The 58,148-nt window shown below is 42.1% G+C and overlaps 1 protein-coding gene across 1 annotated transcript; it reads right to left on the bottom strand.

The window, feature by feature from the left end:
- Nucleotides 1–9,027: 9,027 nt before the first annotated feature.
- On the bottom strand, nt 9,028–50,630 carry LOC126088219 (uncharacterized). Its single transcript, XM_049906346.1, has 5 exons — nt 50,408–50,630; nt 50,075–50,247; nt 45,386–45,504; nt 10,809–10,921; nt 9,028–9,213 (listed from the first exon to the last, which is right to left on the bottom strand). The coding sequence occupies exons 1-5, from the start codon at nt 50,594–50,596 to the stop codon at nt 9,028–9,030; spliced, it is 780 nt and encodes a 259-aa protein (XP_049762303.1). The 5' UTR covers nt 50,597–50,630.
- Between the last annotated feature and the right edge of the window lie 7,518 nt (nt 50,631–58,148).

The following is a 58,148-nucleotide window of genomic DNA, read 5'->3' as shown; positions in this document are numbered from 1 at the left end:
GGTCGTGCTGCTATTTTACTTGACAGTAAGCTGACACGAAAGTGACTGGCAATATTACCCCGAAAAATCACAAGTAGTTGCATTTGCTCGAAATGGGGTGCAGCATATTGTTCCGTAAATGAAATGGGCGGCCACACAATGGTAGTCACTTTTGATTTCACGATTCCTGAAAGTAAACTCACGACTGACGCAGTATGCCATCACACATCTGCTTCCAAGGCTACAATTAGTGATGGACAACATCAATTGTATTACGGTGTGATCAAGTTACCTCTCGCCATAGAACCAACATCGGAGAGTTGTCTTCAGCACTGGCTAGTCAGGAATCTGCTCTTGGAAACATCAAAGATTACTATTTTTTTATGACACCAAATCCAAGAGGACAATTTTATATCGCGAAGACTCCAAACGCTGGAACCCCTATTATCAAAAATTAACAGAGGAGTAGGAGCTCTTCCAGTCCAATTACCGTTTCTTTCTTGAAATCAAAAGCGATCTGTAGAACAGTAGGAGCCACTTATGCGGAACGCTTCCTTATTACCCGGTTCACCGCAACTAGGCAGCACTTTCAACTTCCTTTTTCTCGGCTACTTTGTTCGCACAACCACCTCTACCCAGAAAATAGTAGAGGTTAAGAACATATCTAATACAAACGGGCAAATTCATTGCTGAAATGTGATTACAATATTTACTGACGAATCTGAAATAACTGAGCTATCATATGTGGACAGCGCCTTTTTTTGCGGTGATGTCCAAGCAGAGCGGTCATACTCCCTCGTTTAAAAGGCATCACTGTTTGCACCAAAATTAGTGTCCAGTCACTCGCGGATAAGAAAGGAATTTCAAATATTGGATAGCAAAGCAGAAGTTGTGTCCGGGTGGCGCAGTGGTTACTGAAAATGCCTAATAAACAGGAGATCCCGGGTTGGAGTCATGGTCCGTCACACATTTTCACTCATTGCCACAGATTCCGCACAAAGTCCCGATGCTGCTGATATCATTAGTTCGCTTTTTTTCCTTCCCTTCCATAACATTTATCAGTGATGCGACTTCGTGTGGTGTGTGTTCCTTCAGAGAAGTACAGAAGTAGTCACCACGCATTCACATAAAAGCCGAAATGCTTAACTCCGTTTTTAACAGTTTCTTGACGAAGGAGGACCCAGGAATACTGCCCCAATTTTATCCTCGTACCACTGAAAACATGATTGAAATAGATATTAGTGCCAGTGGTGGTGAGGAACTGAATAAAGCTCCAGGGCCCAGTGGAATCACTGTCGGTTTCTATACTGAATTTGCGAGTGAGTCAGCCTCGCTTTCAACTACAAACCACAGACACATCGAAAAAAAACTATACCGTGCAGTTGAAACAAAACACAGGTCCAAGTCACACCCGTCTGCAAGAAGGGTAGCATAAGTGATTCGTAAAACCATCGTCCAATATCCTTGACATCCATTTGTTGCAGAATTTTAGAAAGTATTCTCAACTCAAACGTAATGAGGTATATTCGATACTGCAGTGTCTGTGATGTCCTTCGGACATGCAACACACGAGCTGCAATATCGTATTTATCAGCCGATACCAGGCGCGTCTTTAAATTAAAATGACCTACGGTGTATGGGAATGACACAATATATGTGCGGTAGGTTCAAATGGCTCTGAGCACTATGGGACTTAACTTCTGAGGTCATCAGTCCCCTAGAACTTAGAACTACTTAAATCTAACTAACCTAAGGACATCACACACATCCATGCCCGAGGCAGAATTCGAACCTGCGACCGTAGCGGTCGCGCGGTTCCAGACTGTAGCGCCTAGAACCGCTCGACCACTCCGGCCGGCCAACATGTGTGCGGGTACAGGTTTTGGCACAGGAACGACGACATATGGAAGTTTAGGTCTGGCAGTGAGTCGTGCACGGATAGCCAAAGTGGTTAACACGACCGCTCGTGTAAAGCGGGAAATCCGGGTTTGAATCTCGGTCCGGTACAAATTTTCATCGTCGTCATTCGCATATACAGCTGATGATTCTTAGTATTCGCAACTACGAATACATTTTCTGTGATAAGGCATCACGAACAGAACGATTTCCTCCTTGTCAACCAGTATGGATTCCGAAAATAACGATCATGTGAAACCCATCTCGCGCTTTTCTCAAATGACACCCTGAAAACCATGGATCAATGCAGACAAGTGGATTCAGTATTTCTCGATTTTCGAAACGTGTTTGACTCAGTACCAGGTTTACGCTTATTATCAAAAGTACGATCGTATGGGGTATCATGCGAAATTTGTGACTGGATTGAAGTTTTTTTGGTAGAGAGATGTATCTTGGATGTAGGGTCATCGGCAAAAATAGAAGGAACTTTGGGTTTGCCCCAGGTAAGTGTGTTTGGGCCTCTGGTGTCCTTGTTGTACTGTATATTAATGATCTTGTAACTTCAGGCTTTTCCTAGATAATGCTAAGCTGCACAAATATTCAGTCAGATCTTGATAATATTTCAAAGTGGTGCAAAGATCGGCAACTTGCTTTATATCTTGAGAAAAGTAAAATGGTGCATTTCACAAAATGAAGAAGAGTAATATCCTATAACTATAATACCAGGAAGTCACATGTGGAATCAGTGAACTCACGTCAGTACCTGGATGTGACAATTTGTAGGGATATGAAATGGAACGATCACATAGGTTCAGACGTAGGAACAGCAGGTGACATATTTCGCGTATTGGTAGAATACTAGGGAAAGTCTACAATGGAGGCAGCATACAAAACGCTTGTGCGATCTCTCTTAGAATTTAACTACAAAGATTTTACAAACATTTCGACTCTATACACTTGCATCTTTGCACTCTTTGATAAGTTGAGAAAACCGTCCCGAATCACATGTGCTACAAAACGCCACTGTTTCCTGCGCATGTACTCCGACATCACTATGGGATATGATCACCATGCACACGTTCACAGGCCGCTCAACGGGTTGGCATACTATAGATCAGGTGGTCGAGCAGCTGCTGGGGTATAGCCTCCCATTCTTGCACCAGTGCCTGTCGGAGCTCCTGAAGTGTCCTAGGGGTTTGAAGACTTGCAGCGATACGTCGACCGAGAACATCCCAGACGTGCTTGATGGGGTTTAGGTCTGGAGAACAGGCAGGCCACTGCATTCGCCTGATAACTTCTGTTTCAAGGTACTTCTACACGATGGCAGCTCGGTGGGGCCGTGCGTTATCATCCATCAGGAGAAAGGTAGGACCCACTGAACCCCTCAAAAGGCGGACATACTGGTGCAAAATGACGTCCCGATACACACGACCTGTTACAGTTCCTCTGTCAAAGGCATGTAGGGGTGTACGTGCATCAATCATAATCCCACCTCACACCATCAAACCACGATCTCCAGACAGGTCCCTTTCAAGGACATTAAGGGGTTGGTATCTGGTTCCTGTTTCACGTCAGATGAAAACGTGGCGTGAATCACTGTTCAGACTATACTTGGATTCGTCCGTGAACATAACCTGGGACCACTGTTCCAGTGACCATGTACTGTGTTCTTGACAACAGGCTTTACGGGCTCTCCTGTGACCAGGGGTCAGTGGAATGCCCCTTGCAGGTCTCCGGATGAATAAACCATGTCTGTTCAGTCGTCTGTATACTGTGTGTCAGGAGACAACTGTCCCAGTGGGTGCAATAAGGTCCCCAGTAAGGCTACCTGCAGTACTCCGTGGCCGTCTGCGGGCACTGATGGTGAGATATCGGTTTTCTTGTGGTGTTGTACACTGTGGACGTCCCGTACTGTAGCGCCTGGACACGTTTCCTGTACGCTGGAATCGTTGCCATAATCGTGATATCACACTTTGTGGCACACGGAGGGCCCGTGCTACGACCTGCTGTGTTTGACCAGCCTCCAGTCGCCCTAGTATTCTATCCCTCATAACGTCACCAATATGTGGTCATTGCGCCACTTTCAACACACAGTCACCATTGGCACGTCTGAAAACGTCTACACACTTACTCGCTGCACCGTACTCTGACATGCACAAACACACCTCTGTGTTTCTGGACTGCTGCCAGCGCCACCGTGCGACGACCGCAGTTCAAATGTACCGCATGGTCATATCCCGAGGTTATTTAAACCCGCAAACTGCCCACCAGAGCGTTGACTCACCATGTATCAGTATTATCCTTAATTTATGAGCATGAGTGTATCTACCACAATTGCTACTCGAGTTATTTTGACGTAAGTGTCATTTCAACAGATTTATGAGGCATGTGTTCACACGGTGTATGGAGCAGCGTACAAAATTTACTCCTCCATATGCATTTCTTTTTATACTACTGGGAACTATGTTCCAGCATGTCACAGCTATATCTTATTGAGAGGTTTACAGCGTCCCATGTAGGTAACTTTAAGATTTTCATTTTTAACTCTAGTCACTTCTGTAACTACCTACATCTACATCTACATGGCTACTCTGCAAATTACACTTAAATGCTTGGCTGAGGGTTCATCGAACCACCTTCACACTAATTCTCCATTATTCTACTCTCGAACAGCGCACGGAAAAAAAGAACACCTATATCTTTCCGTGCGCGCTCTGCTTTCCCTTATTATTATGATGGTCGTTTCTCCCTATGTAAATCGGCGTCAGTACAAAATTTTCATGTTCGGAGGAGAAAGTTGGTGATTGAAACTTCATGAGAAGATGCTGCCGCTACGAAAAACGTTTTTGTTTTAATGATTTCCATGCCCTGTATTATGTCAGTGACACTCTCTCCCCTATTTCTCGATAATACAAAACGTACTGCCCTTCTCTGAAGCTTCTCGATGTGCTCCATTAATCCCGTCTGATAAAAGGGCAACTGTAGCGTAAGCACACTCTTTAGTAGATCGGCTGCATCTCGTAATTGTTCTGCCAATAAAACGCAGTCTTCGGTTCGCCTTCCCACAACATTTTCTGTGTGTCATTTCCAATTTATGTTGTTCGTAATTGTAATTCCTAGGTATTTAGTTGACTTTACGGCCTTCAAATTTGACTGATTTAACGTGTAACCGAAGTTCAACGTATTCCTTTTAGCATTCAGGTGGATGACCTCACATTTCTCATTATTTGGGGTCAACTGTTAATTTTGGCTCCATATCTAAATCGTCCTGCAAATGATTTTGATCTTCTGATGACTGACTAGACGATAAACGGCGTCATCATGTGCAAACAAGCTAAGACGGCAGCTGAGATTGTCTCATAAATCATTTATATGTATAAGGAACAGCAGAGGGCCTATAACACTACCTTGGGAACGCAAGAAATCACTTCTGTTTTACTCGATGACTTTCTGTCAATTACTACGAACTGTGACCTCTCTGACAGGAAATCACGAATCCAGTCGCATAAATAAGACGATATACCATAAACATGCAATTTGCTTACAAGCTGCTTGTCAGATACGGTGTCAAAAGCCTTCTGGAAATCTGGAAACACGAAATCAATTTGAAATCCCTTGTCGATAGCACTTAACACTTGGTGTGAGTAAAGAACTAGTCGTGTTTCACAAGAACGATGTTTTCTAAACCCGTGTTGACTACGTGTCAATAGACTGTTCTCCTCGAGGTAATTCATAATGTTCTAACACAATGTATGTTCCGAAGTTCTGCTGCATACCGACGTTAATGATATAGGGTGTTTCAAAAATGACCGGTATATTTGAAACGGCAATAAAAACTAAACGAGCAGCGATAGAAATACACCGTTTGTTGCAATATGCTTGGGACAACAGTACATTTTCAGGCGGACAAACTTTCGAAATTACAGTAGTTACAATTTTCAACAACAGATGGCGCTGCAAGTGATGTGAAAGATATAGAAGACAACGCAGTCTGTGGGTGCGCCATTCTGTACGTCGTATTTCTGCTGTAAACGTGTGCTGTTCACAACGTGCAAGTGTGCTGTGGACAACATGGTTTATTCCTTAGAACAGAGGATTTTTCTGGTGTTGGAATTCCACCGCCTAGAACATAGTGTTGTAGCAACAATACGAAGTTTTCAACGGAGGTTTAATGTAACCAAAGGACCGAAAAGCGATACAATAAAGGATCTGTTTGAAAAATTTCAACAGACTGGGAACGTGACGGATGAGCGTGCTGGAAAGGTAGGGCGACCGCGTACGGCAACCACAGAGGGCAACGCGCAGCTAGTGCAGCAGGTGATCCAACAGCGGCCTCGGGTTTCCGTTCGCCGTGTTGCAGCTGCGGTCCAAATGACGCCCACGTCCACGTATCGTCTCATGCGCCAGAGTTTACACCTCTATCCATTCAAAATTCAAACGCGGCAACCCCTCAGCGCCGCTACCATTGCTGCACGAGAGACATTCGCTAACGATATAGTGCACAGGATTGATGACGGCGATATGCATGTGGGCAGCATTTAGTTTACTGAAGAAGCTTATTTTTACCTGGACGGCTTCGTCAATAAACAGAACTGGCGCATATGGGGAACCGAAAAGCCCCATGTTGCAGTCCCATCGTCCCTGCATCCTCAAAAAGTACTGGTCTGGGCCGCCATTTCTTCCAAAGGAATCATTGGCCCATTTTTCAGATCCGAAACGATTACTGCAGCACGCTATCTGGACATTCTTCGTGAATTTGTGGCGGTACAAACTGCCTTAGACGACACTGCGAACACCTCGTGCTTCATGCAAGATGGTGCCCGGCCACATCGCACGGCCGACGTCTTTAATTTCCTGAATGAATATTTCGATGATCGTGTGATTGCTTTGGGCTATCCGAAACATACAGGAGGCGGCGTGGATTGGCCTCCCTATTCGCCACAGGGGGTTCTTCTTTCTGTGGGGACACTTGAAAGATCAGGTGTACCGCCAGAATCCAGAAACAATTGAACAGCTGAAGCAGTACATCTCATCTGCATGTGAAGCCATTCCGCCAGACACGTTGTCAAAGGTTTCGGGTAATTTCATTCAGAGACTACGCCATATTATTGCTACGCATGGTGGATATGTGGAAAATATCGTACTATAGAGTTTCCCAGACCGCAGCGCCATCTGTTGTTGACAACTGTAACTACTGTAATTTCGAAAGTTTGTCTGCCTGAAAATGTACTGTTGTCCCAAGCATATTGCAACAAACGGTGTATTTCTATCGCTGCTCGTTTAGTTTGTATTGCCGTTTCAAATATACCGGTCATTTTTGAAACATCCTGTATGATCCTGTAATTTAGTAAATTACTTCTATTGCCTTTCTTTAATGTTGGTGTGGCCTGTGCAACTTTCCAGTCTTTTAGTACGGATCTTTCGTGTGTTTTTATTTGGTGACTGACTGCCGAATGCTTGGAAATGAACATATGTCGAAATTGCAATCACTATAAACAATATTTTTACAGCCTAAAGTGGAATTTATTCATTGAAAAATTTTACGAAGACCGTTGTCGACATCAGAATTCTTCGTCCTAGAATATTGCTCAAGTGTGTCGGACCCATAGCAAATACGACTTGTAAAGGATGCTGAACGGGTACAAAAAAGGACAGCACGAATGGTCGCAGGTTTGTTTGACCAGTGTAAGAGTGTCACGAAGACAGTCGGAGAACTGAATTGGTAGACGCTTGAAGATATAAGTGCAAAATATCCGTTTTGGAAGTATACTTACAAAGTTTCAAGAACCACCTACATACTATAGCCTCCTAATTATCGCTCCCGTGGGAATCGCGAAGGCAAGTTTAGTCTACGTATGTTACAGAATAGCCAGAGGCGTTTAAGCAGCCATTCTTCCCGTGCTCCACAGGTGAATGGGTGGGGTAGAAGCGTTAGTAGCATGGAACGCATCTCCTGCCAAGTACTTCACGGTAGCTTGCAGAGTATGGCTGTAGAAGTCGCAGCAATTTGTATTAGCTAGCGCCAACGCTACTGCCCGCTTGGGCTCATTCACATGACAAGCGCTTAACGCGCGCAAAATTTTTGTATAGTGTTCACATGGTGCTCGCTTGTCAGGCGTTGAACGCGCGTTGCCGCTGCCGCCCTGGTTCAGTTTGAGTTCTACATTTGTCGAAGATGGACGTAGAAACAGTTTTAACAGTGATTTTATACCGACGGCATAAACGACGGGGCAGAAGACGGAGATACTGGGTCCACGCAATTTTCTCATACAGGCTGACTGAAAGCCAGTACATAACTTTGTATCCTAAGCTAAGGCAATACGGATCCAAATTTTTTAACTGTTTCAGAATGTGCATCAAATCAATTGATGCATCTCATAAAAGATGAACTCGTAGCAGATAAAAACTCTGTGCTACATTGTATTTCACCAGAAGAAAAACTCGCAATTACATTGAGATAAGTTTTTTTTATTAATCAACACACTTATTTATAAATCAATACTTGTTTATGGAAGAAAATTTAAAGAAAAAAGAACGTTTCGTTACTCGCAGAATAACTGTAACTGCGATTCATTGCTGGCATTGGTTGGTGCTGACGATGGAGTGTGTGCTACTGGCGATAGAGGTCCCATTGCTGTAGTATAACCATAATGTGCTAAATTATTTGGCACACTAGACTGCTGTGATCTATAATCATGATATTAAAAGCCTTCGGCAGAAGCTTGACTACGCTGCTCTTGTGGCAAATAATTTCTTCGTTGTGGTAACGGGTTAAGATAATATTGATTTTCAAATGACTGATGTTGCCGTCATTGAAGGAAAATTTGATTTTGCAAGATTAAATTATAAATGCCAATTTTAGTATGACGTCGTCTATTATTTCGGGATTTTTTAAATCTCTTTAACGAGTGACAAACAAAACAGCTTGTCTTCATCGTCATCTTCTTTTGGTTCCGAAATATTTTTCTGTGCTTAACTTTGCCCTAATATGCTTGCAAATCTTTCATCAGCAGAACTTATTTTTTGTTTTTTTCTTGGAGTAGATTTAGGACTCTTAAAGGCAGAACTTACTTCTACGTCAGCAACTTCTGACGAAGCTGATGCACTATCTGCATCGAAACTACATTCCGTATCTTTGTTGGCTGTAGATGCCTATAGAAATAGTAGTATATTATAATGAATATTTGACGAATTTTTCGAAGTTCCTGATCCAGATTTAACAGTCTTCATTTTCTTTACCTCTCTCGTAAAATTATCTCGTAAACACTTCCATACCTTTCGCAGGGATGACGCTGGAAAAAAACAGAATTTAGTAATAGTAGACCAGCCTCTTAGCCTCTTTTCAAATATTAAGGTTTTATGTTTTTTCAGATATTTGGCCACAGGATGTTCACTTGGGACATCAAGCTACGATTGTAGAATTGGTGGCAAATCTACTGCGGCGACTATAATACCACATCTATGTGAAACTATTTGGAGAAAATTGAGACCCATTGTTACGAGTGAACCAACAAAAGAAAAGTGTTATGAAATATCCACGATATTTGAAAAGCACTCAAAGTTTCCCAATGGTTTGGGAGTCTTGGACGGGAAACATATATGATTAATCCAGCCTGAACACACGGGTTCAATGTACTCGTATTATAACAATAAAAAAAAATTTATTGGCGCTGGCGGATGTAAATTATTGTTTTTTATGGATTTTCATTGGTACCTACGGTAAAAGCAGGACTCAGGTATATTCAAGAATTCTTCATTGTACAAGAAGCTGATAGAAAGGTCATTAGACCTACCTGAGCCAAAGGCATTGTTAATACAAAATAGATCAAGAGTGTTGTCATACGTGATAGTGGCTGATGAAGTTTTTGCATGATGGTGAATTTAATGCGGCCTTAAGGAGGATGGTCACTAACGTATGCTAAAAAAAAATGTAAATGTCGTGTGACTAGGGCCTCCCGTCGGGTAGACCGTTAGCCGGGTGCAAGACTTTCGATTTGACGCCACTTGGGCGATTTGCGCGTCGATGCGGATGAAATGATGATGATGAGGACAACACAGCACCCAGTCCCTGAACGGAGAAAATCTCCGACCCAGCCGAGAATCGACCTGGGCCCTTAGGATTGAGATCCTTTTTTTTTTCATTTTGTTCGTTGTTGATAGTTGTGTTTGGTCGTTGCGGCCGTCACAAGATATCAGTTCAAGTTCGTTGTTGATCCTTTCACTCAGTTTTTTTATTCCAGAAGCCACCCAGCTCTCTGACCGAACACGCTGAGTTACCGTGCCGGCATTTTTTTTTTTTTTTTTTTTTTTTGCATTAGTTCGTTGTATCTACTCGGGGCGGACGTCGTTAAGACATCCGTTTAAGTTCGTTGTTGGTCGATTAACTCAGTTTTTTTTTTTATTACAGAGGGCTGCTAACCCTCCGACCGAACACGCTGAGCTACCGTGCCGGCGCTTCTGTCGCGCTGACCACTCAGCTACCGGGGGCGGATACTAACGTATGCTAAAAAAAATATTTAATAACCGTTTGACATTAGCACGCCGGTATGTCGAATGTACTTTTGGCATAATGTGCAATAAATGGCGTATTTTATATCGGCCATAAGATGTTAATACCGGTTTTGCAGAAAAGATCGTAAAATCGATATGTACACTACACAGTTATGTCAGAATGAGGGATGGCTACAATTATAAAGATACTCTTCATATTCCACCACTGGGAAATCTAGTCTCACATTACACCGGCGTGCTGTGCGACAGGCGGACAGTGTTCGAGTACATTTAACAAATTATTTCATCAACGAAGGAAAAGTTGATTGGCTAGATTGCAATATTTAATTTGTCACACAGGCTTATTGAAAATATAAATATATGTATTCACACAATAATTTATTATTTTCTTAATTGTCATCTCCTTCAGAGAAGATGAGAACGAGTTCTTCCCAAGTCCTTCTCCTTAAGTTCTTATCTGAATAGATGCTACTTGTCATATTCCATATCGCAGGACGTTTCTCTATTTCATCTATAAATAATTCGGTATTAAAAGCTTCCGTTTCCGTTTCGGACGATTTGGGGATGAAATGAGCGAGTCCCCGTCAAAAGTGCTCGCTCAACTGAATGGTGACATAGAAAACCAATGATCTCAAGGCGCGAGACAACCAGCGCCGATAACAGTGGAGCGCTAGCGCAGCGTTCAGCGCGCGCTTTATTGGCTCAAATGGCTCTGAGCACTATGGGACTCAACTTCTAAGGTCATCAGTCCCCTAGAACTTAGAACTACTTAAGAGGCTCCGGAAAGGCTCAAAATCATGAAAAGTTCAATTTTTACTTTTTTGCATTTTCTGAATCTGCAGACTATTACCTTTTAATAGATATATAATTTATTCAATTCCGAAGACTACAACTATTTTTAAAATTTTTTTGAAATGTGTTCTACATGGTCGTGACCCACTGTGGCGCTGTTAAACTGCTGTCAAATGGTGTTATTATTAACGTCCGTGTTCATCAGGTACATTTTAGTGATGTGAGATAAAGTATGTGTTGTGGCTAACCTGTGATGGTTCAATATATATCGCTGGTGTGATTGTCGATTGTTTCATGTTTATTTACTCTGTCGTTATCTCGAAAATATTCGTAATTAATTCTGTTTCTTGAGTCTCTGTTTTGTTGAAGTATAATAATGAGTAAAAGTAAAGTTATTAGAAATCCTCTGAAGGCTTTTAAGAAAAGGAGAAATGTTGGAAAGCCAAATATGGGAATGAAGATAGGTTCTAACATGGTACGAGCGATGCTTGCTTTAGACAAGGAACGCCTTCGGGCTGCAGACAGGGATGTAAAGAGTCTAGAAATACAAGCAAGAGTAAACAGGAGGAGGAACAAGAGGAAGCTGGAGGAGGAGTTTGCAGAGGATGAAGATAATCCATCCTATGGACCTGGAATGCACTAAAAAGTTAATCCAATCTTTGTCGCTCGATTCCCAAAACTTTTATTTTCTCATACTAATTACATGTTTTCTAAGGATCTTCCAAACATATTTGTTTCAAACTTTCAGTAAATGTTACACAGTACCTTCTGCATAATTTAACACAGCCTTTTTCCAAAAAACTGTATATTTTTGAATATATAAATAAAAAATTGCAAAAAAATGTTGTGAATTTTCATTACAATTGAAAAAAAATCATCTTTAATAACTGAACTAAAATTTTGTAAAATCCCTGTGTTAAGTTGTAGCCCATATTCCAATAAATAATCTGTAAAAAGTTCAACTTCCTACCTCAAATACTTTGTGAGGAAAGATGTAATTTATAAACGTTATTTTAACATTGCAAGTATAGGGCGTTCCGGAGCCCCTTAAACCTAACTAATCTAATGACATCACACACATCCATGCCCGGGGCAGGATTCGAACCTGCGACCGTAGCGGTCGCGCGGTTCCAGACTGTAGCGCCTTTATCCGCTTGGCCACCCCGGCCGGCCGCGCTTTATTAAAACGCCCGTTAACATGTGTACGGCCTGAATAAAATGTATGTACAAATAACTTAGGGGTTTGCTGCCGGGTGACGTCGTCGACCGCCGCCGATATTTCGCCAGGAACACACCCTGCCATTCTCAAAGCACAACTGCAAGGAGGAATCAATGTGCAATGGGAAGCCCGTTGTCACCTATTGTGGCCAGTTTGTTTATGGAGGACTTTGAGGAACGTGCATTGGAGGCAGCGACCTTGAAACCTGCGTGTTCTTTCAGATATGTAGACGATACTTTTGTTGTTTGGCCTCATGGTAGTGAGAATTTAAACCGGTTTCTGGAACACCTGAATTTAATCCACCCGAATATTAAGTTCGCTATGGAGGTGGAAAAGAATGGATGCCTTCCCTTCCTCCATGTGTTGGTCAGAAGGAAGACTGATGGTACGTTGGGACATTCTGTTTATAGGAAGCCTACTCACACTGACTTGTATATGCGAGCTGATAGTTGTCACCATCCAGTTCAGCGTGAAGGAGTACTTCGTACCTTGGTTCACAGGGCACACGTTATCTCAGACCCTGAAAGTCAGGCAGCTGAGCTATCACATCTCGAAGTCACCTTTCGTCAGAATGGTTATAGTGCGAGGCAAATCAAACGTGCGTTGCGCTATCAGGCTTCTGTGCAACGGGTGAGTGACGATAGCAACGAAGTAGCACCTAAGTCTATGGCCTTTTTGCCTTACGCAGGAAGCATTTCCAACAGGATTGTCCGTATTTTGCGGAAATATGATGTGAAATTTGTTTTTCGACTACCTTCTAAGATTAAGGCCCTGTTAGCGTCCGTAAATGATGATCTTGGTTTGCGTATGGCTGGTGTCTATCGAATTGGTTCAAAACTGGCTCTGAGCACTATGGGAGTTCACATCTATGGTCATCAGTCCCCTAGAACTTCTTAAACCTAACTAACCTAAGGACAGCACACAACACCCAGTCATCACGAGGCAGAGAAAATCCCTGACCCCGCCGTGAATCGAACCCGGGAACCCGGGGAAGCGAGAACGCTACCGCACGACCACGAGCTGCGGACCTTATCGAATTCCTTGCAGTTGTGGCATGTCATGTATTGGTCAGACAATCAGGACTGTGGAAGACCGGTGTATTGAACATAAGCGTCACACACGCTTACAACAGCCGAGCAAATCCGCTACAGCAGAACATTGCCTTGACACCGGCCATCCTGTGGAATACAACAACACGGAGATTCTGGCTTGCACGTCCAGCTATTGGGATAGTGTTGTTAAGGAAGCTGTTGAAATCAAAACTATCAAGCAACCTTCTGACATTCTGCGTGGTGTCTGTCTGTTCTAAGTCGTGTCTCCCTACCACTTTCGCGCAACGACGCTCTGAGCGTGTTTTTTAGGGAATTGACTAGTTTGAACCTGGGTCCTGTTGCTGGTAAGGAAACGCCAGACCACACATGACATGTAGAGTTCAGAAGAGTTCAGTGAGAGTAGCGGTGATATAACCAAATACTTAATGATTTCAGCGTCAGCTCCACTGCACTCCCTGTAAAAGAATCTTAATACTAACTAAATTTAGTGGAAGGGGTTCAAGGCTTTCCTATTTTTAGCTAGATGGTAAAATAACGTCGAAAAAGCAGTTAAGTTTACCATTGGAAAATTTTATTCTACTCACAAAACATTGTTTATAAATTGCACTATTGATAAAAGGAAATGTTTTAATACAGGATGATAAAAACCAACTGCGTTCAACAAAAATGTGGACGAATATTCCCTGAATGGGTTTCCAAGTTCTACAATGGATCGAAGGATGACCTATGCCATATCACATCTTTAATCTAGGTTTAAATTAAGTTTCATAAAAGAGAAAACTATCAAAATGGTCTACAGTGACCCTCAATTATCTTTAATTACTTATCTAACTTGTCGTAAATTACAGTGGCTGATGTGGCTTCTCAATAATTATATAACAGAAAAATCATCGCGTTTCAGATTTTAACGTATGTAGCAAATGCGAATACCATGAGCTTCAATTGATGATCGACACTAGTATTACGTAAAAAGGGGATGTAACAGATGAGACTTCTGCAGTTCTGAGTGAAGCCTTATGCGCTCAAAAATGCGGCATCGCATGCGTTCATTACCTTGTGGGTGTTCGTCAGGGGGCGGCGGCTGGCGCAGCTCCATGCATCTCGCCATCTCGGAAGCAACTCTTTTCTAACTTCTCCTTACTACAATTTACCGAAGTTGGTTTTTAAAAAAAACTGTCTGGCTGTGTTTTCATCTGACCAATCAGGGTCTCAATGTTAACCTTAAGCTCCGCCTACAAAAATTCTGTCCATCCAATGAGAAACGTTATACTTTTCGTGGTGGGGCAATGTTTTTAACGTTTGCAACGTAACAGAGACGCGAAAAAGTCTCACGCTAAAACTTGCGGCTGGTGTGGCCCTTTTAGTGTTATCGTAAGATCTATACTGTTCTTCTGGAGGGCTCTAGCTTTTAACATGGGCTGGGGGGAGGTCCTAGCGGTTACTTTTCGTGGTGGGGCAATGTTTTTTAGGTTTGCAACATAACAGAGACACGAAAAAGTCGCACGCTAAAACTTGCGGCTGGTGCGGCCCTTTTAGTGTTATTGTAAGATCTATACTGTTCTTCTGGATGTCTCTAGCTTTTAACATGGGCTGGGGGGTGGTCCTGGTGGTTAGCTGGAGACGTGGGTGTCTGTCCCTTATCGTAGGGCCTTCTAGCTTAACACGGTTCTGCTCTCGGCTTCTGTTCTCGTTTCTCCCCTCAGAACTGCGTCTCTTTCACGGTGGGAAGGTATGACATGCATTTAGGCATTCTTCTGTTAGTCTGTGGTATTCCATTTGCTCACTCGTTACTCGTCTTACTTTGGTTAATTTAATGTCAGGATTTATTGGGAGCTATGTGACATACTGCCGGATTTGCTTATCATGTCAGGGTTTTCATGGAAGGTGTTGTATTTGCCTGACACTTTACAACCTTATAAACAGAGATGGTGGATTTTGTTTAAATGCTGGTTGGAATCCGGCTCTGTCTCTCATCAAAAAAACAGGACAGAATTTGTGCTACCTCACCTGTTGAGTAATAGTCACTATCGGTATTTCTGATGTTGGTTATCTTTGGTTGTGTGTTGACTCTGCGGTTAGCCGGCCGAGGTGGCCGAGCGGTTCTAGGCGCTACAGTCTGGAACCGCGCGACCGCTACGGTCGCAGGTTCGAATCCTGCCTCAGGCATGGATGTGTGTGATGTCCTTAGGTTAGTTAGTTTTAAGTACTAAGTTCTAGGGGACTGATGACCTCAGAAGTTAAGTCCCATAGTGCTCAGAGCCATTTGAACCATTTTGAACCCTGCGGTTACTTGTTCTGTGTGTGGTATCTTCCTCGTTTCTCCTCTCTGAGCTGAGGTGTTAAATTCCCTTGCACATTGCTTCCTCCTTTCAGTTGTGCCTTGAGAATGGCAGGGTGTACTCCTGTCGAAATAACGGCGACGGTCGACGATGTCACCCAGCAGCAAACCCGTAAGTTATTTGAAGATTCAATTCGCTGGGAAAAGTTAAGGTCTCACAAAATGTATGTAGTTGTAAATGCACGTTAAGCGCTTGTCATGTGAACCTGTTCTAACTACACTACAAGGGTGGCTTCACACGAGCCACCTAGAGGCCCTGCCCTGCAGAGCATGTAACCTCCACTCTGCGCTACTTGGAAGGGAAGCGGCGGCTCCTTCGTCGTCACACTGAGCCGCTTTGATCCGCCGCTGCTGCCACGTCGCGGGGTTTCCTTTCCCTCATGGAGGACTTAAACAATTCATTATGAATTGCCCTTTATATTAGACCCTCTTTTATTACTCTTACTGAATAAGAAAATCAAAAAGAGGTAATTTGAAAGTAAATACATTTATATAAATGACCTAGTAGATAGTGTCGGAAGTTCCATGCGGCTTTTCGCGGATGATGCTGTAATATACAGAGAAGTTGCAGCATTAGAAAATTGTAGCGAAATGCAGGAAGATCTGCAGTGGATAGGCACTTGGTGCAGGGACTGGCAACTGACCCTTAACATAGACAAATGTAATGTATTGCGAATACATAGAAAGAAGGATCCTTTATTGTATGATTATATGATAGCAGAACAAACACTGGTAGCAGTTACTTCTGTAAAATATCTGGGAGTATGCGTGCGGAACGATTTGAAGTGGAATGATCATATAAAATTAATTGTTGGTAAGGCGGGTACCAGGTTGAGATTCATTGGTAGAGTCCTTAGAAAATGTAGTCCATCAACAAAGGAGGTGGCTTACAAAACATTCGTTCGACCTATACTTGAGTATTGCGCATCAGTGTGGGATCCGTACCAGATCGGGTTGACGGAGGAGATAGAGAAGATCCAAAGAAGAGCGGCGCGTTTCGTCACAGGATTATTTGGTAACCGTGATAGCGTTACGGAGATGTTTAACAAACTCAAGTGGCAGACTCTGCAAGAGAGGCGCTCTGCATCGCGGTGTAGCTTGCTCGCCAGGTTTCGAGAGGGTGCGTTTCTGGATGAGGTATCGAATATATTGCTTCCCCCTACTTATACCTCCCAAGGAGATCACGAATGTAAAATTAGAGAGATTCGAGCGCGCACGGAGGCTTTCAGACAGTCGTTCTTCCCGCGAACCATACGCGACTGGAACAAGAAAGGGAGGTAATGACAGTGACACGTAAAGTGCCCTCCGCCACACACCGTTGGGTGGCTTGCGGAGTATAAATGTAGATGTAGATGTAGATGAAATTCTGGGTGCCGCTATTTGTCGAAGGAAGACAAGATTTACTAAACAAGCAATCAATATACCAAAAGGCATGTTGGCTACAAGTGGCACATAAACGGGTCATTAAGACATATGACTGCGGGTGGCTTTACAGCAACAACAAAAACATTTTCCCGATATTGTTGATGGCGTGACTCGGAAGGATGGAAGTCTAAGCACTCCGTGTAAGAAAGGTGGATTTACTTTCTTAAGCAAATCGAAAAATCCTGAACGCAAATGCCAACTGCTAAAATTATGCGAGTATTTGTTTTCTATTCCCGCACACAACGCCCCTGTGGAAAGAGTTTTCTCCCTGATGTCGTCCCAGTGGACAGATGAAAGAAATCGACTGCTGCCAGGAATCAGTCTTACAGTGCCAGTTTAACTACAAGCTGACATGAATTGAGTCTTAAAAATACGTAAAAATGGGAAAAAGACTGCTGAAAAAGGTGAAATCTTCCGAAAAATGTGATGTACCAATCACTTCTGCCGCAACGAGTTCCGTGGTAGAGCATTTTCCCGCGAAAGGCAAAGGTCCCGAGTTCGAGTCTCGGTCTGGCACACAGTTTTAATCTGCCAGGAAGTTTCATATCAACGCACATATCAGCGCACACCCCGCTGCAGAAAAAGCTAACATCTTCCGAAATTCTGGAAAGGTGCATGTAACCGAGTTCTACACAAAAAGTAATTCTGTTAAATAAATGTTCGTTTCTACACTCCATATCAAAATGTCTCGGGGACGTCCCAGCTAAACACAGCAAGCCTAGAAAGCGCCCATTTAAACCAATGCTTCGCCGGCGGCAGCGCCACTGAGAAAAGCGCTCCTTATGAAGGAGGCTTAAGAATGGCGCGACTAACGTTCGCTGCTAGGATTTCGCTACTATTGTTGGGGATACGCACAGGGCTCCATGCCCCTCACCCTTCTGACAACCGACGTCTCCTAGTACTAGTGTCCGTAGTCGCTAAACAATTATTTTCAAGGTATTTAAACCATTATTGCAATTACTAAAAATACGTACATGTTTTACCATACGTACATAAATACGTAACATCGAAATAAACTGCAGTTGTCCAATATTCCGTCTTTTTTTACATCAAGAAATGACTAGTGCTTGCGAGACACGTAAACTTCAATCAAAAATATTGGATTTCAGCACAGAGCCGATTTATCCGTGCAACTCGTATGTTACATGTTGTGGACTCTGCTATCGTAGGAACCCTTCACCGCACCGTCTATTTTTTGGCAGAAAAGTTTCAGCAACCAACAGAAACACCGAAAATCTGGGAACGTACGCTGACGGCACTGCCTATTGGTGCTTGTCCCATCGACAACTATTATTCGAAGACAGACCTTGGAATACATAGAACGACTTCAAAACTGGATGAAAGGATGGAGAATCAAGCCGAATCCAATTCAAATTCAGAAACCTCCACAGCAAACCCAGATAAAGCCCAAAACAACTCAACCATAACTTATGGAACTCTATAGACTCAACCTCTCAAGACACTTCAAAATACATGGGAGTACACTTAGACAAATACCTGAAGTGGAAGACACACATAAAACATACAGTAGACAAAGTACGAAAAAGACGGAATCAAATCAGACTTGTCCATGGACGACTTCTTAGATGCAGCGCTATCACAGCAATCAATCACCTACGAGACGTTCATCAGACCAGTAACTGAATACGCATCAGCTCCGCTCTTAGGTATGACTCGACTCTCCAGTGAAAGACTCTGCTCCACTGAAAGACGACTCCTACTTCCGTTTCAGTGAACCACCCCCAGAGCAGCAAAATATCTTCTCTTTAAAAACCAGACTGACTGAACTTCGTGCCAGATACGGTCGACAAATCCTCAAAACAGACCTGACATGCAACACAAGCTCCAGACACACAGCCAGACCCAAACATAAATACTTGTACCCTCCCCTTGTTACAGCACTCAACATCAAGGATACATAAAAGGACATCAGTGACGAGATGGACGAACTTATTCAAAACTTCACAACCCCACCTCACCTCACACCCATAATCTTAGACGAACCATACCCTCCTATTTAACGCCCAGGATTAACTTCCCAGAATCAATGTGACACCACAAATATACCTGTCTATGGCACTGTTGACGTCTTAAGAAAACTGTAGTGGATCTTTACAACTCCACAATTTTTCAATACTGTTTTCCACAAACCAAGCATTGCAACTTCCCAAAAGATAGAACTGCAAAAATAACCATCGCCATCACAACATTGTACTCGAAATTTTAGAAATTAGAAAATAAGCCGTATTTGTAAATACACCCCAAATGGCATAAACTCTCCCTTATTATAAGCAGTTACTGTACGACATTCTGACACAGAGTAATCGCAACATCTAGAAACAAAGACAAAGAAAGTGACTTACTTGTAAATATTTTTCCAAGTAGCACAAGCACCTCCTTAGCATAAGTAATAGTGAAAGAAGTTATTGTAAGACACTCTGTTTCAGAGTGGTTACACCTTATAGAACAAAAAAAACTAAAGCAAAGACCACAAATCTATTGTAACTAAATATAAACTTACTATACGGCACAATGTATACTTAAAAATTGTCAATAAAGGAAAGAAAGTCCTAGGTTAAAGCACGAAATAATACACTTATTAGGTATGTTTTCCAATATACGAAGAATACTTTCGACCTAATTTCTGTTTCATTAAATTACATTTTGGATATAACAAAACGGCGCAAGAAATGAAAAAAACGAAATGACCGCATAGTATTTGTGGCCGGGAGCCCCGTTCAATGGACTTCGGCCGCCCGTTGCGAGCCTGTTTATTTAACGCAACTTCGGCAACTTGCGCGTCGATTATGACGAAGTGGTGATGAGGACAGCATCTAAGGGGAAATGATGATCACGACAACATGCACATACAGTCCCAAGTGGAGAAAATCCAACACCGGGCCATGAATCGAACCTGGGACCCCCAGATCGAGGGCCGGCCGAAGTGGCCGTGCGGTTAAAGGCGCTGCAGTCTGGAACCGCAAGACCGCTACGGTCGCAGGTTCGAATCCTGCCTCGGGCATGGATGTTTGTGATGTCCTTAGGTTAGTTAGGTTTAACTAGTTCTAAGTTCTAGGGGACTAATGACCTCAGCAGTTGAGTCCCATAGTGCTCAGAGCCATTTGAACCAGATCGAGGGTCAGCAAAGCTAACCAGAAGACGTTGAAGAATTGCTCTTTAACAGTGGAAAGCAAGAAGCTGCTTAAAACATCAATGTAGGCCTGTGCTTTGATAGTGCCACGCAAAACAAGGGGTGCAAGCCTCCACCATGAAAAACACCACCACACGATGACAGCAACGCCTCCCAGTTTTACTGTTGGCACTGCACACGCTGGCAGATGACGTTCGCTAGGCATTCGCCATACCCACACCCTGACATCGGATCTCCACATTGTGTACCGTGATTCGTCACTCCACACAACGTTTTCCCACTGTTCAATCGTCCAATGTTCACGCTCCTTACACGAAGCGAGGCGTCGTTTGGCATTTACCGGCGTGATGTGTGGCTTATGAGCAGCCGCTCGACCATGAAATCCAATTTTTCTCACCTCCCGACTAACCGTCATAGTACTTGCAGTGGATCCTGATGCAGTTTGGAATTCCTGTGTAATGGTCTGGATAGATGTCTGCCTATTACACATTACGACCCTCTACAACTGTCGGCGGACAGACGAGGTCGGTCTGTACGCTTTTATGCTGTACGTGTCCCTTCACGTTTCCACTTCACTATCAGATCGGAAACAGTGGACCTGGGGATGTTTAGGAATGTGGAAATCTCGCGTACAGACGTATGACACGAGTGACACCCTATCACCTTGAAAGTCGTGAGCTCTATCTTCTTATCTCGGGTTTTCTACTGAAAATCTCGTGCTTGTACTCTTGTTAACTTTACTATTACAGAGATCGCCTAAACTTTATTTTTTTATTGGTCCTGTGCGCAACAAATAACTTACTTGGTCTTTCTGCTGCAACTGCTTGATCTGCTGCATTCCATTATTTAACAAAAACATAAAAAAACCTATTATTCATGCTGAGTGCAATGCATGTTCTGTATGGCGGCTCCTGCTGTTGCTGCGGCTGCTTGCTGCGACTACATATAATTCAAGAGAAAGGGTTTGTTCAAATCTAAACTCGATAAATGATAACCCAAAAAAGTAATTCCTTATTTCAAAAACTATACTATGAAAGCGATTCTTTCTCATTCAATTAACAAAACGCTAGAAGCTCTTTGAACAACCGCTTCGTATGTAAATCTGCCTCCAGTGGCATTAAAGCAATATTACAAATTAATCAAACTCTTGAGACAGACTGAAATACTTCTCAATTAAATACATAGTGAAACAGTTCCCTGACAATTACAAAAGAAATCAATGACAAAAATCAATACTTAATCTATTCGCCTAACAATGGTTTCCCCTTAAGAATTCAACTCCTATCATTATCAAAATTACCGTCTGCTGCTACGCACATACACAAACCCTTTTCTTTAAATTAATAAGCGCGCTGCAAATTATAAAAATTATCAACTCAATAGCAAATCCTGTGTCGCTGCTGGCGGACACGGCAGTACGGTAGCTCGGCGACGACCCCTCGTCCAACACACGTGAGCACCACAACAGGCGGGCTCCTACACTGGCTTCCAAACTGCCACTAATTAATCCGTGCGCTGCGAAGCGCGACAACAATATCTTAAATTCCAGAGATTATGTATGCGCACTGTAGCCAACCCTTAAATCCTAAGAGAGTACTGCCAACTCTCAACCTGACCACGTTCGAAGTCCGTGAGTTCCGCGGAGGGCCCCATTCTGTTCTCTCACGATGTCTAATGACTACTGAGGTCGCTGATATCGGTAGCTGGCAGCACAATGCACCTAATACGGAAAACGTTATGTTTTTGGGGGTGTCTGGATACTTCGATCAGATAGTGTAAGCAGCAGTACTCGCTCACTGTGCATAATGCCTGCCCAAACCATAACGCCTAGACCTCCCAACGAGGTTAAAGGACTTTTTGTGGTGTGGAACGTGTTCCCCTCCCCCTTCTTACTAACTGATGGCCACAATCACTTCAACAGTGAAGTGGGATTCGTCAGCGAACATCACTTTGAACCACTGTTGCTCACCTCAGCCGAAACACCCCTTACACTGTCGAACTCTGTATGATAGCGTGTTTGAAATTGCATTTAAGAGACTTCTGAATATACAGACCAGCTTGATTTAATCTCCGCGAAGTGGTTCAGGCAGATACACAAATATTGGTAGTGGTTGCAAGGTCTGCAGCGATCTGCCTAGGAATGAGATATCTGTTCCTTTTCGCCTCTTGGGCCATGTATCGATCCTCTTGCAGTGTGTTGCTCCATCTACAACCACTGGCATGCTTTCGCGTAGCATTCCCATCTTCAGTGGCCTTTTTCAATTGCGACATGAATCTTTTGGGCACATCCGTTACTGTGGGCACAATAGTGACACTTTGACCGGCTTCGAGTTGACCAGCTGCTCGTCCACGATCGTAAGCACTCAGATGATATCTTTCAGACCACACGGGGAGTCGCACTGATCAGTTCCGTAGCAACCTTCATCACACACTGTACTGCAAGAACTGTCGAATGCATACAGAGCGTTCGTGCAAAGGCTTCGCTGCAGTTAACAAGTCCCGCCCTCTACTTTCCTTTTACTATCATTGGTCGAGGGTTCCGTAGCAGTTGTTAGTTATCCCGTAACAAGTAGCAACTGGTAGATGTTACTTAGCAAGTATCACTTGTTCCTTAACAGTTGTCAAGCAGTGCAGTTCACGCAGTGCTCTGTGAAACCATTTAGTGTTCCTTTCATTAATTTTTTTAGTTCGGCCATAGTGTGCATTCACGTTATGTTTGTCTATTGTGCTTCAACGAGTTCGTGTAAAATATCCATGTACGCATTAGCAATTAACCAATGAAAACACCAGTGTGCTCATTCTCTAACGCCAAATATCACAGTGTTAGGCCTCCTGCTTCCAACACGGAGCGCAACGTTGAAAGGTGGCTTTCATTTGCGACATTCATTTCACAGATTATTCTGCATATTTGAGATAAATAAACTCATATAATGGTTAATTAGTCTTATTTGGTGGATTAGAAAGAGAGATACGTGATGATTAAACACACGTCTGAAATAATACGGGCTTTGGTAATAATAATATTTAGTTGCATGCTGTAGGTGTAAGCAAAGTAAATTTGCCAGTGGAGGCGAGGAGTGGTCGGGCACAGCCGGGGAGGCGAAGGCCGGCGAGCGCCGGAAGAGCACTGTGCAGGGGCCGGGGGTCCCAGGGGATGCGGCCAGTGACCGGCAATCATAATAAAGGAACGCCGCGGAGTGCCAGGTGAGATAGAGAGGGGAAATGTCGAGAAGACAGAGAGCGTCCAACGTGAGCGCTGGCGCCGCCCGGTCGCGCGCTGTTTTAGCGGCAAATGGACTGAGCTTAGATTGGGCAGTTCATAAGAAAGTGCGGGAAACGCTGGGGGTCCACGCGCGCTGTTTGAACATAGAAATTTTTGGATAGGTGGAGAAATTGTACCACTCCGCGAGGGAGATCTGGGAGGCCTTTGCAGCATCGGGATTGGCTGATTAAAGTTTGGCGGCAAGTTAAGTTGGTATGAGCAGTTGCCAAGCAGGCTCGTGCGCATGCGCAGAGCTGAATTCGCGTATGAGCAGTGCCTTCCTCCCGCTTCTGGCTACTTGGAGCGTGGCTGTTTGGTGTATGAGCAGTAGCAGCAAGTAGCCAGAAGCTACCCGGAAAAATTTTCCTGGCGCGCCCAAGCTGCCAGATTCGCGCATGCGCAGAGCAAGCTGAGTTATAGTGGGGGGGTCCTTCCCCACGTGACCCGTGGCCGTGTATATGTTTGGTGACTTCGTTTACAGCTCCCACGTCAAATGAAAACAAAACAGATTTCTGTGGCCGGGAGCCATCAAGTGAATTAATATACATTCTCATAACCATGAAAGACCAAAATAAGTTAGTAGTTTCAATTTTATGATTTTATATTATTTCCACGTTATTAGCGATCAACCATTAATGTCTTAATGAAGCTATTTCTCTCCGTTTTATAGAGAAATTTGCTTCAGTTAATTTTTTTCCGCTGAGGCAGTTAGTTTATTTGAAACGAAGTGTTTCATTCCGCGCTATTGGCTACTTTCAACCTCGTTCAGTTTAAAGTGCAAATTTTCATTTTCTGTGACAAATGACGTTATACCATAATAAAGAACCAAACATGAGAATACAGTACTGGACCTCCAAGAAAATTGGTATCACGAGAACCACATGAAAACCTGAATATCAGGTACTTCAGAGTCCATCTGGACATAGAAATGTGTAATTAGAGCGGAATGAAGCATTTTAGTATGGTTTATGAAATTCCGATGCTGCTGGGGTAGTCTCTGATGTCCTGTTCCTTTTATGACACTGTAAGATCTCTTAATGCTATATACGTACGAACATGCGTAAACATTGACTTGAAGCTAAGTAGGCAAATTTGGTCAGTAGTTTTGAACTAAATATTTTGTTTCAAATATAATGACAGCTGTAGCAGAATTTTATAGATCTGCCTTCTGTGAAAGTGTTTTTCGATCACAAGGCACTTGTCTATTATTTCCTCTGGGCCTGAAGTTATTTCTTAATTTGTGTTTACGTCTTAAATTTATAGAATGCCATTCTATGCTAAATTTTAGACTGGCAGCATACCATGTTTTATCATTTTAACTTCCCACGTGGCTTCATATTTATTCCTAGAGTAGAATATTAACTGTCAGTTGTACAGTTTCTTTGCCTCACAGACAACCATGTAAATTTTTTCACATTTTGAAATAGTCATGAAATTTATTGTACTTTATTCCGGTGCAAGCTACACAAGAAACTGTCTCTTTTTTTTGTTGCAAGTAATTTGTATTCCATCCTAGTAGCTTTTTGCAGTGCTGTGTAGATGTAAACGTGTTGGAAATGCTACATAACAATATTGCAGAGTACGAATTTACAAAAAAAAAAGTCACCCCTTGGCAAAATTTTATGGTACTTCGAGCTGTGGAGTCTAATTTTGAAATGATATTTTGCCAAGAACTCCTTCCTTATTTGCATCCTTTATCTGTGTGGGATATGATAAAACAATTGCTCCAAGTACAACTCAGTATGTCCTCTCAACAACATGCCGCACGGGCGGCACGGCTACACATGGTCACGTGATGCCCCACCAGAACTACGACGAAAAGCGTATGAGCAGAGCAAGCACCAAGTACGGGTTGCCTACGTCATCGTAGCTGCGCATGCGCATTACAGCCTGTTGTCTGGCGCTTTCTGGTAACTGCTCAAACGATCCAACGTTTGCTTGTTTCGCGAGATTTGTATTTATATGTGCATTGTATTTTATTGTGTTATGTTTTATTTTCTTTTGTGGGGAGTGTTGTATATAATTGTGCTATAGTAAATAGGAGTGTATTTGTCTGCGTGTTCAGATTATCAGATTATAGGATACGTAGTTATGTCAGGTTGTACAGTAAACTTTGTGTGTGGATTACGGTTAGTGTGATAGTTCATTGTATGTCAGAGAACAGATTTAGTCGTGTGTAGTACATCTATGTTATGTACAAAATCAATGGGGTTGTAGTAAGGGTAATTTGATGATTACAAGGGCAAGAGCACGTAAATTGGCAGACGATATGAGTCGGGAAAGAAATGAAATGATGACAGAGAATCGGGGTAGCACTGATAGTTTACACGAATTACGTGAAATCAACGACGAAAGAGAGAGCAGTTTCGGCAGCGTGAGAGCCGGTGCAGCGGAATTTAGTGAAGCAACAACGTTCGATCAGTCAGCTCGTAGCCAATTAGCCAATCAGGAGAAAAGGGAACAATACGTAGAGCCGGTTATTGTGGTGCATGAGTACGGAGAAATTTCTCCTAGAGGGCGGAGAACACCGACAGAAAATTTCAGTGAGGTTCAAAGATATAGTTCAGGACATAACAGTCCAAGGCAAATGTATCGCGACGAATTTTGTGCAAGTCCAGAAAGAGTAAGACAAGACGGGAGACGAACAACCGCGAGCTATGACAGAGGGCAACCCAGTAAGAAACAAGATCTAGGCGTAGGTGTGGCGAGCACTTTGGACTATCTAGAACGTCTATCACAGGATGTCCGTACAGAAACACAGGCGACGAGAGAACGTCTATTACAAGAAGTGAAGACAGTCCGTACAGAAACACAGGCGACGAGAGAACGTCTATCACAAGATGTGAAGACAGTTCGTACAGAAGTGTAGACGATACGGAGAGAAACATCTGAAGTTAAGGACGAAGTCAGAGTCACACGAATAAAACTAGAACGTGAAATAGCGGAAAAAAATGGTTCAAATGGCTCTGAGCACTATGCGACTTAACTTCTGAGGTCATCAGTCGCCTAGAACTTAGAACTAATTAAACCTAACTAACCTAAGGACATCACACACATCCATGCCCGAGGCAGGATTCGAACCTGCGACCGTAGCGCTCGCGCGGTTCCAGACTAGCGCCTAGAACCGCACGGCCACTCCGGCCGGCGAAATAGCGGAAGCAAAGCGGATGGCAAAAGAAGCAAAGATAAATGCAAAAGGCGCAAAAAGAATAGCTAAAGAGACGAAAGAAGGAACCGAAAGAACGACAAAAGTGGGGAAGGTAGTCATAACTAGATTACAAACGAGAGTGAAGAAAATTGAGGAAACTGTAACCAGTAAAAATATGGAATCGGAAAACGGATCGTTTTCGGCAGAATTCTCTGAATTTAAGAAAAAGATCGAGAATGAAGTGAAAGTACTATCAGCTGACGTTATGTCGAAAGCAATATCGGGCAACGTAGACACTGAAACTGTTCAGAGTGCAAATGACGTCGACAGTAGAAACAAACGCAGGGGTCAGGCGTGCAGAAAGAATTTCTGAGGTCCGAGTCGTACATCCGATGGAAATCAACACGCGATCGCACAATGTAGAAAGAGAAGGAGGAAGTAACGGACAAAGTTATCACGAAAATCAAACAATTAGTTCATCTCAGGACACGAACAGGATTATCAACTCGCAGTACAGTAACGGAACAAACAATTGTAGCCCGCTGAGACGTACTGCAACGGTGTTAACGGATTCAAGAAACGTACAAGAAATGAGAGGAAATGTAGAGTTCGAAAATACGCGCAAAGAAGCAATGAACAACAGTAACTATATGGTGACGAAGCAAAATAGATACGATGAAGGGTCATTTGACTAAAAGCACTTTCTTTCTGTAAGAAAATTTCAACACTTCAAAGACGACAGCAGTGTCTTGCATCCAAAAACTTTCATTGGTCAATTCGACTTAACTTTACCACCGCAATGGCCACTGATCTACAGGTTAGATTTTGTATGTTCGCACATCGAAGGTGCCACTGCAGCTTTCATTTGTGACATTCATTTCACAGATTATTCCGCATATTTGAGATAAATAAACTCATATAATGGTTAATTAGTCTTATTTGGTGGATTAGAAAGAGAGATACGTGTTGATTAAACACACGTCTGAAATAGTACGGGCTTTGGTAATAATAATATTTAGTTGCATGCTGTAGGTGTAAGCAAAGTAAATTTGCCAGTGGAGGCTTTTCATAAGTCCGAGAAACATTGCGAGCAATCGATCTATTCCAAATCGACTCCTCAGATGAAAGCTACTGGGTTCGTCATAACATAAACGCTACGTAATAAAAGTTGTTTTCTAACAGTGGCGGCTTATGCGTTATTTTACCAGTGCTCAAATGGCTCTGAGCACTATGGGACTTAACATTTGAAGTCATCACTCCCCTAGAACTTAGAACTACTTAAACCTAACTAATCTAAGGACATCACACACATCCATGCCCGAGGCAGGATTCGAACCTGCGACCGTAGCGGTCGCGCGGCTCCAGACTGAAGCGCCTAGAACCGCTCGGCCACACCGGCCGTCTTTACCAGTGTGCTACTGTGTAGTGGCCTACAGCCTTTTCACTTACAAAGCTAATAGTACTAACTAAATTGAATACATTAATTTTACGTTATAAATTGAACTGTTTCAGTATATTCAAATTTTGTAATTAAAAGTTTAACATCGCGAGGAATGAAATGAAGTGAAGAAAGAAGTTAATAACTGCGGGAATCGAATGGTGTCCACGAATTACAAGACTCGGCATTAAACCATTTTTTTTATTCCTTGGAGGCTAGGTGAAAATGAAGACTGAAAAATCTGTGGTCTGACTGACATTCGATCGCGCGAACTCTTGGTTTCGAGACATGCGCTTTAACCGCTGGACCACCAGGCGACATGTCACTGATTTAATGGAGACTACCGAAATTTTAATTGACTTCTGTTGAAATGTACTGTTTGTAGTACTGTACGTGTTAATAACGTGTGAAACCATTTGCTAACTACTGCTGCATTTTTAGCATTTGCAAGAAAGAATGCTGTAGTGACAAAGACTACAAAGCACATGGCCTGTTCATGTGTACATCTACATCCATACTCTGCAAGCCACTTGGAAATGCAAGGCACTCAGTGGCAAGAAGCAATGTCACTCAAAGCAGAACTACATACTCATTCCGTGGCAAGATATAACAAGTTGAATACCAAATAATCAGAAAGCACACTGCGATGCTACCAACTTCTGTTAACTAGAGCTGAGCAAACGATACTCGCGTTCGAACGGACTGGAGATTTCCCAAGACAATGAGCGTTTAACACAAACAGTATCAAGTTTGTTCGAACAATAGCATGACATTTTATTCGGATGGAGGGAGGACAAGGGCTACGCAAGAAGCTATGACCTAGCACCAACAATAAGTTATGGCTCCGCTTAAAATTTGACAATTTCAAGTAACACTGGAGGAAATAGCATCAAATCCTACCCACTGCACAAACTCCTGTTATGTTTGAACAAATTTTCAATACGAGTTGTCATACAGTACCAATATGTATGGAGATACGAACGTTTATGCTGGTTTTTAAACAATGGTAACAGACAAAAGAGGAAAATGTCTTCCAAAAACTAATACTATACTGAACACAGTATAATGTTTTATTTGTTTTTGAGAGAGGGTAATGATTTACGAAGTATGTTGCAACTGACCAGTACTTGTTCATACAGTTAAATAATAGATGAAAACGTTACCAGATGTTAAGCAGTTGAAAAACAGAATGGCAACATTCAAATGAAACAATGTAGACTTGTAACTAAGGAATAATTTTTAAAAAATCGTAGTGAAGTGCATAATTTTTATCACGAGAATGAATTACAGTGGGCAGATCCATCTTGGAGGTAGTACCATCAGGCGTCGCTAGATCGCTGGACGATTGAAATCTTGAGAATTGTAAAGAATCATGATCGCAATCTTTTATTTATCTGTTGCCGTTGTTATGCATAACCTGCGCTCTAGAAGATACTTCAGACTTGTTCCATAATTATTTTTATCGTCGATGTAATGGTACCAACAAAAGTCACTAGATCGCGAGCCGATCAAAAGATCGAACAGCATCCGAGATTTCCCGAACTATGACGTAAACTGTTCGAACAGTTCGAGTCGTGTTCAAACACAAGCCTACTGTTAACTATGAAACGAAAACAAATGTGGAAGACTCAAAATCAGCCAATAAGAAAGCGAGATGATGGACTGCTAATCTTGCAGCGCTCCAAGTGGCATGGCAGCGAACCAAGGGCGTGCTGCTATCAGCGGCAGCCATTATGGCGGCACTGTAGCGGCAAGTGACACACGTCAAACGGCAAGAATTGTAATCGTACTAAAGCAGCCGCTCACTGTTGTCACAGTGCCATTTCTGTAATGGAATTTCGGCACATTTACGGTCGCGGACCGACGGAAAGGTTTCTCCTCGTAGGCAGAAGACAAAAACGTACCTAACTCGGTTATTTCCTAATCTGTCTTTCTATCTTGTTTTTGTCGTGAGTTTTTGAGCACACTCTCCTCCCCTCCCCCCTCCTCTTTAAGCTGCGCTGTTTCGGTGTGTGTGTGGGGGGGGGGGGGGGCGTCTCGCCACGCTCTCATTATGACCTTTTCTGACGCCAGTTGACGACAATTTGTACATTGCGTTGCCCTCGCGAAGTTTGTGCGTGCCGCTTGATTTAAAGGCTACCGATAGCGTATTGCTCGACTATCGTGCATTCGACACGATGCAGCAAGTGCGCCAGAGCGTCGTCTGCTCGTGGAGCCGGCCCCCAAAGCGGCGTCGTGAGCTGAGCTGCGGCCTCTTGCCGTCGTAAATCTGCATCCGCGTCGAGATTCCTCCCTACGCGTTTATGTAATTTACGTCTGGGCGGCCGAGTAGGAGAGGCACGCGTTAACGCAACCGATGATTTATCGTAAGAGCGTAATTCGACGTTGCTGGCCGGCCGGCCCGGCAGTAATGACTCTATTATGGCGGCCGAGCTGGACATATTTATGGCAGCGAACCTATGAATACGCAGTAATACCGGGGACACCTGCGTGCTCCAATTAAAAACAGACGCCTCCGCGGCTGCATAATTACCAGGATCCACCCTAAAATTCACCTCAAACCGCCGAGCAATTTGCCGGACGTTTGTTTTGCTCTGTCTCCTCAAAACTAGAATCACTGACCCTATCTAGGTATCTCGAATAGAACCAGCATGGAACCCGAACACGTCGATCATGTGAAACACAACTGGAGCTTCTCACAAATGTCACTCTAAAAGCCACGGATCAAGGCAGTGAGGTAAACGAAGTTTTTCTTGACTTCCAAAAAGCTTTTGATTCAGAAGGAACCCCTTAAATGCGAGATCGCGAAAGACCAATGATGTTTATGGCATTCGATGCCCCACGTATACCATGCAACCGCTATATTAGCTGCTAATGGTAACAGGGGGCGCCACTTGAGGTATGGAATGGCGAGCACGGCATGGGGTTGTGGAGTGTAATTGAACTGCTTAGTCGACGAGTAACTCACAACAATACTTCAGTGGTACGGGTGCTAATACAAAGCAGTGCGATGGCAACGATAATCAAGCAAACATTTCGGCAGAAAGGAACCCAAGGAATTTCGCAGAAACAATTGGCAGATGAGATATTAGCGTTTCTGCAAGATTAGTCAGTGGAAAGTGCGGTGTCGTATACACGCACAAATTGCGTGCATTGGCAGATGAGATATTAGCATTTCTGCAAGATTAGTCAGTGGAAAGTGTGGTGTCGTATACACGCACAAATTGCGTGCAATGAGGAGTAAAATGATGTCGACACGTGCTTAACAGGTGAGAGTGGTATTAAAACATGTGTCGAGCCATATAGCTCATCATCCTTCTCGGATAGAGAGCCACAAATCCCGTCTCCTGTGAAACATAGTAAAGGGCAATCATTGTCCAAGGACAAACGGAATTGTGTACATGGAAGATCATCTGTGAACAGATTTCGAATAACTCCGCAATAATAAGATCGTTTAGTGCATAAGAAAAAGTACAGATATTCAACGGAGGACAAAAACTAGTGTTTGCGCGTTTCAAGGATGCTCAATACAATTTACAGCATACGCATAATAGTGACCTACTATGTTATGCACATCAAACTGCGCGGGAAATAGGTTACAGTGATTTCGAGGGCAGCAATGGATGGTTGAACAACTTCAAACAATGCTATAGGTTTGGAAGACGGAAGATAGCGAAATATGAGATAAAGCTACAACTTTATGATACACAGTATAATGCGGAACTTAGAGTGATCTGCCGCCTACCTTTCTTTCTTGTGCACGTGAACTTGCAAGGGCAATATGGAATATTTACATCACACCAAGGAATAGTGGGAAAATAGGCGTAAGAGTGGTACAACGATGGTATGAGCACTGCTTCTGGTCAAAATAACTTGTTTTTGCTTGATTCCTGGTCTGCGAGTAAAAATCGTTCTCCTTTAGAGCATTCTATCCGACTTGAAAAGTGTGAGACACTGCAGCTCATACGACCTGGAACAACTGGACGAATTCACCCTCTGAATGTTTGTTTTTCCGTGCCTATAAAACATATTATCGCACTATCTGCAGCTAAGCCTTAAAGGATGGCCTATTTCACGATAAGCTCTATGTCAGACTGCTTTGCATTCGGTTACATGCCATAACATTCAATCAGTTCTCATCATCCCGTTACACCAATATGGTTTTATATGCATTCCTTAAGAGTGGATACCTGGTTGAACATCCCACACGACTTGTAACTTCCAAGGAGTTCGCTTTCGATGTTGATGGTGCGAACCTTTGTGATCACTGTGGGGTGCCGTTTTTCATTCGGTGTTCCTGGTGCAAGTTTGAATGTGGCGCAAAGACTGGTGAATTGCTTTAAATGTGCAGACTTCACAAACTTTACAAAATTAAAAACCACAGTATCCAATGACTACAACATCAATGAGCGAAGTTGAAATTGGTCAACTCATACAAAAACCTGTGTGTAATAATTAGTAGGGATATTAAATGGAATAATCACACAGGCTCAATGATAAGTAATGCAGTTGGCAGAATACTCTTTATTGGCAGGACAGTAGGGAAACGCTATTAGTTTATAAAGGAGATTGTTTATGGTATACTCCTGCGGCCAATCCTAGGACATTGCTCAAGTATATGGTGCCTACCATATAGGACTAATAGGGGATATTGACGATATACGCAGAAGGGTAGCATAAATGGTCACAGGTTTGTTTGACACATGGGAGATACTAAAAGATCGGAAGTAGACAGGGATTCAAATCCCCAGCTGGCCATTCTGAACAGGTTTTCCGTGATTTCCTTAACTCAGTTAAGTTGAATAGGACGGGGCCAATTTCCTTCTCCATTCTTCGCTCAGTCTGAGCACGTCGTTCATTTCTAATGACATCATCACTGACAAGAAATGATGAAATAAACACACGTGCCCTGCAATCCATTGGTACGGGTGTACAACAATGAGTCGTGCTGTGGATATGAGAGCTGCAAATCTGAATGTGGTTTAGGGGGTTTACGACATTCATTAAGATGAATTCACAATGTGGGTAACAATATTACATCACCAACGTGTAACTTTCAGCACATGTATTTCAACTTAAATTCGTCAATAACTGTTAAAAACAGAAGACGGTGAAATAATCGAAACATCTACACTCCTGGAAATAGAAATAAGAACACCGTGAATTCATTGTCCCAGGAAGGGGAAACTTTATTGACACATTCCTGGGGTCAGATACATCACATGATCACACTGACAGAACCACAGGCACATAGACACAGGCAACAGAGCATGCACAATGTCGGCACTAGTACAGTGTATATCCACCTTTCGCAGCAATGCAGGCTGCTATTCTCCCATGGAGACGATCGTAGAGATGCTGGATGTAGTCCTGTGGAACGGCTTGCCATGCCATTTCCACCTGGCGCCTCAGTTGGACCAGCGTTCGTGCTGGACGTGCAGACCGCGTGAGACGACGCTTCATCCAGTCCCAAACATGCTCAATGGGGGACAGATCCGGAGATCTTGCTGGCCAGGGTAGTTGACTTACACCTTCTAGAGCACGTTGGGTGGCACGGGATACATGCGGACGTGCATTGTCCTGTTGGAACAGCAAGTTCCCTTGCCGGTCTAGGAATGGTAGAACGATGGGTTCGATGACGGTTTGGATGTACCGTGCACTATTCAGTGTCCCCTCGACGATCACCAGTGGTGTACGGCCAGTGTAGGAGATCGCTCCCCACACCATGGTGCCGGGTGTTGGCCCTGTGTGCCTCGGTCGTATGCAGTCCTGATTGTGGCGCTCACCTGCACGGCGCCAAACACGCATACGACCATCATTGGCACCAAGGCAGAAGCGACTCTCATCGCTGAAGACGACACGTCTCCATTCGTCCCTCCATTCACGCCTGTCGCGACACCACTGGAGGCGGGCTGCACGATGTTGGGGCGTGAGCGGAAGACGGCCTAACGGTGTGCGGGACCGTAGCCCAGCTTCATGGAGACGGTTGCGAATGGTCCTCGCCGATACCCCAGGAGCAACAGTGTCCCTAATTTGCTGGGAAGTGGCGGTGCGGTCCCCTACGGCACTGCGTAGGATCCTACGGTCTTGGCGTGCATCCGTGCGTCGCTGCGGTCCGGTCCCAGGTCGACGGGCACGTGCACCTTCCGCCGACCACTGGCGACAACATCGATGTACTGTGGAGACCTCACGCCCCACGTGTTGAGCAATTCGGCGGTACGTCCACCCGGCCTCCCGCATGCCCACTATACGCCCTCGCTCAAAGTCCGTCAACTGCACATACGGTTCACGTCCACGCTGTCGCGGCATGCTACCAGTGTTAAAGACTGCGATGGAGCTCCGTATGCCACGGCAAACTGGCTGACACTGACGGCGGCGGTGCACAAATGCTGCGCAGCTAGCGCCATTCGACGGTCAACACCGCGGTTCCTGGTGTGTCCGCTGTGCCGTGCGTGTGATCATTGCTTGTACAGCCCTCTCGCAGTGTCCGGAGCAAGTATGGTGGGTCTGACACACCGGTGTCAATGTGTTCTTTTTTCCATTTCCAGGAGTGTATTTATTTTATTTGTGAATGGTCTGCCCCTAAACATTCAGAAGGATCTACCAGTAATGTTCGCCCATGACACCAGCACACTATATTCAAATTACTGTGTTAATGAATTACATAACATAATTTCTGACACAAGTATCAAGCTGTTAAATTGGTTAAACACAGACAAACTGGATAAAGAGAAAACTGTGTGCTACAAATTTCATCTCATCACACACAGTTTTATCGAGGATACATGATAACAGATTTGAAAATGTGAATATAAATCAAAAGGTAACCTTTAAATTCTTCGGAGTGTGGTTAGACGACATTCTACAGTGGGACATACATTTAAAAAACAGTAGACAGACTGAGCAGTTTGAGCAATGCATTTAGTGTCTGAGACACTGACTACTAAAATACGAATACTCTATACTTGTACACTCAGTACTCACATACTGCATTACATTTGGGAGTGCCTCACACACAGAGATATATATTTTGCAGACGACACTACTTAAAATAATGAGACAGGTGCTTCTCTCGTCCACCACTAAACAACTACACTATGTGATCAAAAGTATCCGGATACCCCCAAAAACATATTTTTTCATATTAGGTGCATTGTGCTGCCACCTACCATCAGGTACTCCATATCAGCGACCTCAGCAGTCATTAGACATCGTGAGAGAGCAGAAGGGGGTGCTCGGCGGAATTCACGGACTTCGAACGTGGTCAGGTGATTGGGTGCCACTTGTGTGATACGTCTGTACGCGAGATTTCCACGCTCCTAAACATCCCTAGGTCCACTGTTTCCGATGTGGTAGCGAAGTGGAAACGTGAAGGGACACGTAGAGCACAAAAGTGTACAGGCCGACCTCATCTGTTGACTGACAGAGACCGCCGACAGTTGAAGAGGATCGTAATGTGTAATAGGCAGACGTCTATCCGGACCATCACACAGGAATTCCAAACTGCATCAGGATCCACAGCAAGTAATATGACAGTAAGACGGGAGGTGATAAAACGTGGATTTCGTGGTCGAGCGGCTGCTCATAAGCCACAAATCACGCCGTTAAATGCCAAACGACGCCTCGCTTGGTGTAAGGAGCGTAAACATTGGACGATTGAACTGTGGAAAAACGTTGTGTGGAATGACGAATCACGGTGCACAATGTGGCGGTCCGATGGCAGAGTGTGGGTATGGCGAATGCCCGGTGAACGTCATCTGCCAGCGTGTGTGGTGCCAACAGTAAAATTCGGAGGCGGTGGCGTTATGGTGTGGTCGTGTTTTTCATGGAGGGGACTTGAACCCCTTGTTTTTTTGCGGGACACTATCACAGTACAACACTACAATGATGTTTTAAGCACCTTCTTGCTTCCCACTGCTGAAGAGCAATTCGGGAATGGCGATTGCATCTTTCAACACGATCGAGCACCTGTCCATAAAATGGTTCAAATGGCTCTGAGCACTATGGGACTTAACATCTGAGGTCATCAGTCACCTAGAACTTAGAACCACTTAAACCTAACTAACGTAAGGACATCACACACATCCATGCCCGAGGCAGGATTCGAACCTGCGACCGTAGCAGACGCGCGGTTTCAGACTGAAGCGCCTAGAACCGCATGGCCACCGCGGCCGGCACCTGTCCACAATGCACGGCCTGTGGCGGAGTGGTTACACGACAATAACATCCCTGTAATGGATTGGCCTGCACCGACTCCTGACCTGAATCCTATAGAACACCTTTGGGATGTTTTAGAACGCCGTCTTCATGCCAGGCCTCACCGACCGACATCGACACCTCTCCTCAGTGCAGCACTCCCTGAAGAATGGGCTTCACCTGATTGAACGTATGTCTGCGACAGTGGAAGCTGTCAATGCTAAGGGTGGACCAACACCATAATAATTCCATCATTACCGATGGAGGGCGCCACAAACTTGTAAGTCATTTTCAGCCAAGTGTCCGGATACTTTTGATCACATAGTGTACTTCTGGAACACAGTACCTGTCAATGCTCATGTTTACGTTCTTGCAAAAAGTGTGATTTATTCATGTAAATTTACATATTTTTACTAAGGATAAAGACATTCACCATCTTCAGATCTACTTTCCCAGTGATGTGTCTATAGTTAGTCACTGGCTATGTAAGGGGCACAGCAATACAAGGTTCACGGAAGTTCTTCTATGCAATAAGCTACCCAAGAACTTAATATCAAATAAAGATGCATTCAGAATAAAAATAAATATTTTCCGTCAGAAGAGCTGCTTCAATACAACAAAATAATTAATGAATGCCAGTCTAAAAGAACGAAGTTAAACATTTTCTTCTGCTCTATGAATTTATAGCTGATGTAGTGCATTTCACAGATCCAACTGTTAATTTCCTCATTATGAGACTAAAAATAACCAATTTAAATATTTTCTTATTATGAGTCTCAAACATAAAAGTTAAACTTTTTTTAAACATTTTGGCCAACTTACTTCATTTGACATTAACTACTATTCATCTTATTATGAATTAATTATAATATCTATACAAATTGTGATGTATTACATATTCATGTGTAACAGCATACAACTGGATTCCTAGGACCAATAAAAATCAAATAAAGTCAAATATATTTGAAAATCCTACATTTCTAGTTGCTGAAGAAAGAATTTAGCCAAAATTCTCAAATCATAAACCGAAAGCATATGCTAAAAATGTTCTGTACTTGACTCAACACATGTGCGTACTTGTCAAGCAGATCTGAATGCTGCCAGATAGTTTTCATGGTTTCCACAACACTATAATGAAGCATCTCTGCATTGGGAAATGTTGGTGCATACACCATGGCTCTACCGCCAATACTATAAATGAGAGAGTCGGGAAAATCAACTGACTATGGCACTATTCCTCCCTCCCCTATCAACCTGTAATCAAAGATATCATCCAGTGAATTGCGAATAATGTGACTGAAATGTGCCGATGCCCTGTAACATGTAAGTGATATACTTCCATTTATTTTCTGGAGCTCATATTGTAGCAATCCTATTTCATGAGATTAGACTAGTTTTTCGAATTCCTCCATCAGTTCTATCTGGTAAGGATACTCTAGAAAAAGACAGACTAGTATATTTGTAGCACTTTCTAAGTGTTCTATCTGCTGATGTACTCAGTATTTGGTTCACTTTTCCCACAACATTTTCCGTTAAGAGTGCATTGTAAGTTGTTCATAACTGTAGTCCTTAGATGAATTGACAGTCTTTTATTTTGTGTAATTTATCATGTAATAGAAATTTAATGGAATCTGTTTTTAGTACTCATGTGGAAGTCCTCACACTTTTTATTGTTCACAATCAATTGCCACTTTTGATTGTGCAGATATCATTTTGTAATTTGTTTTGATCTTTTGATGATTTTACTGGATGCTTAATGATATCATCTGCAAACAAACTAAGAGAGCTGCTCAGATTATTTCCTAAATATGGATTACTGGCACCAGAGGACCTATGACACTTCCTTGAGGAACTCCAAATATAACTGGTTTCCCTTTATGACTTCGTTGATAATGTACTGGGGCATTTCTGACATGAAATCATGAGCCCAGTTGCACAGCTGAGGTGATAATCCATTGGCATGTAACTTGATTAGAAGCTGCTTGTGAGAAATTATTTTATAAGTCTCTTTAAATGTATGTATTTTTTGTGTTTATTTTTGGTGCATTTGAATGTTTTGGTATTCATCTTACTGCCTTGTGGTCACTAATTCCTGAATCCATCATTCTGCTCTCTATTTGCTCCCCATCTACATTTCATGTGGGCTTCTTTTCTAATTGCTCAAAGAATTTTTAAATTTTTTTGGCCTCCTCTTTGTTTCCTTTCCAGAAACGTTTCCTTCCAATACGTTTTTTAGATGCTTGCTGTGTCTAAATAAATGCCCAAAAGTATTATTTTTAGTTATTGTAGAGTCTATGAAGTTTCTTTTCTAAGTGGTCTCTTTCAAAAATCTTCATAGTCATCTTGCTCCTCGCCAGCGTTCTCCAAAGTCATGTATTCATCGCTTCTAAGCATTTTCTTCAGAAGTGCCAAGCCTCATCGCTGTAGAGACACACTGTATGTGAACATCTTAACAATATTTTTTCTTCGTTTTCCACAGTACTGAATAAAATTTCGTTAATAGTTCTTTCTTTCACTTTAAGCATGTTTCCTGTTACCAGCCTTTTCTTGATTTCTTTTCTATGTCTATTGTCTTCTGTAATTAAGAAGCCTAGAGAACAATTTCTTTATATTTTATTTCTTTCAGTTTTGATACAAGGTTTCCTTGCCATTTTTGATTTGCTTACATTCACAATTTTGTTCTTTTGTATCAGCTATAAAGGGAATTTAATCTTCAAATTTTGTTCAGTAAACGTTAACTCCAGGTAGTTTTGCACCAAACATCTTTATAGATAATTCAGAGAAAAAGTTAAACTAACATGATGATGTCTTACCACTTTTTCTTATTTTAGCTTTACATTGCTCTCCATTAATCTCTGTCCTCACACTTAAGGTTTTGTGTAGTATATGATTTTATATGTATAGCTTTCGAGTCTAAGAAAGTATATTTCAAGAGCTGTATTTGGTCTCAATTCTTACAATGCAGTTTCAAATTAAATTTTCATGATCTGAGGATCTGCTTCATCTTCTTGCACTGCTTCTCTTTCTTTGACGTAGCTTCTTCCATGGTGATGTCTTTTTCTTCAGAAAGTAATTCAAATATTACTCCTATCTGTTGATTACTTCATTGGTTTCCAGTAACATGTTTCACAGTTTACGTTCTATGGCAGATGATTATACGTTTGTCTCGAATAGTAAGTACTTAATCTTTCTGTATACTTCATCACTCATTCCATTTTTGCTGTTGTAGTCTTCAGTCAGACGACTAGTTTGTTGCAGCCCTCCATACTGGTCGACCTTGTACAGGTCTCTTTAATATTTATACTGGACTCGCATTCGGGAGGACGACGGTTCAATCCCGCGTCCGGCCACCCTGATTTAGGTTTTCCGTGATTTCCCTAAATCACTCCAGGCAAATGCCGGGATGGTTCCTTTGAAAGGGCACGGCCGACTTCCTTCCTCGTCCTTCCCTAATCCGATGAGACTGATGACCTCGCTGTCTGGTCTCCTTCCCCAAAATAACCAATCTTAATATTTGCTCACCTACCGTAAGCTACAACCGCTTGAACATGCACACTTGATCTACATGTACAATTTTGAATCCCCACACTTCCCTCCACTATCATGTCTCAGAATGTATCCTCTCAACCGATCTTTTCTTTTGGTCAGGTTATGTCATAAACTTTTTCTTCACAGTTTGGCTCAGTATCCCTTCATTACTTATTCAATCCACTCATCTCCACCATTTTTTCTATAGCACAGAATTTCAAATGCTTCTGTTCTCTTCTTGTTCACATGTTATCGTCCACATTTTACCTTCATATACCACTGCACTCCATATGAACATAAAAAATGACTTTCGACACTAAAATTTAAATTCACAGATAACGTATTTCTCTTTTTGAGGAAAGCTTTTCTTACCTTTGGCTGTCTACATTTTATATCCCCTCGACTTTGACCATCATTCATTTTTTCCTCCCAAAGTATCAAAACTCCTTCACTACTTTTAGTGTCTCGTTTCCTCAAATAATTTCCTCAGCATTGCCTGATTTAATTTGACTATATTCTGTTAACCTTATTAACTTTTGTTGATTTTCATCTTATAACCTTTTTGATGACACTATTCATTCTGTTCAACTGCCATTCCAAGTTCCATCTTCACAATAATACTCTCGAACATCGCGCGGAAAAAAACGACGCGTATATCTTTCCATGTGAGCTCTGATTTCCCTTAATTTGTTATAATGTTCGTTTCTCCCAATGTAGGTCAGCGTCAAAAAAATATTTTCAAATTCGGATGAGAAATTTGGTGATTGAATTTTGTGAGAAGATCCCACCGCAATGACAAACGACTTTGTTTGAACGATGTCCATGCCAAATCCGGCGTCATGTTTATGGCACTCTCGACCATATTTCTCGCTAATACAGAACGTGCTACCCTTCTTTGACCCTTCTCGATGCATTCCGTTAATCCTATCTGGTAAGGATCCCACGCCATGCAGCAGTACTCCAAAAGACGATGGACAAATGTAGTGTAGGTAATTTCTTTAATAGATCTGTTGCACCTTCTAAGTGTTCTGTCACTAAAACGCATTCTTTGGTTCGCCTTCCCCACAGTATTTTCGACGTGTTCTTTCCAATTGAAGTTGTTCGTAATTGTAATTCCTAGGTACTTAACTGAATTTGTGGCCTTTAGATTTGATGGATTTATCGTGTATCCGAAGTGGAACAGATTCCTTTTAGCACTCTTGTGTATGACCTCAAACTATTCGTTATTTAGGGTCAATTGCCAATTTTCGCATCATGCACATAACCTTTCTAAATCGTTTTGCAATTTGTTTGGACCTTCCGATAAACGACAGCATCATCTACGAACAAGCTAAGACGGCTACTCAGATTGTCTAGTTAATCATTTATGTAGATAAGGAACAACACAGGACCTTTAACACTAACCTGAGGAACGCCAGAAAACACTTCCGCCTTACTCGATGACTTTCAGTCAGTTACTATGAACTGTGGCCTCTCAGAGAGAAAAATCACGAATCCAGTCACATAACTGAGACGATACACATGTTCCAAAACCCTGCAGCATATCGACGTTAATGATATGGCCTTGTACGTTAGTGGATTACTCCTACTACCTCTTTTCAATATTGGTGTGGCCTGTGCAACTTTCCAGTCTGTGGGTAGGGATGTTCGTCGAGCGAGCGGTTGTATATGATTGTTAAGTATGGAGCTATTGCATCAGCATACCCTGAAAGGAACAAATTTGTATACAGTCTCGATTGGAAGACTTAATTTTAGTAAGTGATTTAAGTTGCTTCACTTCTCCGAGGATATCTACTTTTAAGATACTCATGTTGGCAACTATTCTTGATTCTAATTTTGGAATAATTACTTCGTCTTCTTTGGGGTAGCAATTTCGCAAGGCTGTGTTTAGCGTAGTAACTCCGCTTTGGCAGCACTGTCATCGACAGTATTTCCATTGCCATCGCGCAGAGAAGCCATTGACTGTGCATTTTCCTGCTGCTACGATATTTTTCGTGAGATTTTATGCCAGATTTCGAAATCAAGTTCCGTTGCGGCTGTTGTAAGGACCTCGCGTTAAGTCCGCGCTTAAGTTCGAGTTTCTGTAGAAGATCGCCAACCTTGGGGATTCTGCGTTCGTTTAAATCACGCATGCTTTTTTCGTTGCGTATGCATCAGTGTTCCGAGCTGTTTGGTGTATCACGCAGGATCAGCTCCGTCGTTTGCTAATTTGATTGGTAGATATTACTTCTTTGGATTCAAGTCACATCTGGTCTAAACTTACATTTTTAATTTGGAAGGAGTGGAGATTGTCTCTCAGGAAGGCGTTAAGCCAACTTTTATCTACTTTTTTGAATAGACATTTTTCGTTAATTTTTTGAGGATCTCAAAGTTATGGTATTCAGTCTCGCTACGACAACCCTGTGTTCACTAATTCCTGCATCCGTTTTGATGCTCGTTATTGGCTAAGATGTATTGGCTAAGATGTATTTGTTACCAAGAGGTCAAGTATGTTTTAACAACCGAATATTATTCGAGTAGGCCCATGGACTAATTGCTCGAACTAATTCTCAGAGAAAGCGTTAAGCACATTTTCAGATGATGTTTTACTCTTACTTTCGGATTTAAACATGTATTTTCACCAACATGTCGAGGATAAATTGGAGTTAGGCCGGTATTACACTATCAAATTTCTTTGTCAAAGATTTGATCAAAGATGTGATCCAATATTCCGTCAAATATATTTCACAAAGATCTTTGACGTAGCGGCAGAAGGGGTATTACACTATCATCAAATTTTTCGTCAAAGTTCAAGATGGCTGACAACTACAAATTGTTATTAACCGCAGCAGCTGCTTGTACCACAATTGCACTGTGTGCACATGTGATAGAGAAGCGGGGGAAAAAAGGATACGTACCTGGGTGAAGCCGTGGGTTTCACGACGAGACGATAAAAGCATTCAACAAAACTTGTTACGTGAGCTAATAGTGGAGGACGTCAAGTCGTACATCAATTACTTACCACTGGATGAGCATACATTTCAGTATGTGCTCAGTGAAATGATTCCTCATATCTCAAAACACAAAACTCACTTAAGAACTGCTATATCTGCAGAAGACAGGTTCACAGTAACACTTCGATTCCTTGCTACAGGAGAAAGTTACTCTAGCATACAGTACAGCACTCGAATTCCGAAGTGCACATTAAGTAAAATAATACCTGAAACGTGTGAAGCAATTTATAAAGCACTAAAGGACCAATGTCTGAAGGTAAATAAATGTTCAATATACTTTATGCTCATTAAGATCAATTTTTATTTTATTTTATTAACATAGCATGTACCAACTGGTGTCTGAAACTACAAAATTAATAGAGATGCATGAAGCGGATGAGGAGCTTTACATTGTGAGGCACCCTGATTATAAAAATAGATTACGAAGATTCGAGAGATACAAAAAATTATATATATACACTACTGGCCATTAAAATTGCTACACCAAGAAGAAATGCAGATGATAAACGGGTATTCTTTGGACAAATATATTATACTATAACTGACATGTGATTACATTTTCACGCAGTTTGGGTGCATAGATCCTGAGAAATCAGTACTCAGAACAACCACCTCTGGCCGTAATAACGGCCTTGATTCGCCTGGGCATTGAGTCAAACAGAGCTCGGATGGCGTGGACAGGTACAGCTGCCGATGCAGCTTCGACACGACACCACAGTTCATCAAGAGTAGTGACTGGTGTATTGTGACGAGCCAGTTGCTCGGCCACCATTGACCAGACGTTTTCAATTGGTGAGAGATCTGGAGAATGTGCTGGCCACGGCAACAGTCGAACATTTTCTGTATCCAGAAAGGCCCGTACAGGCCCTGCAACATGCTGTCGTGCATTATCCTGCTGAAATGTAGGGTTTCGCAGGGATCGAATGAAGGGTAGAGCCACAGGTCGTAACACATCTGAAATGTAACGTCCACTGTTCAAAGTGCCGTCAATGCGAACTAGAGGTGACCGAAACGTGTAACCAATGGCACCCCATACCATCACACCGGGTGATACGCCAGTATGGCGATGACGAATACGCGCTTCCAGTGTGCGTTCACCGCGATGCCGCCAAACACGGATGCGACCATCATGATGCTGTAAACAGAACCTGGATTCATACGAAAAAATGACTTTTGCCATTCGTGCACCCAGGTTCGTCGTTGAGTACACCATCGCAAGCATTCCTGTCCATCATGCAGTGTCAAGGATAACCACAGCCATGGTCTCCGAGCTGATAGTCCATACTGCTGCAAACGTCGTCGAACTGTTCGTGCAGATGGTTGTTGTCTTGCAAACGTCCCCATCTGTTGACTCAGGGATCGAGACGTGGTTGCGTGATCCGTTACAGCCATGCGGATAAGATGCCCGTCATCTCGACCACTAGTGATACGAGGCCGTTGGGATCCAGCACGGCGTTCCGTATTATCCTCCTGAACCCACCGATTCCATATTCTGCTAAGAGTCATTGGATCTCGACCAACGCGAGCAGCAAAGTCGCGATACGATAAACTGCTGTTTGTGTATGAGAAATCGGTTGGAAACTTTCCTCATGTCAGCACGTTGCAGGTGTCGCCACCGGCGCCAACCTTGGGTGAATGCTCTGAAAAGCTAATCATTTGCATATCACAGCATCTGCTTCCTGTCGGTTAAATTTCGTGTCTGTAGCACGTCATCCTCGTGGTGTAGCAATTTTAATGGCCAGTAGTGTATATATAAATGTAATTTATAAAATCGAATCTTCCTCCTCTATTCCAACCTGCTGCAAGGCAGCCTGGATATACCCAGAGGCGGAGGGTTGTGCTTGTTGAGTTGTCGCATGCAGCAAATCCCACCTGTCCATTAAATATTGCTGCAGACCGTGCATTGTAGCCGTTGTGAATTCCTTGCCACCCACATTTTCCATGTCACGCAGTTCTGCTGCGATGTGGGTGCCAAGGGTACGGCTCTGAGCACTATGGGACTTAACATCTATGGTCATCAGTCCCCTAGAACTTAGAACTACTTAAACCTAACTAACCTAAGGACATCATACACATCCATGCCCGAGGCAGGATTCGAACCTGCGACCGTAGCAGTCGCGCGGCTCCGGACTGAGCGCCTAGAACCGCTAGACCACCGCGGCACCAAGGGTACCGTAGCGGTCTTCTTGGACAGGCAGAGTTCTGGCAATATCAGCCACAGCCTTCAGTGTCCTGCTGGCCTCCACCATGACGTCTGTTGCCAGGTCTGTTGTGCCTTTGCCGGCCTCCGTGGCCGTGCGGTTCTAGGCGCTCCAGTCCGGAGCCGCGCTGCTGCTACGGTCGCAGGTTCGAATCCTGCCTCGGGCATGGTTGTGTGTGATGTCCTTAGGTTAGTTAGGTTTAAGTAGTTCTAAGTTCTAGGGGACTGATGACCACAGCAGTTGAGTCCCATAGTGCTCAGAACCATTTGAACCATTTTTTTGTTGTGCCTTCCTTGTTTCTGTGCGAGGCCGCTCTTGATGTTGGAGCTGTGGCTGTGGCTCGCTACATGCGACAGAAGGCTCTTGCATCTTATGCTATAAAATAAGAGATGAAAGCCATTAGTTACATACTTCCTTCCACATACATAGATCTTAATTTATTTACAGGTACCCACAAGCAGAGGAGAGTGGGAGCAAATTGCACAGGATTTCGAGAAGAAGAGGAACTGTTATAACACTATAGGAGCAATGGACGGAAAGCATATTCGTTATTAAACTTCACGCGCTCGCGCGGGCGTTGAAGTAACCGCCTTTTTGCAATTTCGCGCCATACTTACTCCACAAAGGTAACGAGGCGGCGGGAGGGACATGTATTCTCTAGTTGCACCTTTTTCCGACAGATGCTGCTCAAAGTTCGTCCAAGTCGCACCTCTCTGCCTCTCAGGACAAGTTCAAATAGGTCCAAACACGTTCGGCGGTCAGTTTACCGCCTTGCGAGCGCTTACGGCACTTACAAAAACGATCAGTTACCGCCTTGCGAGCGCTTTCGAGACTTTGTTCTACTCGTCTACTTCGGAATGTAAGTATTTCTTTTTGTAATTCCCCTATAATTCCTCAATTTTACAGACTGTTCCAAATCTCTAGTGAATGTGCATTACTTTCTATAAATTTTGCCATTCACAAATTCTGTTTTTCTTTCTACTTTAGCCCTTCGTCATTCTAACAAATTTCTGTTGGCAAAAGTAACAATTATTTTTATTTTTTAAAGGGAACGACGAAACCTTCCGTCTGATGACATACATAGAATCTTGGCTGAATTGGAGAGAGAGGAAGCAGAGGGGAAAGGCCCTGAGGAATCCCAAGAAGATGACGTTTCCGATGACGCAGATTATGAATAAGAAGGGATTGAAGTGATATACGTCAAAGTGATTCGGAAATTGATTTGGAAAACGGGGGAGAAAATAACATAGATCAACAGGAGCTACCAACAAATGACATCAGATTTTATATAGGTAAGGACATGGAAACTATTTGTGTTAGCAGTGCCAATATTACCAGCACAAAATCAAAGTCAAAAAATATAATCAAAACTCTACCAGGCCCTAGAGGACAAGCCAGACAATGTGAAACTCTACTGGAAAGTTTTCAGTGTATAATAACTCCCGAAATGGTAGAAGGATCGTAAGGTACACGATTATTTATATTGAAAGGAAAAAAAATGGCACGTCAAGCACTGGCAGAAGGAAGCAGTAACTCTTGAAGTACGTGAGAGGAATTATAAGCCGACAACAACGGCTGAAATGTTAGCATTGTTTGGTGCTCTGTTTTTGATTGCGGTCAAAAGAAGAACCCGTGCAAATTTCTCCGAATATTTCAATAGCAATGGAACAGGTCTGACAATTTTGCAAGTCAATTTCAGCCTAAATAGATTTAGATTTTTGCTACGAGGTATAAGTCTTGATGACCTAAACACGAGATTGGAACGTCAAGCAACGGACAAACTTGCTCCTATACGAGAAATTTTGTCTTCTTTCATTGCTAACAGCCAAAAATCATTCAGTTTAGGGGAATTTGTCACTGTTGATGAGATGTTGGTTGCGTTTAGAGGACGATGTTCATTCATCCAGTACATGTCTCAAAAACCAGCCAAATACGGGTTAAAAATGTATGCATTGTGTGATGCACGCACTTTTTATACGTATAATTTAGAAGTGTACTGCGGAAAACAAGTTCCAGGCCCTAACGTACTCTCCAACAAACCATATACGACGTGGTCACTAGATTGGTTGATGCATAGCAGGAACAAATAGAAATGTAACAACTGATAATTATTTTTCAAGTTACCCGTTGGCTGAAAACCTCCTTAGCAAAGGCCTCACTTTTTTAGGTACAATGAGAAAAAATAAAAAATAAATTCCCCCAGAATTTGTGACAGTAAATGGAAATGCAGTGGCAGGAGACTACATGTTCGGTTGTCAAGATGACAAAACTTTGATTTCTATGATTACAAAAAAAAAAAAAGGAAAGATGTAGTAGTGCTCTCTACAATGCATGATACCGACATCATTGATGAAGATACCAAAAAACCTGTACAAATCACAGACTATAATTCAACCAAAGGTGGAGTTGATACTGTAGACCTCATGTGCTCCAGAATCTAAACATCAAGAAGAACACAAAGGTGGCCTGCATGTATATTTTTCCGCTTACTTGACTTGGCAGGAATAAATTCGTTACACATTTTTTAATTCAACACAGGAAATATGAAAGAAAAAACGAAAAGACAATTCTTACATGCGTTATCTTTGGAACTGATGAGCGAAAACCTGAAAGAAAGAGCTAAATTGAAGCATTTACCAAAAGATTTGTTAGTAATTTTGGAAAATTACGGAGAGAGTGACGTAGTTTATCCAGCTGTAAGAACCCCTACAAGGAGAGGAATGTGTTCTTTGTGTGGCCCAAAAAAAGAATATAAAAACAAAGCGAGAATGCGGTGAATGTGGAAGAAACGTCTGTCTACGACATTCAACCACTACAGTTACGTGCAATAATTGTTGTCAGCCTCAAAACGAAAATGAAATGGATACAGACTGATCAGCATTTTTCATCTGACAGAAATGTTTGTGACGTTTTCAGTCAAAAATTCTTTTTTCAAAGCAAAAATAGCTTTTCTTGTGACGAATTAAGACAGTGAATTATTCTAGTCTCAAGTATTACATTATATAGTCCCAAAACATCACAATTAAAAAAATGTTCTTATATTTCATTTGGGTATTTGGCTTCCTTTTTGTATTCCATTGTATATTTTATTGTTAAATAAATAATTGTGATTACAAATGTGTTTGCGATATTGTGTGAGATATCCTATGTCGATATTTTATGGAAATATGACCTTTAAAAACGGAAAACCTCAAGAGATTGATGAAAACTCTCGAGCGGTCGGGTGACTATTTCTAGCGCGAGGTAGTGGATCACACTTTTTCAATTACAAATCCTTCAACAGTATCATTTTATTTGCCATGGTAGATGCTTCCTACAAATTTTTGTATGTTGATGTAGGAACTAATGGGCGTGTTGGTGATGCTGGAGTGTTTCCAAAAAGCAAACTACGTGTGTCTCAATGACCGACCTATTCTCAACATTCCTGAAGGCAGGAAGCTTGGGAACACAAACATTACAACTCCAATGGTTGTACTGGCAGATGACGCTTTTCCTCTAAGTTATAACATTATGAAGCCATATCTCTTAAAAGGAATAACAAAAGAAGAAAAGGTTTTCAATTACAGTCACGAGGAAGAAGATTAGTGGAGAGCAGCTTTGGCATTCTTGCAAATCGTTTCAGGATTTTTCTTACTACCATTAATCTGCCTCCAGAAAAAATTAGGCTATCACAATTACACTGGCTACCTGCACACTGCACAACTTGTTAACTGAGAGATTAAAACACTTCTACACTCGCCAGGAAACAGTGTCTGCCGTAGTAGGAGACTGCGGGTCTAGTGCAGCAGGGGATACAACCCGTCAGCTTTGAACAATGACGTCATTCCTTAGTCATAGATCGTTATGTCTTCACTTCGAGGCATAGATAATAAAGCAGTTCTGTGTTCTAATAAGCACTATCATTAAAATAATTGAATGTAAATCTAAAAGCGATCGCTTGATATTGGGTGCATCATTTTACTGATTGCTTAATGAAGTAGGATCGGTTTATTCTATCTCGTGAGATTTTTTTTAAAAAAAAGCCAAAAAACTCTTATTACGTACTGAAGGGAGCTAGAACACTAAGAAGAATCGCTTCTCGGCTTTTGACAAGATATTGCTTAATAAAGTAGGATCAGTTTATTCTATCTCGTGAGATGTTTTTTTTTTTAAAGCCAAAAAGCACTTATTAGGGAGCTGCTTAATAAAGTAGGATCAGTTTATTCTATCTCGTGAGATTTTTTTTTTAAAAAGTCAAAAAATCGTTTCTTTACTGATTGCTTAATGAAGTAGGATCAGTTTATTCTATCTCGTGAGATTTTTTTTTTTAAAAAGCCAAAAAACTCTTATTACGTACTGAAGGGAGCTAGAACACTAAGAAGAATCGCTTCTCGGCTTTTGACAAGATATTGCTTAATAAAGTAGGATCAGTTTATTCTATCTCGTGAGATTTTTTTTTAAGTCAAAAAACACTTATTACGTACTGAAGGGAGCTAGAACATTAAGAACAATCGCTTCTCGGCTTTTGACAAGATATTGCTTAATAAAGTAGGATCAGTTTATTCTATCTCGTGAGATTTTTTTTTCTTAAGTCAAAAAACACTTATGCTTTTGACAAGATCAATGTTTATCTCTCTCGCATTCCTTTGTTTCTCAACATTCTCCTCAGCTCTTTCATCTCTGTAATACATGCTCTCTGGCGACTTGTGACGTCATTGTTCAAAGCCGACGGGTTGTATCCCCTGCTGCACTAGTCCCGGAGACTGCACTTATCCTGAGACACAAAGCACTGAGAACCTACAGCGAATGGAACCAATAGCTTGCCAAGCTGCTTCTAGACGTTCAGTACACGGGAGAGCAGTTAGAGAAATAGAGAATACTTTTAAGACATTTTACAATGGCGCTGGGAAAGACCCTGGCAAGATAATCACATTTAGTAATGTAAAATGTAAACAAATATACATACCTCAAACATTTCTTCAAATGTTGGTCTAGCACTTTCACTTTCAGTGCTTTCGATGTTACAGACACACTCTCGTCCGCCTCTGTCGCCTGGTCCAGAAACTTCAGCACGTGGAACCAGTACACTTGTGGAGTATACGCCGCCTGTGCACTGGCTCCACTTTTGCTTTTATGCATCTGCAATAATAGTAATGAAAATAATGTAAACTACTTATAGTTTACGTAAACATTATTATATGCTTCAAGTCGCTGCAGTGAACAAATTAATGCTAATCATTTGTATGACATGTAAACTTTACTTGCATAAATAAAAAGAAAGAAATATGTCGATACGTACTTTCGCTTTCTCGTAGGAGTAACTTGTGCGGAGGCCATCAATTTTCTTTTTTATGTCTTCAGCCATACACCCAGGCCGTATGTCACGGCTAATAACCTCCGAAAGATTTGTGTAACTCTTCAATCTTCGTAGTCTATTTTTATAATCAGGTTGCCTCACATTGTAAAGCGCCTCATCCGCTTCATACATCTCTATTAATTTTGTGATAGACGCCACACACCAATTGTACTTTCCGGCCATGTTTACAAACACAGTAAAAATGACAGAACGCTGCAGCGATGCTAGCACTCCACATGGTAACCTACCGCATTGCAGTGAACAAAAGACAAGCGACTTCTTTGATCAAATCTACGGCGAGGCCCTAGATTTGATCAAATATTTGACGACATTTGTCGAAGTTCCCTATTACACCATCAAATATCTTTGACAAAGATATTGGACAAAGAAATTTGATAGTCTAATACCGGCCTTACCACTAACTATAATTGTATGAGTCGGGTACATGTTGAAATGAAACTGCTACGCAAAAACAAAAATTATTAATTAATTAAATAAATTGCTCTTTGACTTTTTGTCTTTGACAAAGATAAGATAGGTATTGCATAAAAAAACTCTTTTGAATTTGTTGCCTTGATGCATACATTACCTGTCAAATACAAACAATATGTGAAAAAATTTGACTATAGATGAATGCGTTTTTCTTCGTGGCTGCTGTAAGGAGAGAACGGGTTAGGTACAGGATGAGGTGGCGGTCGGAGGTTTCTGCTTATCCGGTTTTCAGAGAACGCCAAGCAAAGTCGGAGAAAATTGCTACAACTCGCTATGAAGACGCCGTCTCCTTTGGCAGCTACAATATTCACAGTTGCCGTATGATTTTCTTTTCCGGAAACACTTTCAGAATGATAAAAGTTGAACAACAGTGGAAGTATGATATCTTTTGACTAATAAACTGGTCGCTTAGGGAACGTCTTGAACATACAAGCTGACGGCGAAATACTGCGCGTCGTTCAGACTGTGATAGTAGCAGATTCGCCCAGTATTGTTAATTCGTGAAGAAATCACTATGCACTGTATTGCCCCTAAACACACTAATATTTCTTATGAAGGTCGGAGGATCCAACAGCGAATAAAGGTTTGTAAAGATATTTACCTCCCTTTTTTTCCACAAATTCAATTTTTATTTTTGATAATCACGATTACATGTTGACCTCTGCACTTCAAATTACTTCTACATGCAAACTTATCTGACATCAAAAAGGCACAATGTCCAGTCGGCATTTCTTATCTCCAATAATTACAACAAAACATAGATGCTCCTCTTTTTTTCAGCAAAGAGCTTTGTCGTCAGAGCAAAGAGCATTGTCGCATCAAATTCCGGTAGCGCATCACCGCTGGTACTCGCAGCGGGAATATTACAATCATATTACATTAAGTAGGGACATTCTTTAAACATTCAATCAATTATATGATCTGAGTTGGATGGTCGTTAGAAGGGTCTAATTATTATATTATTGCCAAGAATATTCTCTACCTGCTTCTGACTCAGAAGGAACCATCTATTCCAATTTCGCAGTGAAATAGACTAGGTACTTCTAACAGCAGCAAACGCCACCGTCAACATATTTAGCCTGTCTTTTCCGAACATCGTTATGCCCTTCGACAGAATTTCAGCTGAACGTATCTTGGGCTGTAGCCAGCTTTCAGTGTCTATAACGATTTGAGCATCAGTACTTTCTATTAGCGCTTGGAGCTCTGGTACTTTCCCACCACAGCTCTGACAATTTACAACTGTTATACCAATGGTTCCTAGATCTACATTCTTCCTGTGTCTGATCTGCTCCTTTTGAGACTAAGCCCTATTTGTGCTTCCCTGAGAGCCTCTAATCTAAAGAACCGCCCAGTCCACGTCACACAGCCCCCACTACCCATTTAATGGACTCCTGACCTATTTAGCAGTCTGCATGGTCGCGGGGAACTGTGTGAGCCTCTTGATTCACGAGTACCAGAGATTCACAGTCGGTCTTGTCGACTATGGTGCAAATGGTGAGCTCTGCTTTCATCTTGTGCGTAAGACTGGCAGCCTTTACCACTTCTTATAACCACTCGAAACCAGAGAGTATCTCTTCCTATCCAAAGTAACACAGGCCATTGGTACCTACGTGAGCCACCGCCTGCAGTTGGCTGCAACCTATGCTCGTCATGGCATCTGCAATAACTCATTCCACATCTGGAATGACTCCACCTGTTGTGCACACAGAATGTGGCTTTCTTACCCTCCTTGGCAGCCATGTTCCTAAAGGTACCCACAACATGCCTAACATTGGATCTCTCAGCTACCAATAATCCCACTCTCTATGGCTGCCTTGATCTTGCAGACTGAGAGCTTCCTCTGAAACAGGACAAGCGACTTTTGAGAGGTTTCCTCTGAAACAGGACAAGCAACTGTATCTCGCTGAGGGACACTGTCAGCCACAGACAGCACCTGGAACCCGTGTGTCAGGCTAATTGGGGAGGCCTTATGTACCCTGCCATGCCCTGAGACGACCTCCCACTTGACCACAGGTGAGGGGTCAATCGCAGTGCGAGCAGTAACCGGGCTGGCCATTGGTGAGGACCGATTGGTGAGTTCGTGAGTCATGCTGGACGTGTGTTGGATTACCACGGCCAGCCCACAACAGTGATGCAGCCTCAAGTTTTGTGGACTAGACAGTTTTAATCAGTTGCTGCATAAGTTCGTTTTCAGTAAATGTTGTTTGCCCTAAAGGGAGGATTACAACGAATGTCATCAGCAATTCTCAAAGTATTCACTTCTTCACTCTGAACTTTCTCGCTTTCCCCGTTTCCTTTTGTTTTCTTCCCTGGTTCTTTAACATACCAACTGAATAGCATACAAGACTGGCTACAACAATATCTAATTAAACTCTAAACTCCATCCGAACAGGACTTGGAAGGCCCAACAGTGCCGACCAGCCGCCATGTCATCCTCAGCCCACTGGCGTCACTTGATGCGGATATGGAGGGGCATGTAGTCAGCACACTGCTCTCCCAGCCTTATGTCAGTTTATGAGACTGAAGCCGCTGCTTCTCAATCCAGTAGCTCGTCAGTTTGCCTCACAAGGACTGAGTGCACCCCGCTTCCCAACAGCACTCAGCAGACCAGACGTCACCAATCCAAGTGGTAGCCCAGCCAACAGCGCTTAACTTCAGTGATCTGATGGAAACTGGTGTTACCACTGCGGCAAGGCCGTTGGCACAATATCCCGTACACTTCTCAGTTACTGCCTCCCTTTTATGTCCTTTAACTCTTTTAAAGTGCAGTCTGGTCTCTGTAGAAATTTTTATCTGAAAAGGTAACTAGTTGTGGTATTGATGTGGAGATTCCAGCCTTTGTTGCCGATGAACAGCAGTCAGCATGGGTGAATGAACCAGTCAACTCCTGTAGAGGCCCATAAGCAGCAATGTTCACTGACTGGTCATTGAAGAGTTGATAGCCTCTTGGTTCATGTGGGCTGTTCAACAGTTGCATGTCTGTTTGATTGTACATATCTCCTTAGCTGTCACTCACTCTTATCATTCATGGCCTGTTTCCACCACAGTTGCCTCAGCATTAGTTTTCGACAGCTCTGTTTTGATATGCACGGTATACTTTAACTGCAGCAGCACACAAACAGTTTACAAACTTAGCCATTTACAAAATGCTTCCACCCTTGGCACGAAAGCCAATGATCATGCTAAATCGCTCCATTTCCATATTACAATACTGACTGTACTGTTTTCCATGTCCCCCTGACATGTTAGTGCTGTCATCTGCGTCTGTCATTGGTTATTGCACATTGACTTCAAACATAGGTCCTGGTCACATTAATGTGACTGGACTATATATATATATATATACAACTAAATAAAAGAAATAAAAAAATAAACCTAAAAACAAAGATGATGTGACTTACCAAATGAAAGTGCTGGCAGGTCGACAGACACACAAACGAACACAAACATACACACAAAATTCAAGCTTTCGCAACAAACTGTTGCCTCATCAGGAAAGAGGGAAGGAGAGGGAAAGACGAAAGGATGTGGGTTTTAAGGGAGAGGGTAAGGAGTCATTCCAGTCCCGGGAGCGGAAAGACTTACCTTAGGGGGAAAAAAGGACGGGTATACACTCGCACACACACACATATCCATCCACACATATACAGACACAAGCATGTCTACGTGGAATGTTTCCTTCTATTATAACCAAATAAAAAAATAAAATATATATGGCTGCCTGCTGGTCATTTACAGGTGCTTTTTTATTAATTTTTTTATGTCTGATCACCTCTACTCAAGAATTTCCTTGTTGTATACAAGGAGTTGTTAACGAAAGACCTCTGTAACTTACATTTGAAAGCAGAGTTTTGTAGCTGCATATTTCACCCTTTTCTGTGTCACAATTAGATTCATTAAAGGGTAATGCAGATCATTTTCTCTGCTAGAGATGTAGTTGTGCATATCTCTGACTGTTACCTTGATACCACAATTGAGGATGACATCAGCACATTGCTGAGAATGCTCCCCACACAATTGTGAAGGTTCTGCCGTCCCTTGAGCAGTTTGATAGGACCTGATGAGGCATTCTTGGAACATGTTAATGCAGAGCTTGCGAAATAGCTCAGGACAGAAGTACATTCACATATGAGAATGACTTATGCATAGCCCTCCCCACTCAATCACATCATACACAACATGGTGTGCATATGAGTGTTTATGGTATGAGGCTACATGCATGTCTAATTACCAGAAACAGTATTCATCCTACCTCAATTTTATGTTCTGTACATTTTTTTTTCAGGTAAATTTGTCCAAAACACAGAGCTGCAAAATAAATGTAATTGCCATAGGAAAACAGACCATTGTAGCTTGTAGAAGCCCAAGGACATTAAAGAAAATGCATTTAGCATTCTCCATCAAAGAATAGGAAGCTCATAAATAAAAAAGATGAACATCATTTATTGAATGATTTTTGGGTCTTTTAACAGTGATATGGGACTTCTCATCATTATGCAGTGGAAATAAAAAGCTCAAATATATAAACACAAAGTACATAAAATGTTTTCATAGAGATAGGACAGGTGGCAGATTGTGGTCTTCTGAAAAAACCAATCCCAGCATTTGCCTGAAATGATTTTAGAAAACCTGAATTATGATGACCAGACATACTCCATCCTCCCAAATACTGAGTCAGCGTCTTAACAACTGCACTGTGTCATTTGATATTCCATATTATACAATGTTCTTTTGAGTATACACAATTTGTACCACACAAAAATAATATAAATGAGGTTTTACACTGTTTCTTCACATGTCTCTATATTACCACTGCAACACTATAGACAATCATTGGCAGTTCTGAGCCTACGGACATGCTGCTGTCTCCATTCCATTCTATTCAGTCTTTCCAGAAAACTGCTTCCAGACACATAAACATGGTATTATGCATGTCTCCATGCTCTCCCTTCAGTCCACATGGAAAACTGAGTCAGCATCCCACATGGTGATTGAGATGTTGATTGAGCTCAGGAGAATGACGAGATGTTTTCAATATGCACTGTACATCTTGCCATATCATTTTCTTGTCAAAGCATTACATTGTGATATTTATTGTAATATGGTGGTGTGTTGTAGCTGTCCCTTTCGTATTAACCCCTACTCTCTAGGTTAATCTGTTATTGCTTAGTATCTATTACTTATGAAGAAAGTTTCAGCTGCCGTTTTTTTAAATAGATGTATTTAGTAATCTTTTTTAATCTCCTTTGGCAATTTGTTATAAAATTTCATTCCCTGACAGTGGCTCTTGTTCCACGATTATATGTAGAACTATTAGTGAAATACTAATGTTTTCCTTGATATGCGCAACAGATTCGTAGATGTACTTGATTGATGCAGTAAGGAAATCCAGTTTTTAAAACAGCTCTTTACAGTGAGCCTGAGTGCTACTTTTAGTTATTATTCTTACAGCCCTTTTATGCAGCTTAAAAACTGTGTCCATGTTTTGTGCCTGCTTGTCCCAGAGAAGAAACCCATACGTAAGAATTGAGTTCATATAAGAATAGCACATCAGCACAAGACACTGGCTGTTACATAATAATGGCAGAACACTATGAGCATAATATTCTGATAACATTATTTTTGACAGTGTTTTTGTGCACTCATTCTGTGTTAACTGACGATTAATAATCTCATATTTGCACAGGAAAATGAAAGAATTGACAGAAATTCAACATACAAACTGTGCATGGCATAGCACATAAAGAAATAATTGAAATTGAGGCGATTTGTCTTGATGGATACAAGCTAATGTCAATCAATCATCCAACTAATAAGAAGGAAGGGAGAGTGGCTACCTAAGCAAAAATTAGAGTTAAGTTCCAGAGCCTTAAAGTTAACGAATATCATGAACAGCTTTTTGCAGCTTTGCCACTGTAATGGATCAGGAAATACACAAGCTTGTACCATTGGCAGTTTTATAATATTGACTGAGGATACACGGAATAATTGTTATCTGTCTTTATATTATTTTTCACAGTGTGATTCCCAACAAGGATTGAAAGATCAAGTGTAACAGCTACTGAAAATTTGTATTTAGACCCAATAGCCTGCAGTGACCATCTGCAAAAACCAATAGTCTATGGCTTATCTGACCACTGTGGTCAATGTTAACAGTTCAGTTACATACAGATTATAAAACAAAAGTAATGCGTTCAATAATAATAAACAGTAACTCAATTACAGTGCTTAGGAACAAATTATGTGAAGAATACTGGGGAGAAATACACAAATCAAACAGTGCTGGTGGAAAATTTAACAATTTCTGAACCATATTCTTACAGCACTTTGGTTCTTGTTTTCCCCTAAAACAAATAAGGGCAAAACTGAACAGAAGCAATGCTAAGGGATGGGTCACTCATGATGTTGAACTATCTTGTGCTAGGAAGACAGAGCTCTACCTAACTCAGAAGATATGTTGTAGTCAAGAGTCAAAATGCCATTACCACCTACCAGTTTTGTAAAATCCTTCAATATGTCACTAAAGAAGTAAAACTCACATACCTTATTCAATAAATATAACACTCCAATAATAAATGTAACACTCCAAAAATAACTATAACACTCCAAGAATAAGGCAAAAACCATTTGGAACATTATATATATATATATATGGTTATAATAGAAGGAAACATTCCACGAAGGAAAAATATACCTAAAAACAAAGATGATGTGACTTACCAAATGAAAGTGCTGGCAGGTCGATAGACACACAAACGAACACAAACATACACACAAAATTCAAGCTTTCGCAACAAACTGTTGCCTCATCAGGAAAGAGGGAAGGAGAGGGAAAGACGAAAGGATGTGGGTTTTAAGGGAGAGGGTAAGGAGTCATTCCAGTCCTGGGAGCGGAAAGACTTACCTTAGGGGGAAAAAAGGACGGGTATACACTCGCACACACACACATATCCATCCACACATATACAGACACAAGCAGACATATTTAAAGACATATATTTAAAGACATATAAACAGTGACCCAATGATATCTAGGTGCCAAAATCAGCCTTGGTGGAAATTGCACTTCCAAATCATTTGCCATTACCAGTATGTTCACTGATTACTTTCTCGTAGCAGCAGTAAATATGCAACCCACTAATAAACAACCGAATATATGTGCATTAGAGTTACTTGTGAAGACACTGCATGC

This window comes from Schistocerca cancellata, chromosome 6 (genome assembly GCF_023864275.1).
Source record: "Schistocerca cancellata isolate TAMUIC-IGC-003103 chromosome 6, iqSchCanc2.1, whole genome shotgun sequence".
In the NCBI taxonomy this organism is placed as follows: Eukaryota; Metazoa; Arthropoda; class Insecta; order Orthoptera; family Acrididae; genus Schistocerca; species Schistocerca cancellata.
Note: the sequence above shows the minus strand (reverse complement) of the source record. Positions and strands in the feature narration are given on the sequence as shown.

Bases quoted from the DNA above. Each gene is read 5' to 3' on its own strand.
- LOC126088219 (XM_049906346.1), bottom strand. From the start codon at position 50,596: ATGTATGAAGCGGATGAGGCGCTTTACAATGTGAGGCAACCTGATTAT. The intron at 45,505-50,074 runs GTATGTATATTT...CTTATTTTATAG, and splicing joins CATTTGAAGAAATGTTTGAG to CATAAGATGCAAGAGCCTTC. The intron at 9,214-10,808 runs GTTCTCATCTTC...ATATTTGAAAAG, and splicing joins GAAGGACTTGGGAAGAACTC to AGGCTAAGAGGCTGGTCTAC.